At 38.2% G+C, this 72089-nt stretch overlaps 1 protein-coding gene across 7 annotated transcripts; it reads left to right on the top strand.

The window, feature by feature from the left end:
* The first annotated feature begins 40705 nt into the window (after positions 1-40705).
* SNX16 (sorting nexin 16) lies at positions 40706-68597 on the top strand. Of its 7 annotated transcripts, none has more exons than XM_058832062.1 (8): positions 40706-40767; positions 45428-45893; positions 49956-50042; positions 54767-54915; positions 59484-59553; positions 63686-63822; positions 66723-66839; positions 67102-68597. In XM_058832062.1, the coding sequence occupies exons 2-8, from the start codon at positions 45522-45524 to the stop codon at positions 67205-67207; spliced, it is 1038 nt and encodes a 345-aa protein (XP_058688045.1). In that variant the 5' UTR covers positions 40706-40767; positions 45428-45521; the 3' UTR covers positions 67208-68597. The 7 variants fall into 7 exon arrangements, with proteins under 7 accessions (XP_058688045.1, XP_058688048.1, XP_058688051.1 ...); XM_058832065.1 differs by lacking the exon at positions 40706-40767 and adding an exon at positions 41009-41030; XM_058832061.1 differs by lacking the exon at positions 40706-40767 and adding an exon at positions 41928-42244.
* Positions 68598-72089: the final 3492 nt, after the last annotated feature.

Below are 72089 nucleotides of genomic sequence, written 5' to 3'. Positions count from 1 at the left end.
AGGTCATATAAGATGTATAAGGTTATAGAAACACCACAATGACAGCTCAACTTCATCCCTGCACCTACACAAGCAGTTGGTTGAGATGCCTAAAATTTCCTGTGTGGTTTTTTTTCTGGACCTGACCAGTGGTGTGTGGCATTTAGACATCTTGCCAGGTAATCACTTTCCCTTCAGGAACATCACAGCCTCTTCACTGCTTTCCTACACAACTGGATATTCAGAAAATGGAAGATACATTTCCAGTTTGCAAACTGCTTATTTAGGTTCTGGTGTGGTGATGATACTTGAATGCCTTAGTGTCAGTTGAGACCAGCAGAATATCTGACAAACCCCTGAAGAGCTGGTATATATTTCACAAGACCTCTATGAGACCCATTTGCTTCTAGAGGCTGCTACTCTCAACAGCTCAGACACCACTAGGATGTTCAAGCATGAGCAAATTAATCAAGCCCAAGGACACTAAATTTGGATTTCAGCCCTTTCAACTTATCCACAAGTCTGAAATGCTCAAACCATAAGAGAAAATGCTGACAGAAATAGCTCTGTACCACCTCCTTAAATCTTCTGATGAAGTGGGAAGAGGCGTGAAAAGGGGTCAGGGATGGTGGAAGCAAGTCGGCATTGCTTGCCTCCAGGGACAGACAGCACTGAATCTCTTACTTTGGGTAGAAATACACAGTCTGAATGACAAAACACAACATAACACGGCCCTCCTCCTGTGAAGCCTCTTGAGAATAATAATGTGATCACTTTTTTCTTATTATTATAAATAGATTGTTACACAGCCCTGACTTCTCTAACCTCCATAGAAGTATTAGATGTATTACTCCACCAGGACAATAATAATACAGTGGTAAATTATATTAATTCTACAAATAGTCTGAGAAATTGTGGATAACCAAAAAGGTTAATCCCTGTTTAATCTTCAGTTGCTGTGCTAGTGTGGTATAAATCTGATGGTAAATGGGGTGGCAGGAGAGCAGAATAAAGTACTGCATGTAAAAGTAGTCATCTGAAAGTTCACTTCTTACTTTGCTTTATACTTTGCATTATATTATCTCACAAAAGGCTAGTGAATTAACAATAATTGGAAAATAGGTACTAAAAAGAACAGCATTTTTCTTCCCTTTCTAGTATGTTCACTTTGGATGCAAGAGCATAGGGAAAGATAAACTGCAGCAGAACTGCACAAACCATTTGTTTGCAGTACAAGAAAAAGGCTCCTCAAGGGGTGGCTAAAATACTCAAGGGATGTATTTTCTATACATCCAAACAAGCCTTAGATTACTCTGTCCATAGCACTGCAACACCAGGCAAGGCAGATACTGAAAACAAGTATTTATTCTCTTCATGGTATTTTTTGTCTCTCCTTGCTGCTGATATTATTCTTATGACACCAGACACTGCATAATTTGACATTTCAAATGTATGGCACCGTCACAATGATACATGAGGGAATATTTACAGAGTCTGGCACAAGAAGCAAAATTAATACTGAAAAGCAAATGACTTGCTTAGATTGGCTGCCATTTCTCAGTTTGCAGGGTAAATATTCAGTTTAACAGTTAAACTTGGGAACACAAATAATTGATAGCTCTCAAGCAATGACTAGATATTTACCAGCTACTTTTTTAACTACCTGTTTTTTGCCAACACCCACGTTATTTTGCTGCAGGCATGTCCGGCTATATGACCAAATGTGTCTAAAAATGCACTGTGAATTGTGTTCTTTACATAAAGAAATTATCGTTAAGATTTCAAGGAAAAAATGTTACATAAACACAACCAAAGAAATAACCCATGGAGGTCATTCAAGGGAAAATTTAAAAATCAAAAAAGGAACATTAATGAAGTAGTGTTCTCTGTCCAAAGTATTTGTTCTTTGAACAATTTTAAAATATATTTGTGAAAAGATAATCAAGAATACACTGAATGTTTCCGCTAGGCTGCCTTGCCCCTCCACCCTCCCCACTCCCTTGGGCAGCATTCATTCAAGACACAGCCTCACGCTTGGTTTGCCTTTAGCTCAATCATCTTAAAAGAGTTTTTCTGAAGGTCAAAAAGAAACAAAAAGCATGCATCAACATTAAGGGAAGAGGAATAATATGACTGTGAGTGCCAAGAAAGAATCAAAGAGAAACCAATCATGTCCTGGGTAGCAGAAGGAGGACAGAAAAAAAAAAAAAAAGCTTCACTCTCAAAATTCCAACACTCCAAACAATCATTTCTCATAATATAAATCAGCAGAATAGATTATGCAAAAATTATAAAACCACTAAATACGTCCAATGATCTCATCACAGCCACTATTAGTGCATAAAATGCTTTGGTCTACATTTTCAAGTGGGTAGCTAAAATGGACAGCTGCATTACCAAGGACTAAGACCAAATGAATCTTTCCCTGATCAGTATTTTAGGGTGACAAGGGAAAAACTAGACTCCTATAGCCTTGAGCACTGCTAGATTAACTTTCTGCAGGTGATAATGGGTCTGTAATCTCCACAGAGTTGGGTTCGCTCAGCATCATTACAACACATACTACAGTCACAGCTAGGACTTTGAGATGTTTAGGTTATCAGCCAAGATCTTCCTAACATAAAATCAAGTTTCCGTATAACTCCAGCCTTCTGGATCTAAAATTCCATTTGTTCAAAGGTTTTAGTCTATATACTTGGTTGTAATAAGCTTTTGGTTGAGAAGCTTTTGTAATGAGTGATTCTGAATGCAGATTTGTGAAGGTGAGAGAATAAGAACTGAATATTCTGTTCCTATTTGTATCATACTCAATCCCAAATTAACAAAACCCTGATGTCCATATTCTGGGCTGGTCCTAATTTATATTACCATTTACATTATTTTATTTTTCCTTAGCTAAAAAGACAAACTTAACAAACACTGGTATAAATAATTTTTGTCATTCTCTAGGCACTCAAATCTGCCATCAAACATCAAGCTGGGTTTTCAAATTTTAATGATAAACTAAACAATCTTTCCTTTTAATCAGGGCTTTTCATGTCCTTTAGTAAGCTCTGTAAGGTTTTTATTTATTTTTTTGTAACTGCTAAAGAGCTTATTAACTGGCCAATTCACTGTACAATCAAAATAATATAATTTATTTCTAAAGTGGAACTTAGAAGCAGAGTAAATTTCAGCCACAAATTCCTATTAAGCCCTGACTCTGAAAATGAAACCATATGGAAAAAAAGCTGGTTTTAGATAAAGAAGAGAAAAGATAAAGTCAGCTTAGATTTCAGAGAGAAGCAAGGCCACTTCATCTGATCTCATGTTGAAGGGTCTTTTGTGAAGACTCTACACTGAGTATTTTTCTTCTTGTAGAAGGAATGATCAATAAATATCAATTTGCTTTAAGAAAAATTCTCTGTCTATAAGCAATTTCTCACCAGGGGTTGACAACCTCTTTTTCTGAGAGTCCCAAAGCAGAGCTATTAGACTACATTTTTGTGAGACCTGTGTCCTTCAGGAACACTTTCAAAGTCAAGTGATATCTCACCTACAAATTGCATGTAGGATTGGCATTGAAGGCATTTAAGTTGGTAATAAAGGTTCACATGGCCAGTTAGATCCTGCAGCTTGGACGGCTCCCATGAGCTCCTACCCCAGGCCTTTACTGAGATGATGCATCAAGACCTTATTTGTTCTTTTCTTAATTCAGATGACTTCCACATCAGATTGTTAGCAGGGAAGATTCCAGCTCAGAGCTTGAGACTGACATGTCCTTTGAGATAATAAAGATGAGCAGATGAATAAATATTATATATATATATTTATATACATATATATATGCTTATTTTTGGCAGGTTGACAGTATTTGGCACTGAAAGACAGAAGTGTTGAAGGAAGGAAAAATAAAGCCTGATCCCCTTTGCTTTTAAAACCCTATACTGCCTTATGAGACCTCATTGGGGGTTACAGTTCATTAGACTAAAAAGACTACCCCAGATAAAAAAGATTAATGAGTAATAATGCCAATTATGCAACTATCTGGGCAAGACAGTGAGTCTGAAACAATTACACTAAGTTCTACGTTACTGTAGAAGAAAACATTTCATAAATGCTGTCACTGGATGTGTGACACAGTCCGCATTGCAGTCCTGTCCAGTGACAAGCAGCACAGTACCAGTCATGCTGCCCAACAGCAAAGTCAATCACAGACATACACCACCAAGAACTACATTAGAGAGTGTTGGAAATACAGAGAAAGAGAAATCTGCTCAATACAGGGAGGGGGTAAAATTGGGAGAGAGGGAGAACATGGGCCAAAATAGTGTTTGACTGCATGACAAATCCTAAAAAAATTGTCAGAACTCCAAACTATGTTTTTGATACAGAATTGCCTGATATAAGTGAACAGATCATATTCTGCTGCAGGATAGATCAACTCATCTGGACATGGGAAGCAAAACCAGCAGTCAGCAACAGAAGAAATTAGCTCTGTGTACATTGAAAAAATTCTGAAGCTGTTAGAAGTTATGTATCTCCATTCTGAAATAAGAAAACTCTGCAGCTTCCAAAGCAATATCAAGGGCCTGATGTATTATGTCTTTTACAATCAATCACTTCCTTAAAACAATGCAAAATAACTGCCTAAGTGAATACAGATAAAACTGTGAATATGGACAAAACCGTGCACTTGGAATTGTAACAATTAATAGCTTGCATGATAATCTGAAAGAATAATAAGCTCTTTAACAACAGATATCAAGTAGAACTGATTTGTTCAGCATAACTTCCTTGATGCTGTTAAAGCCAAGCTGCATGAAAGAAAAAGATAGATTTATGTATTCTCTCATATGAAAGATGTCAGAAAGTATTGGGGATAAAAAGCTATATTCAGTCTTGCAGGAAGATGATTCACCATCCGCCCCTTGTAGTCACTGGAGTCAGACACATTCATTACCCGTTATGCTGAGGAGTTTTATTTTTCCCCTTTCGGTGAATAAGTGCTGAATTACCCATATCACTGAGCCATCTCACTAAATGCAGTGGCTGCTGCTCACCAAAATAATCATGGAAAGTTTACCTGTGAGGAACTCCGGACATTAAAATACATGGAAGCTGCCTCTGACAATAAGAGATTTATATATTCCATTCTGAGAGGGGTGTACACAAATTCTAAGAATCACTACTCAGTACTATATGCAAGTATAAATGTTCAGAGAATAGTTGTGGCTTAAGTCTGTTCCTTTCAAAAGAAACATTTAGCAATCTTCTGGGACAGGTTGATGAAAATGTGAAAAGAAATCACTAGTGAAGATTTATAATCTTTTATATTCTAAGGGTCCCCAGTTCCATATGGATTGGATTTTGAATTTAAAGACAGAAGCCATTCCAAACAACAAATTTACTATTTTAATGTAAAATTTAATTTCACTTTTTCTCTAGCTTCACACTATTTTTAACTTTCTTCTTTTAATCAATTTACTCCAGAACAGCAAAATGCAGTCATTAGGCTGGATATTTACCAGTCTATATCTTCCAATCTAGCTCGATACTACCTATGTATTAATGTGTTCCTGTAATCAAATCTACTTAAAATAATAGTAATAATTTAAAATGTACTGCTGCTGTCACCTAAATGTATGATCTGCTGTGCCATATAAAGATCCGCTTTCTGTAGAGCTTGAAAATAAATCAATTTTCATCAAAAATGTTTTTATTGAGAATAAACAAATCTCACATGTGTTATAGAACGGTATGGAAGAATCCTCCAAGCTACTATATAGAGGTTTTTACATGCATTTTATTCACAGTTTTAATGTGGAGTTAGCAGCTTGATTGTTCTCAGAAACAGGAACAATGAGGCAGGTTCAGTCACTCTATTAAAAATAATGGAATAAGATCTAGTTACTGGACCAAATTTGATCCATTTAGAATTTTCACTTATTGGATGTGCAGTTAACTACCATTTTGTTTTTCAGCAAAAATTTTAATTAATCACGTGCAATTAAGCTCTGATAAACTTAGCCACAAAATACACACATTAATTCAAAGTTTTTCAATTGTCCTTCATGTTTTTGGACAATTATTTTAAATGTTTAAGTGGCTTTTATTCTGCTCCGCTTAAAACTAGAGCTTTACACAGTAGTCCAAAGATGGTGGGGTCCCTGCCCAGGAAGCAGTTGAGGAAGAGCTTAATGGTAGCACTCCAACCAAGCTACAAGCAATGATGAAATCAGTTTAACTACTGTACAAGAAAGAAGTAGTTCACATTTTCCTAAAATTTTAATATAGTTGATTAATGCCAATAAGCTGAGCCATGTATTCAGTGTTTTCAAAATCATAAAAAAAAAAAAAGAAAGTAAGCCCAAATAATTAATCCATTTGCTTGGAAACTGGAATAAGGATAGGCCAGAGAGGTCACAAGTTAAGTCAGATCATCACAAAGAAAATTTCAGTCCAGGCTCAGCCCTGAGCATGCTGCAAATTAAGCTGTTTGCTTTGGCCTTCAGACATTTTTAGGACATGTACCAGAAATGCAGATTTCACTCATTTATCAGTCTCTTGTATTGAACTTCATCAATTGAACTTCAACAATTCAAAAATAACTCAATCTTATTTCCATTCAGATTTTGTCATCCTTTATGTCAGGGAAACTGCTTGCCAAGTAAAGGACTCCACTATATGTGGCATCCTTCTCACAACTCACGTAGGGTCTGAAGAAAAAAAAATTAACAGTTAAGCCATGAATATAACATCTCAGTTTTCAACACACCGCTGCAATAAATATATAACAACAACTGCAATAGCTAAATGTACTACTAAAATTTAAAAAAAAAAAAAAAAAATTAAAAGTGCTAAGGAATTGGCCTTGATTTTAAAGCTTTTCATCTTGTACTATTTTGCTGAATAAAGATCTTGTATACTTTCAGAACACAGACTTGGATTAAGATTCCCAAAATTGTTCTACAGATATGAAAGAAAACTGACTTCTATGCAACTGCTTCTGGTTGTTGGAAGTGAGGTGCTTGTACACATCATGCTGCCTCTGCCAAACCCAGCTGCAACCAATTTTACAGAGAAAAAATTCTATGCAGGAATTTCAGACAATTACAAGTGAGTAGCGATTTTAATTCTGAACATGTTGAAAAACCTAGAGTAGATAAAATTACCTATACAAATGGCAAGACTAAAGAAATTATTCAAATCAAAGTATGTTAAGTATAATTAGAAGTTTAGGTGGCATAAATGTACAGTGTGACACAAGAATGATAATGACTCACTTTCAAACTTTCTAGTGTTTCTAACTGACTCAGTCTCAAGATAAATTCAATACTTCAACAATACTCCTCAGAAATTAGCTGTGGTGACAAAACCAGCACAGATTGCATGTATGAAAATGCTACTGAACTTTCTGAGTGGAAAGGAAACATTTTAAGGATCTCATTGAATCACATGCACCTTCATTGGGAAAGAAAAAAAAAAAGAAAAAAAAGAAGAAAATACTCTGTGAACTGCTGCTATCTACTGGAAACTAAATAGAAAGGCATTTGGTTTATCTATGTCTAGAATAAGAGTCAAACCAATGAAAATAAAGCAGCATACTCCTTACAATACTACCCATAATATGTGCCTTGCTGACTTGATCTAATAAGAAAATAGTTTTAGTTACTTGTGCAATTGCTTCAGCTAAATTCATAGACTGATTTGTCTGAACTCCTAGGCTTTGTAGGATTTTTGAGTTTTTTTCTGAAATGGTCTCAGGTGGTTTATTCTGACAACACCTTCTCATCACTTCAATAAACAAGCTGTTATTTATACTAGGTAGTACAGTTCTTCAGACTAGGAATATGCCTCCTCTTTTACAATACCCTGAACATCAAATGTTCCAGCACATGGCTGAGGTGACACTTCAAATACCAAAAGATGCACCTCACCAAACTCCAGCTGTCACAAAGACCAGCATCAAGTTCACTGAGGCTTCTTCTCTGCAGTCAATGGAGAAAGACAGACACCTCCAGAGCGTGATTCATCTCTTCTGCTCCAGGAAAGATAAAGCATTCACTGCAAGTACCTGCCTCTCTCCTTTTGAGGTGACCAGCAAGTCCAGAACTAATAGCTAACCCTCCAACACCTTCAGATAAGTGAGATGACTCCCGCCCTCACTGCTTGAGGCTGTAGCTAATTACCAAGAAAAAAACAGGGCATACTCCAGGATTTTGATTGCTGATCTCGGATCCTCCTGGACTTTGCTTGGTTTTCCTTTCTGCAGAAATCAGAGCAATGAGATGAAAGGAGGGAGCAGCCTTGTGCGCTCCAGGGTCACAGCCTGACCAGGAGCCAGGATGCAGTCTCTGACAGCCCCTCAATAAGATTAGCAATGGTAGCTTACAGCTGTACATCCTTTCACTGCTGGAGGTGTGCCTGCTCAGCGTGGTGCAGTGCTGCAGAGTGAGCCCCGAGGCTCCTTGGAACAAGGCAGTCCAGGAGCAAGGCAGCTGCCTTGACCCAGCCCTGTGAATCAGCTTTTCAGCACAGCTAATTAGCTACTTTAATTCAGCACACTATCCTTGTTATACAGGCTCTACACAGTTCAAAGACAGCTTGGTTATATCTTCATTTTAGATTTAGCCAGAATGCCTGGGAGCTCACACAGATTTAACTCATACTTTTAAAGGTACCTCTGCAACTAAAGGATTGGAAACACATTTTCCCCACATGAAAATTTATTTTCTGGAGCATAGTTCAGGCTGAGGGAAGATAAGGGAGGAGACCAGTACAAGGACAAGCCCTGAACTACAGGGCTAGAGACAATCTACTAAAACACAAGAAAAAGATCTTTCTATATTCAGGAACCTCCATGACTCCAAGGTCAAACTGCTCCCAGTGCTTATAGGCTTAGATAAGCTTATAAAATAGAGTTGGAAAACAAGTGTCTCTTTCTATTCCTTAAAACATTTTGAATGCTAAAAATTTCAATCACATATTACAACCAGGTATTATGCAAAATTTGTCCTTTTTGGTCTCTGTTTCAGTGAAGAGGTTTGGAGAGGACAGTCCCTTTGCGATCTCCAGCAAAGACAGAGCCACCGCTGGGAAGAGCTCCATACTAGGATAGCTGAGGCACAGGCTCAGAATCACCACAACCAGTCACACCCTGCACAGCTTGATTTCTTCCGAAAACTGGTATAAATAGTAAAATTACCTAGAGCCTCATCTGACAGTCAGTGAATTCACTGGACAGTGATGATATATATGCTGTATGTCTTTCCCACACATAATCTCTTTCTTTTTTTGGGTTTAGCCTGCATGTTTTTTGGGAAAGAAGGTTTCTGGCTCATAATACACCAAAAGTCAATAGTGCAAAGACTTTTTTTGCTGGTTTTGGCTGGGGTAGAGTTAAATTCCTTCACAGTGTGGGGCTATATTAACAGTGTTGGTAATTCAGGGATTTTTTTTGTTATTGCTGATCAAAACCAAGGCTTTTTATGCTTCTCTCACTGCCCCAGCAGTGAGCAGTCTGGGTGTGCATGAGGAGTTGGGAGGGGAAATAGCCATGACAGCTGACTCCAACTGATCAAAGGGATATCTGATACTGTATGACACCATGCTCAGCATAAAAAGCTGGGGGCAAGAAGAAGGAAGTAGGGGGAGATATTCAGAGTTGTGGTGCTTGTCCTCCCAAGTCACCACTAGTGCCATGGAGCCCTGCTTTCCTGGATGACTGAACACCTGCCTGCCTATGGGAAGAAGTGAATTAATTCCTTGGTTTGCCTTTCTTGGGTGCACAGCTTTTGCTTTACCTGTTACACTGACTTTATCTCAACCCACAGATTTTCTCACTTGCACCCTTTTGATTCCCTCTGCCACCCCACCAGGAGTGAGCCCAGAGCCTGTGTGGGGATTTATTGCTGTCTGGGGTTAAACCATGACATTTTCAGGGTATTCATGAACAGATATCAAAATTACATGGAACTTAACTTCGATACATATTTTTTCTCAGTTTCTGAGAGCAAGGAGCAGCTTAATACATCTACATTATGTAAGGCCAAATGCTCTACTTCCACAATTATGTTCATGGTGTGCAGAATTGAGTTGTAAATTTCTCCTTCTCATAATCTCCTTCTCATAATCTCCCAGGTAAAGGGAGCTCTCAGAAGAAAAAGACCCTCAGCATCACCTTTACAAAAACAGTAAAGGTGGGGTCACTAAAAACAGTGATGGGGAGTGACAGGAACACAGTATTTCCTGGAATATCTAGTTTAGAAGATAAAGCAAACTCATAAAATACTCATCTTCAAGCTTCATATTGCCCCACCACCAATAATGGCAGCTGAAAAAAATCCTCCTTTTTTCCTTTTCCACAGAGCAGAAGAGAATCCATACCAGAATGATTTGATCCTTTGTCCATTAGGAACAGTAACAAAATTTGCTAGAGGTAGATGTGGGCTTTTGATGGTTCACTGAAGTTATATCTGTTCAATAAAACTACCTACCTTTGAATTCTGTATTCTAAAGATGATTTGGTATGATATGAAAAAGAACCAGGATTGTTCCATGGGTTTCTGAGCATCACAACACATTCTGAAAGCTTCCATTTTCACCATTACAATAATATACCAGACCACTCACTGACATACACTACTGAATATGCATACGTCTTTAACAAAACTTACCTTGCTGAAGCCTGATATACTGTGTCAATGAAATCGAAGTACAGTTTATTTAGGACCTGTAAGAAAAGGGTTTGAGGTATATCAACATGCTCTGACTCTCAGCACGAACAAAACTCAGTCTCTGAATAGAGTAGCCCTGTCTGCTAATACAGTCTGGGAAATAAATGTCACGAATGCTTTCATCTGCACTCAAAACTGAACCAAGTTGTCTAAAGGGACAACATATCCTTTCACATACCCACACATCTAGAATGAAACACTTTCACCATGGTACATGAGACTGGGGAAAAAAACAATAAATTAATTCCAACTCTGAGAGAAACTAGTATTTTTTTTTGTTTTAATTTACAGATTTGCACACATTACTCTGTCTTGTTTAAAATGTCTGATGGAAATTGGCTTCAGAGTTGATGATAGATCTTGATCTCATGGGACATAAGGAGACAACAGCTTGAGCTAGAAATGAAAGTGCAATTAGAGTTAGTTACATCATGCTTTAATTTTTAGTCATCCCACAGTATCAATCACACAGTTTATACTGGAAAATAAACACCAAGGAACATGGCATAAAAATTATGTAACTAAAAAGAAGTAAAAGGAAACATAAGTACCTTTCTAAGCAGTTTGGGGTGAGGGGTTGATTCCCCATGAGAAAGATAAACATAGGTGTGTTTACTGTCTTCCAGAAGGATGCCTTGCTCCACACAGAGACTTGGTCCAAATCAGACTCAACATACACAGTCCCTGAAGGAAACACTTCACTGCACCAATTGTAACTTGGATTTTTTTAAAATACAAATAAGATTTTTTGAGAAGGGATATAGAGTTTGTTATACCCTGTTCCGTTTATAACTAAAATATTAGCTGATTTTTATTTTTAATTCTTTTACTGTTTGGATAGTTCTAATCCTTACTACCCTCACATGGTTCCTACTAATCATGTATTGAGGAAAAACATGTGTTTATCAATTCATATTTCCCACAGAATAATATGAATCCTAGCTCCTCAATGTTCAGGAGAAATGCCTAAGAGCAAGCATTTTGTTTATACACAACTTGGTTAAAACTAAACATAATGCAAGTGCCTATAGGTGATGACACAGCTAAAACAATCTCCAGCTCCCTCCTGAGTACTGGGGGGAGAAAAGGGATTTGAAATGAAAAATTCGTTTCAGACTTCAAAATGAAATTATGTGAGCCATCCAGGCATAGTGTAAACACCACTGAATGTTAAGCCAAACAGATGACCTTCTCCCCAGGGAAGAAAGAAAAGGTTTTAAACTAATGTTCAAGAATGGGATTAAGCAAGTAAAGTTACAGTTCCACCAACCCCAATCATAAGCAGCCCAGTTCTGCAAAGAAGCAAGTATACTCCTTTCACACTGATTGCCAATAAAGCCCATGTTTGCTGGGACTGCATCTCAGGTTGTTATTTATACCATGTTCACAGCCAGCATTGACTGCTAAAGAGACCAGACCAGACCTGACTCCCAGCTGGGCTGTTCGGTTTACCATGAGTTTAGCAAGACAGATACAGGGAAGAACTCACTGTCTCGATTTCTCAGTAGTTTCTGACAGTAGCTACTCCTCCTTTGCAGACAGCGGGACAAAGTCATTCCCAGCTTAATAGGATTGCAGAGTAGTTTCACATGCAACCCTGGTAGAACCATGATGAAATCAAAGAAACAGACCATAAATTAATCATTCAGTGTGATAAATAGAAACCTCAGCCCAACCTCCAGACACACTGTGGTAGCAGAACAGATCTAAGTCCAGAGCACCAAGAACAGCCTGAAGAGTGACACCGATGTGTGAAACAGTTTGTGCAGATATGAAGAGGAGTCCTTTCTCTGAAGAGAGCCCAAGACAAAACAAGATGTTCTTGCTGCGTGGTGATTATCCAAGTGGCCTTGTACTAAACACCCTTCACAACCAGTTGTACCATTCAAGCCTTCTGAACTCTCTTTCCTTGCAGGTGCCCCTATATAGGTTAGAAGCACAGGCACACTCTCAGGGTGCTTCTAACCTTGAATAACCTTCAGTCCATGATCCTGGTTCAGGAAAGGATTTAATGGCATATATTTATGCTCTTTTAAACAAAGCTGGAAAAACAAACTTCTGACATAGTGGAATCTAAGTTATGTTTAAACAGTCTCGAAAATAAGTTTCTTCTAGAAGAAGAATGGGAAAATGGATGAACTATTAACACTCCTTCCTTTTAACAGACAGTCAAAATGTCTGTGGCAGACTTGGTACTAGCACTAGTCTTACTGTTAGCAAGTTTAATAATTTTAACATCAAAACATTTTACCTATTAGAAGAGTAATTTTAGCATACAACTAGATAGAAGAGTAGGCAATAAGGTGAAATGCAATACTCTAACACTAAGAAAGCATGCCTCCATCACTGAAAAAATGTGAAAGCCAATGTAAATGTTTTACTGTAATATACCCATTTTATAATGTTTGGACCACTGAGAAAAAAACTATCAACAGACCAAGACTGTAAGAATTCAAAATCATCATTAGGGTCTTCAAAATATTAAAATATTACTATTTTAAATTTTTTGAATTATTATATTAAACATCTGTACTACTGTGTGTCAAGAAAGTGAAACACTTATCCGTGTAGTATCTCAGGTAAACAGAGGACCACATCAAAGGAAATAACTCACAAAACCTTCCAAGTACACAAATTAGTCCACAGACATACTTTTATTATTTTTTATTCCTTGCAACCTGTTAGTCAGGTTTTTGATTTTGAAATGTCAGCTTCAAAACTTGGTTCCCTCACCTTGCTTCAAGAAAAATAGATAAGAATGGTTCAACAAAAATTCCTTTGCATTTGTAAAATATATCTTCCCCTTAGAACCCATAAAAGGACATTTTCCCTTACGTCAAATTTTGCCACAAAAATGTAATTCTGGCTCAGTTACTTTAATTTCTCTTCTCACCTGCTTGACCAGTTCAAATTATACAGCTGGCAAAACTGAGTCTTGTTAACTAAGCTGCCACTTACTTAGCTCAAAGGCAGCTGGGAACAATAGGTATCTTCCATGCCCAAAGAAGAGGAGAAACCGTCACATTCTGTTGGGAAAAAGTCAGACTACAAAAGTTTTAGAGAGAATTAAAACAGGCAGGAATAATGTTCCATTTCTTCAGATGCATTCAACATTTTTAAACTGAATGGCAGAGTTGCAAGCTCAGGATTTCTCTCTTGCTGCCTGCCAAGCAAGTCAGACCTTCAGCCCTTTCTTTTTACGCCAGTCTACATAATGAATGGCAACACAACACAAAATCCCTGATTCAGTGCTGAGCCTATTTACAATCCATCAGTCCAAGAAAGAGAGTAGATCCTGAGTTTTTTGCTAATAAGCTAAACTCAAATTAAGTTCATCCTTGTCTTTAACATACAGACATTAGCACAGAGGCATCATTTTCCCCAGGGTAAATACAACGGAATTTTTTAAAAAAAACTGGTGAAGCTGCAATGACCTTCTAAATAATATATCATCAAGTCTAAACATCTATGTTGACATCCATATTAAAACTTCCAACTTTTAAAATCACAAGTTATCACTCATTTTTACCTCCAAAGGGTCAGTAGATGCCTAACACAAAATACAGTTGCTTTGAAGACACAGGTCAGAGGCCTTACTCAGGTAAGGGAATGTACTAGCAAGCTAGGTGAAAAAAATGTTAAGCTTAACGTAATTTTTAACAAAACTTCATTACATGAAAAGATTTCCAGAATGAAGCATTCATACTTTTGTTGGAAGCATGTCTTAAATTTAGTTGCCATGTCAGAGAACAGATGAAGAATGACATTAGAGAAGAGCCAAATGGCAAATTTTGTTGTGTTGACCTCAGAAAAGAGAGGTAACTATGTTTACGTCTTTGTTTCTGGCCAAGGAGAGCAGAGATTCAGACTTTTGTTTACCATGAAGTACTTTTAGTGTCCTAAATACCTTAATAGTTTCTGCTCCATTATAGCAGATTTTCACCTTTGCATTCATTATTTTCTAGTAAATTTCAAAATATTTAAAGTTTTCCCTACATTCAACCAAGACCAACAAGAAAGGCTTATTTCAGGTGGTGTTCTGTGCACTCAGAAGCTTTGTAAGCCCAGCTCATAGCTCACTATACCACACTTAGCTCTACATAAGCAGTTCCATTGACTTGCACCTGTTTGTTCCCAATTCCTCAAGGTCTGATTAAGCAGTGACCTCTAAAACACTTTTGAGCAGACCTCAGAGCTGCTTACATTTATTATTTTGTACCACAAGCAGCTATTCTACTCTCCAGCATTAATTTAAAATCAATTGCACAGCACCACAGTCAGGTAGTTATCTAAATAGACCTGAGGTAGGTAAGGAGTGAAGAATACACAGAAGAAATTCATCACCAATTCAGATGGATATCGAAAAAAGATAGGGGAAAGAGACTGCATGAATATATAAGAATGTGGACCCATTTTGTGAGTTAATTCTCTCATATTTCATTGCAAACAACTTTCTTCCATTTTTTTTTCTCATATTGATTAAGTGGGTGAACAAGACAAAACTTTTTAAATAGTAAAAGTCTGTACACAGAGCCCATTATCTAGTTGTCCTGAGGTGACTTTATGATGCTAGTCCATAAAAATCAGTGATTTTTTTCTACCATTCTTGACAGAATTATTCCAATGACAGACTCTAGCCAACACCCAGACCATCTGGTAAATTTTGTCTTGGCTAGGGTCTAGGTGTGGATTTTACTGGCAAAATTCTCCACATGGATTTTTCTCACCATCCTCCAGCACATGACAGCAGCCCCAGCAACACAGCAGAACCCGGGCACAGGACAGCAGATTGCACGGCAGACCCAGACCTGGCACACAGCTTCAGGCAGAGCAGACGCATGCAAGAGTGGCCAGGAAGTCACTAAGAATGGACTGAAGAGCATCAAATGAAAAAAATAGGAAGGTTCAGAGTGACCAAAAAATGGGGTGGAAACTGTGATGCTTTTCTTAAGCCAGGAACTCTGAGAACATTCTTAGAGATGTTGTGAAATAGACCAGGAGCCTTGAATGAATCTCAACAACTCATTGTGTATATGATGTATTTACTAGATAATAAGAGCAGTGGGAGAAACATGCTGAAGGAATATTCTTCATGATCAAGAGCAAGCCAATGGAAACAATACGGAGAGGCATGTGGCTCCATTCTCATATTTCAACTTCCTCCCCTGAGAATACTCTTGGGTCTTAGAATGATTCAGATATTTATTCTCCTTATTTGACAGATGCAAAGACAGCCGGAGTTACAAATTCCTCTTATATACTGGGATTTCAATTTTGTGCCACGCATGAATATAGAAAAGCGAGTAAAAATGAAAGACTTTGTGACATCTACTGTCAGTCAAAGCCTCAAATCCACTCCATTTGTACAGCAGGTTGGTTTTGTTGCTTCTTTTAATTTAAGGGCAATAAAAAGCTTTCTTTCAGAATGGATAACATGCAGAGATTTGGAGCTCTGCATACAAACAAGTCTTTACCAGTGAAAGCATACATTCATCTTTTATTATTGCCATTATTACTATTATGTGATTTTCTTTCCCAAAGCTTTGTTACCTCGGTGAGTTCTACCCTTATCTATCATTGGAATAATTTATCAGTCCCACACCCATGGGAAAAGGAGAGATTTTCTTTTCTTCTACCTTGAATGTTATCTGCTCCAAGATAAAATATAACACCTGCTGTTTCCTATCAAATACTTATGAATAGAAAAAAGTAACACTATATTTGATATTGTATCTCTTTGTGAATGTCACCCAGTTATATTTTTCCATGGAATATACAATTAAGTGTACACACAAGAGAAACAAAACTAAAAGGATCAAGCTAAGCCTGCTTTTCTAAGCAAAAAGAGTAGCAAATGTAGAAATAGGTCGTTTTACAGAGCATCCTGGCTACAGATCTGCAGATAGGCTTCTGATGGGTGCTGGGAGCTCTGCTGGGAGTTGCAGGCAGAGGCAGGGATTGCTGGTGTGATGCAATGCCCAGCCCACTCCACAGTGGGGTCTCAGCCTACAGCACCTGCACATGAGCCAGCCTTTGGGCTAGCACAGCCTCAGGAGCGCTCACTGACTGCAATCACCTCACTGAATCTGGTAATTTGATTAGATGCTTTGATTAATTTGATTTGATGCTCTTGGAGGTCTTTCCCAACCTTAACAATTCTGGGATAACACAATGTCCATAACCCTCTGTAGCAGGAAGAAGGAGAAACAATTTAACAGACACTTAAGCAAACTAGAAAGGCCAGAGCGATTCAGGGGCTGAAGAAGATTTTTGACACATTCTGCATCCCATTTTGTCAGAGGAAGCATGCTGGACCCTGCTGAGGATGCAAGCCTGTGCCTCTGTGTGCATCCTGCTTTCTTCAACATGCACAGACACACTCTGGTCCCCTACAAACATTTGCTGGCACTAAGAGTCCTTGTGCCTGACATAGCAGTGCCCCGGTATCATCGCCCAGATGCATTTATTCCAGAAAAACTGCAGTTTTGCAGAGAATGCTGAAAGCATTCCATAATTTTCCTGTTACAAACTGTACCCTCAGCAAGAGCACTTTGATAGCAGAGATCAGCACAACCACACCAGCATATCCATAACAGCACTATGTCTGGCCTAAAGTCCTGCACCTTGACCCCTTTTGTCTTCAGCTTTCACCTGTCTGAATAACCACCTTTGTCTTACAGCTTTTTCCTTCACCCTTGATCATCAATTTCCCTGTTGCACAAAGGATGCTGAGGCAGGGTAATGTGCACAAAGATTTATTAGCAGGATCCACTGCTGATGACACACATCAGCTCTAATACACAAAGTAATCTTGAGCAGAAAAACTAAAACAAAAGCAGAGAAGGGCAGAGAAAAGAGAAGAGGAGATAGGAAAATGCAGAGAGGGGGAGAAAAAACTCCCCAGAGGCCAGTGAGTAAGGAGAGCCATGCAGTCCCAGGTGAGCCTCATCCTCTGGACAGTGTCTCCAGTGAGGAAGGAGAAGAACTTTTCCCTTCATCCTAAGTGTTTCACTGAAATACACTCTAGTTCCCTATGGACAGCTACTGCTTATGTGTTAGCACAGACCACAGTACACTAATATGATGCAAGCACTGTACATCAACTGATTTTTTAAGCTTTTTTCCACTTATATTATTGGATAATGTTTATTGAGCATGTGGATTACTATTATCTACTTGTTGTACAAAGTGTTTGGTTTCTCTAATATAAATTAAAGTCTATTCATATTTTAGTGACTGTAATTATCTCACAGTCTTTCCTAATGTAGCTCTCAACTCTTTCTGAGGTAGCAATGCCAGAACTAGGCATCTGTCTGCAGATTAACACAGAACAGAGCTTTCTGATTTCCAAAGACTGAAACCAGAATTTTTACTATCCTATCCTTGAATTAAACTCACTACATTTCTGGTTATCACAGGTAGGGCAAGTTTATATATGAAAACAGACTTCAAACCAGCAGGGGTATCTCAGCAAGGAAGCCAAGGACTAAATGTACATGGTGAGTAAATTATCCTCTCATCTTCCAAACTGCTCCCTCTGGATTGCATTAATGACATGCATTAGTTGTGTGCACCAGCACAGAAAAAAACTGAGGCATGTTTCTGAACGATTAATGATCACTTTATCAAGACAGAACAGGTGGACTACATAGGATGGCAGCAGCTAGACAAATAAACTAAATTGTCAAATAAACAATTTGTGAACTTCATTTTACTTCCAAGGATTAGCTCTAATCTCTCCATTTGGATTCTGTCCTCAGCTTCCATTACAGCAAGGTAAACTCACAAGTGTTTGTGCTACGTGCAGCCTTGCTGAGCCACTGACCATGCTTCTCTGAATAAAGACAGGATTCAATTACTAGCATTCAAAGGTTAACACAGGGAAAAAAAAAAAAAAAGACAGAAAATTACTCAGAAAGTTCCAGAAAATGCACTGAATGTCAAAAACTGCAATCCAAGCAGTTACCTTCTAGCATAACATATGATTAGGTGACTAAATCCACCTATCAACATTACAGGCTGTTAAATGCACTGGGAGGCCACCACTGAACCTGAAAGTGAAGATCAAGAGCAAGACAAGACATACAAGCATAAGGACTCCAGTCCCTGAAAAAGTTACATGTGATTTACTGACATTGGCACGGGTGGAAAGAATACAGGCCCACTACCCTGCATCAGGATAATGGGCTAGTCCACAGGGCATCATCCTGAGAACCACAACAGGTCGTGACAGGCAGTGGGGCTTCCAAGAATCCCACTCATTCCACAGATGAAGGGAAACAGGAGTCAGCAAAGTCCATTCCCCGGGAAGCACACCTGTGCTTATCTGGCAATCCAGCCATGCAAAGCACATGCCACTGCCCAGGAACAGGGGATGTAATCTCAGTTTCCCTTGCTTCTTGTGTAAAAGATGTTGACTTTCAGTGTTCCATGACTCTTGTAGAAGATGGGTGACAATTTCAACACCAGACTGGCACTTAGGACCATGCTGTCATGTGGATTTCTTATATTCTCAGATGAAACGTCCCAATGCAAGTGAATTCCAGCACACACTGGGGATGCTCTATTCCCCAGGCTGCCAGTAGAGAGAGGAAGGAAGACTTCACATAAGGAATGATCCTCGTTTAATGCTGGTGGATTTTCCTCTGCCAACTTCAAGATACTTCCACCCTTACTTAGAATACTCAAAATTAATTTCCAAAGTGGTGGTATTTTTAAATATTGATCTCCTGGGTTTCTTTTAAACAACCCAAACTAAATTTGATAAAGCAGTACTCCAGAAAATGAAAATGTTTAACAGCTAGTATCTTTTTTTCATGAAGAATATATGATCTTCATTTGGAAAAAAAAACAAAAACAGGACAAAAAAAAAACAGGTCAGAAGAGTAATTTCAGAAAATTGGTAACAAAAAGCAAGTCTTTCAGCTCCCACAAAACCCCATACATGCAAAACTATTAGATCACACACTGTGGCAATGGAATAATTTGCCCTTTCAGGTACCTATGAAAACTTGACTATAAAAATTTTGAACATATAGTACACTGTTAACTCAGAAGACTACTTGTGTGATATCTTTTACAAAAAGCTTCTATTCATTAAAGCAATAATATAGAGAATGGGACAACAGATTTATATTCCAAGAGTCTGTCACTGCAGTTACAGACAAGATGGATGATCATCCTGTACTCTAAATTTCACAAAAGTTTGGTATAAACTAGAAAGTATCACCCAGTTAGAAACTTTTATAAAGAAGTCTTGAAAAGGAATAAACATAAAACCATTTCCAGCAAGCCTCCAGGTCCTACTGAGATGTGCACTAACCTTTGAAGACTCAATCTACACATAGTCCTCAGCCAAATTGTGCTAGTGCTTAAAACTAACAGACCCTTGCTAAAACTCTGCGATTTAAGTTGTCCTGGGTTATCTTAAACTTCTCAGATGACCTCCTACTGCACAGCACCACAGGACTGAATTGGTTTAAAGCACATGGCATCCTTCAAGTACAAAGTTACTACCAGAGCCTTGTTTCTGACCTAGAAACTGAGACTGCCTTTCTGTTACAGAACAGATGGTAGCAGGAAATCAGCTCTAAAGCATGGATCTTACAATTGGCGTTTAGCACTGTTTCTAGTTTCTGAATGTGGTTTTCCTCTAAATAAATGCAACCAAATCATTGTGAGAATTGTCTTCTTTTACAGATTTGTAGGTTAAATATCTCAATATACCAGCAAAATTACGGGTTTTTTTTCTAAATCTCAGCCCCACAAATTCACTCTGGGGAATAGGAAGTCAAGCTGGGTTTTTTCCCATCTTAAACATTACTACCAGAAATAAAGGCTTCACAAGACAAATTTAACTCTCAGTTGTGCCTCTCTAAGTTCCCTACTTTTAAATAAAGCTTTTTGTTTTGAACACCACATCAGGTTAATTTAAATCTTAGTTGGTTCTCAGGGCAAATATTTATGTTTTGGAGTTGAATTCAGAGGGTTAGAGGTTATAGGAGCACTACTATGTGCTTGGTACTTGGGATCCTGATGCCTATTGTCCTACGAAGGGTCTCTGCTAGTGGCCAGCCCTAGTCTGCACACTTGAGTCTCTGAGCGTGACTTGTTGCAATGTCTGCTTATTAGTTTTCTAACTCCTTTGGCCCTCAGATTGCTGACTCACACAGAATCACCTAGGTTAGAAAAGATGTTTGACTCTCCAAGCCCAACCTAAGTGACCTAACACCACCATGTCAACTAGAGTATGGCACTAAGAGCCACATCCAGTCTTCTCTTGAGCACCTCCAGAGATGATGACTCCACCATCTCCCTGAGCAGCCTATTCCAATACCCAACCACTCCTTCTGTGAAAAACCTTTTCCTAATGTCCAATCTAAACTTCCCCTGGTGTAGCTTAAGACTACATCCTCTTGTCCTATTGGTAGTTGCCAGGGAGAAGAAACTGACCCCCACATGGTTACAACCCGCATCCACAGTCGTAGAGAGTGATAAGGTCTCCCCTGAGCTTCCTTTCCTCCAGGCTGAAGACCTGCAGCTCCCTCAGCCACTTCTCACAGGACTTGTGTTCCAGATCCTTCATCAGCTTCATCATCCTTCTCTGGACATGCTACAGCACCTCAACATTCTCCCTAAATTTAGGGGCCCAGAACTGGACACAGGACTGAAGGTGCTGAGTATAGTGGAAGAATCACTTCTCCAGTCCTGCTGGCCACACTATTCCTGATACAGACCAGGATGCCATTGGCCTTCTGGCACGGGACAGGTGCTAAGCAAAAGCAGCCACACCCATGCTTAACTCTCCTTCCTGAGTGAACACTCTGATCTAAGAAGTTACACAACTCAGCTGGTATTCTCCAGCACTCCTCAGAGCTTGTGGAAAACTGCTTCAGCACTGGCTTGGGTTCAGTGAGTTTGGCAGTCTGTTTGGGATCAAGTGCAAGGTCTGTCCCACACTGGCAATGCATTCTAACCATTGTACTGAGTTGCATAAACAAAGTCCTTTCATGGGCAAGCAAGGGAAAGTACCGCCAGACCTGTTCATCTGGTGGAAATTACTTAAAACTAATTTCAACTTTAAACCCTGTCTCCAAGTCTTTAGCAAACCTTTTAGTTTTAGACCAGCTCTAAAACACTGCAGCACAAATTTCAAAAAGCCCAGAAGTTATGTGACATAACATTTCTACCTGTTTGTGAAATGCTTCCTAATAAAGCAGACTGTCTTGTCTGAAGGGAGCCCCAGAGAAATCTGGTAGATCTCCTTACTTATTTGGATGCATAAAGCTCCACAGCAATATGGGTACATTTCTGAAAAAGCTGATGGCAAGCCATGTTTATTTATTTGTTCAGGTCTACAGGTTCAAATTGCCCCAGCTAACTTATTTGGAACTAATGCCATTATAAATATTTGTAAATGTCAGAGATTATCCTCTTGGTTGATTCTGTATTACTTACTCTTCAGTGCTTTAAAATGATACAGTGCTGTCCTATTTAAAAGTACTTTCTCCAAGTACATGCAAGCGCACCAAATTCAACAGTTTCCTATTGTTTTCAAGTTTCTCAAATGGTGGCAAAAATCAACAACCTGATTCCAGACAAGAAGCTTCATTGCACTATCATTGCATTCACTAATGGAAAAAATGCAATAAACAGCTGTAGACTGCAGAACTGGCAATGTTAAGGTTCTTACTTCTCTATCAGGGAACAGACCTAATTAAATATGCAATACACAGTATACACTAAAGATTTACTGCTGTTTAACCCCTCTACTCTAGAGTTATCAAAACAGAAAGATAAATATACCAGAAGCACTTCCTAGGAGAAAAGCTGTTTGCTTTGAAAAGAAAAAATTCTCCCCACTATTTCATCTCTAAAATCCCTTTTAAACAAATACTTAGAAAGGGAAAGATTGTGAAAATTAATACAGAAATTACACAAAAAAGTAGGCCAGGTAATAATACAATCAATCTTGTCATAACCAACACCTACCATCATGTAATGGCCGTAGCTTCAGTGCATATTATGCTCCATTTTTATTTGTCAGTTTTAGGTATATTATACTTTGCTTGAAATATAAAGAAATAGGGGTCGGAACTGTCTAAAGACACAAAATCAAACTTACTTTAGTATTTACTTTAGTAGTTACTTTAAGTACTAAAAATTGCACAGTTCTTGTGTACTTACAATCAGCATGACCCTTACTACTTAGAGAATGGAGCTATATACAAGACATAACAGCAATTCATATATTCAAAATTTGTTCATTTTTCTGCTTTTCCTTCCTTTTACATTCTTAAAAAAGGCTAATAGCCAAGGATGCATTTCACTGTAAATACTCAATAGCACACTAAAGCACAACATTTCCATTTTAATCCTAAAATAATGTACGCAATAATCTAAACAGCAGTCCAGGTATTTTTTCTGTCAGACCACTTGCAGAAAATCAGATTTTACAAAAGGAAAAACTGTCACTGGAACAAAGAAGCAAAGAAATTACTTTGAAAAAGCACATCCAGAAAAGCATTTCTATCATTTTCAGTGGTCAAAAAATTGTAGTAATGTTTGGATTTATCAGCTAAGGACTAATTTTGGTGATAACACTAGATCCATTCTTCAAATAGGAGTCTCACTGTTTGCAAAGGTGGAATGAGGCAACAAACTGAGACAAATCAGGGGAAGTAACTGAAATTATGTATTTGCCAAGACCACTGAGTGCTCTATATTGAGCAAAACAACCTACTAAGGCAGCCTCACTGCAACATATACTTCTTCCTAACTAGACACAGCTTATGCAAACCTTAGCACTGACATACTTTACTGTGCTCACAAAGCCACTACATAGTCCATGGTAATTCCATATCTATAAAATTTTCCCATTTGAAAATTCTGTTTAAATTGGCAACACTCCTAATCTAGATAACCAGATGTTAAAAACAGTTCTTCGTGAATACAGTTGATTCCATTCTAAAATACAGATTATACTATGATAGCAAAAGAATTCTTTTCCTGGTATAATACACATCTTCCTTGGAAGATGTGAGGGGTTTACCAGAAAACCTTTTAAAATTATAACAGAAAGCAATACATGTTATCAAAAATGATAAATATGCAAGACACAAATTAAATTCTTTATTGTTGCCATGTGAGTGAATGAGAACCTGAGGGTTTTTATATGTTGGATGCGTTCATAATATCTCCCTTACGGTTTATTTGAACTTTTCCAGAGAAGAAAAATTATTTGCCTGGCCACATTTTATTACTTATAGCACAGATTAGAGGGAATCTTCCTTCCTTCCTGAGACATATTGCAGATCTCTGTCAATGTCTCCTAAACACCCTTCTTTTGTGGGAGTCTCTTCAAAAATGGCAAAGGTGACCCCATGCAGATGAGGGACGAGAGGCAACAAAAAACCTTAAGCATCATTAGCTATGGAGATCACACTGTTTTAGGCAAACTACCAAAGATGAGCAAGCAGTTTGCTGGAATGTTCAAAGTACTCTCAACAAATGTAAGGTGAGTTAGTGATACATCTATGAGAAATGCATAATGCAGGATCAGCACAAATGCAAACCATGCATACCAATTCAAACTGCCTTCCTAAATTCACAGAAGAGCACCTTCCTCATTTGTTTCTCTGAACAAGAATTGTTCTCTACAGACAATAACTGATATTAAGAACTTTCCTAGGGCTGCTAGATTCAACATATTCTGTAAATGATGTAATTCATAACTTTTCTCCATCTAAAATTCAATTACAACTCTTATCTGTGATGTAGCAACAGAAAACCCTCTCCTGCAAGGAGATGATCCTAATCAGGTTAACCTGAATTTTGACATTGATTTGCATAGAAAAAATATTGGGACTCTGACTACTTATGCATGAAGCAGCAGTTATCTGCCTCCAAGACATCTCCTACATTGGTACAGATCTGTCACCTTGCATGACTCTCCCAGCTTCCAAATTGAGCTTCTGAAGTGGTCTTATTTTCACATCACTGTTCCAAAGTCAGCAGCTATTACCCATAACTAATATAATATGACAACACTCCTCAATGTCTCACTCTTCAAATGCCCTTAGTAATTGCCATCACTCAATATTTAGAATTATGCATGCTGGGAAAATGTAGCTCATAAGTGTAGAGTCTGTTATGCACAGAGATTCCACTCAAACTTTTAGTCTTGAGTTTTCAGAGATAATATGAGCCCTGTGGATGCAACTTCTTCTAAACAAATACATTTCAAAGCAATGTTTTCTTCTATGGGGAACATCCTTGAAAATATTATAGAAGGCATTTTAACCAAATTACCTTCTATTTGCCTGCTACCAATCACACTTTCATGTTGGTTAAGCCATTTGGTTTACCTGGATGCCAGGAACCCACTAGAGTTAATCCTGAGTTTTGCAACCAATTTTGCCAACACAGCTCTAGATTACAGAAGGGGAGTATTGACAAATAATGAAGTATAATTACTGCTTGTATTCCTCAAGGCACATTATTCTACTGACTTGTTGTTTCTCTCCCAGAATCAAACATTTCTTTTATGACAGCTCTTCTTCCATAGCAGAGAGTTAATACCCTAACATCGGGCTCAAGCAGACAACCTGATTTTGTCACGTAAACAGATACACTGAACCAACAAGCACTATTAGAGCAAGGTATTACCTGAAATGAGCCAGGGTGACAGAACCATACCCTTCCCATTTAAAGGGGGCTTAATCTGTAGATACATGCCACTACTGCCTGTTTGCACTGCTCTGGCAGTAATAAAAGGACCTTGAAATGGGTGCAAATGCAAATGTCAGATCAAAACCAGCGCTGTGCATGCATACTGCACAGTCTTTAGCAAGGTATAGAGTTGTGAACGATGGACACAGGTGGTGTTCCTGTGCACAGCAGACAGACAAGTGACTAATGGGTGTGCATGGCTAAATAACAGGAATAAAAGGAACCCAACAGCCACTGCTCCACTCCTTTATCAGAGGTTCAAATGTCCAGATGTAGATCACTGCAGAGAAAGATGCCCTACAACAGCAGCAACTGCAACCCTTAGACCACCAGTGGAAGTCATTGAGACCACAGGAGCTTTCCTAGTGCTTTCTATTACAAACTTTATAACTATCAAAAGCATTGAGACATGACTGGGGCCCAAAGAAGTGTGGCTCAAATCTCAGCATCAGAAAGTTGTCATTGACAAAAAGTAAGCACAACCTGAGAGAACTCACTCTGAAGGAAATTAGTCCATGTTCTACCAATGATAGACAAGATTAAGTTAAAAGAATTAAGGCAGAAATGTAAAAGTGGCTTTGGGCAAAAAACTTATCTCCTAAAAAGATTGGCTTCATATCACCTGACTTCTCAGCACCTTAAGGTGCGAGAAAGCATTAACAAAAGCAACATTTTTCCCTCTACCCTGAAATCTTAAGACTGTGACTTGGTCAGTCAGCTGAGTGATCAACCTAGCTTCCCTCCATCATCGAGCATTTGACAGGGTGTTATTTTATCAGTGCTAAAAAGCCCTGATGTCTCAGTCCATTACAGAGAGTTTCTGAGCATAGAAGTCTTTTCAGCCTACAGAAACATTTACAGAAGTGTCTAGAGAAATCTTTATAGACTTTTTAAAAGTAAACCAGTCAATTTCATGTACTTGCTTGGTGGCAAGTTTTTACTGTCATAATCCTTGAAAGCATCCTCTGTTTGCATGGAAGGTAAAAAGTATAGGGTATTTAATTGTATCAAATGCAAACTTATATGTGTCAGTGTATTTACTCTGCAATAAGCCAAGTTTTTGGTTTTTTCCCAATGGAAATAATTGTTAAAAAACATAGTGAAGCAAATTAAGTAAAAATAGAAGACAGTTTTCTCAGAACCACTACAAACTCATTTATTTAATAATGTCCTTTTTCTTTTTGGGATGTTAGACTAACTAAAGATCAGGTAAATTTTGCTTTGCTTTAGTTTTAAGCATTAGAAAAGAAACAGAAAAGAAAGCAGACAAAAAGAGAAATGGCAAATTTTTCAGATTATACTTAACTGAAAGCATAGACAAAGACGATAGCAAATGCAATCAAGAACAAAAGAGTTTTAAACTAAGCAAGCAGATAGCATATGCAATTAAATGGGCATAAATTAGAATAAGACTAGCAGCAAAAATAAAAACCCCAAACTCTCTAAAATCTAAAAGTTTTTTTTCTGTTGATCAGGAAAATGCTAAGATAGGCCAACATGGAGAAAGAGATTAAAAAGAGCACTATACATTGCTAACAGTTAATATGATCACATATTTTTTGAAGCAAAAAGGGAAAGTTTGTTCTGTAGGTGGAACCAGTTAGTCAAGATTTAAAATTTTACCTATAAACACTTACAGTTCATAATGGAAGTAGTTTCTGGTATTTAGGGAAAAGTAATTTTTTTAAAAAAGTGGAGACACTGCAGGTGAGATAGAAAGCTAGAGCGTTAAAGTAGAATAATTATGAACAAGATCTAAAAACTTTGGAAAATTGTCAATTTTTTCCCAGTGTGATTAAATTCAGTTAGCATTAATCTTTCATTAGAAAACCTTTTTGAAAATAAATTATGGACAATTTATTACACACTATCCCTTTTTTAATTACTTTATAGAATAGATAATAATTTTTTATTTTAAAAATCCTATTGAAAATATACAAGCAAGCTTGTTGCACCTTTCAGCACTAACTCAGCTACAGGAAGACAGCAGTTTTGTCACCCAGAAGTGCTTGAATTATTGATCTGCTCTCAGTGTGGTTGATCCTACATGTAAGAAAATATCCCAGCATTCATCAGCAAATCTCTATTCAGCACCTACCACTACATTATCTTTTAGGGACACCCACTGAGATTCCATTAGTCCTATTTATAGCTTTTAAAACTGGTATTCAGAGACTCCCTGAATCTTCCTTTCCTTTATGGGGATTCTCAAATTCAGATATAAGACTTAAAGGAAAGCTCAAGTACACTGTGGAAAACCTGAGGGGAGATAACACATTTTTTCAGACCACCCAGAAAGCTGGGATGCCTCGTCCTTTCCTTTAACCACACTGACTTAAAATCACACATGACAATAGGGAGTTAGCACAGAAAAAGCTAGTCTTCTAATTTCACACAGCTTTGTGAGAGCATTACTCTTTCACTGTTGGAAAGCAGAAGGAAATGGTATCCATACCCATCACTGCTGAAGAGGTTGCTGAGATATGTGTAGAGATTCACACAATTGAGACTGATGCTGCAAATTGCAGAACAGTATCTCATTGAAAAACATAATGAGCTATTTCAGGAAGCCAAAGTGGGAACAGACAGTGTTTCAGTGGATTTACCTAAGCAATCACAACTCACACTTCAAGGCAATAGAAGCAGTAAAATAAGTATAATCAAAAGAAACTCACTTATCTAGGTACATTTAATAAATAAGGATGGATGTGGTCCTAAAGAAAGAGAGCTGACCTGTTGGTTGGTCTTCATCAGCATATTTTTTTCCCTAAGTCCTGGTGATGGCCAGGCTACATAATATTCTTTTCAATACAGCAAATGTGAATTCTCTGCAATACAGAAATTACATACAGCTGCTAGGGGTAGAGCCAAAGATGGACCTTCACCCAGAAATCGATCACATTATGGTTAGTTAGCTCTTTCCTCATTAGCAGCACTGGCTCTAGAACAAACATCTGGTCCAGATACATGGATCTTTAAGAAAACATGGCAATAATTTGTTTTTCAATTTCCCATAACATCCAAATATATAACCAAGAGGACCCTTCTCCTCTGTATTTTCCCTCTGAAAATGAAAAAAAAGAGAAAAATTAAGGCTAGAAAGAAAGCACAAAGGAGGGCTCAAAATCAGCAGCTAAAGAATTTCTAAGTTACACTTGTTGCCTGATAGAAATGTGATAGTTAGATATGTCTGTAACACCCACTTGAAGAGATCTAGGTGCTAGTCTGGGCCTTTGAACACATACAGTACATACCTACTACTGTTGATCTGTAATTCAACACTGAATTCTTAAGTAACATTTTTTGAGAAAGTTAGAAAGTAATGTTTTTCCCATTTTATTGACTCCAAAACTGAAACAGAGACGTCAATAACTAATTTGAGGCCCCTGAAAGAAAATTTATTATAGACAAGTTTTCACTGCAAGAAGTCATGGAAAGTCCATGCTCTTAAGTAACAGGAAGCACTGCTTTCTGCCTTCATCACTAACATCTTCAGCATGAATATTTAACATTCACTAAAATGTCACATTCTCCTCTTTTGCTTTTTTTTAACAGCAAGAGTATCCCCCAGAATACATAATGCATCTTCTGTTCATCTCTGCTCTTAATCTTGTAGCTCTCATGGAAAAGTTTAACCCATATGTCATTTTATTTGAGAGTTCTTGCATGCATTTCCACTCTGGCCATACAAACAAAACTAAGACCCAGCCATGGATGAATTGGAGTCCAACATTTATGAACATGGAAACCTATGCAAAATCATCCTAAAGGACTCTCAAAAAAAGGTTATTTCAGAAAACCAAAGTCCTCTGAAAATGCTTTTGTTTAGTATGGGCTACTAGGGATATCCACTTTGAACATAAGTTAGATGGCTAAACAAAGGTAAGAAGAAGCCTTGTTCCTGAGTGGGTAGGAAAGACACTCCCCTGATATGACAGTAGACGAGATGGCACAAGAATCTGGTCAGCAAAAAGGACAAATTAAACTCTAATTTACTTACTTAACTTTTTCCTAAAAGGACTGTCTGTCACGTTAACTACAATTTTCTCTCTGCAATGAATCCTCAACTACTGTTTCTTCCTTAGTATCAATTGGGTGCTATCACTCCAGGCAATTTTTTTTATTTTTTTTTAATGTAAATATCTAACAGGAATGAGAACAAAACAATCAATTCATTCCAAATAGACCATTGAATAATCTCCTGGCAATGACAACTTCAAACCACAATTGATGTGGCTGGAAAAGGACTAATGATTTAGATAAGGAAGATGCTTTATGACATTGGCATATCATAACTATCATTTGCCCTCTACTTGCCCCCACTACAATCTTTCTAAAACTTTCATCAGGGAAGAAGGTTATGGAAAGATGGCTTGTAATGCAGTATCAGATACAGTGCTTCAAAAACTTCAGCTTCTAATCACATTTCATTTTTAATGGTCATCTCCCAGATTATTTATTTTTCAGACAGCAGCTTAAGTTATTTGAACAACTTTGTGAACAATTTCCTTTACCCCATTTCTTCAGACATTTGCAGTAACTTCATAGATACTAGGTCTTTACATTATTTTCTAGCTCATCACTTCTACTATCATTTTGACTCAGAGCTCATTTCTTTGATGTACAATAATTTGTTATAAGAGCACAGGATATCAAAGGACAGAAATATATTCATCATCTAATGTACAGCATGATCTACATGTCAGAAAGAAATAGTAAGGTTATCATTTATGCTTCCTCTCAACCATCTCTCTTGCACAATCGTCAGATTGCTGCATTCAAATTGCAGCTCACAATTCATTTCACACCAAGAAAGCTCCATTTAGTACCAGGCAAGGAGCCTTGTGGTGTAAAATCCTGTGTTCTACATTGTACAGAATAAGAAAAGGCCAGCTCTCTTTGTCCCAGAATTGTTCACTGCTCTTTAGATTAATCTGCAACACCTTCCAGAACACAGGATTTGGGTTCTATATGATTTTTTTTTTTCTTGCTCTGGTTTATTTTTGTTCTTTCCTATTTCACTTTTTCTTTATGGTGGAACTCTGTTTCAGCCAATCAAGACAGAACCTCTTCTTATTACATTGTCAACCCATTCCCTGAAAGATGGTTGATGAAGGTTAGCCTGGGCTGGATGCAGCAATGGTATAATGTACCTGTAATTCTAATTAATGAAGCTGAAAGATAAAAAATCAGCATCAACAACAAAAAGTGCAACAGCAGCTTTTGTTATTCTCTTCCCTTTTAGGTCTATTTGTCTTGTTTCATTCCCAGCAAAATGGTACCAAAGCATAAACTTAGGGAAAACAATAACTTGGATCCATTCCAAGCACATTTTCTTTTTCCAAAAGAAGACATTTGATAAAGTATATAATACCAGCTATAATATAGTTTAACTGAAATAATTCCCTTCTAAAACATTTTTATATACAAAGGAAAACAATTAGGGGATGCCAATTAAATAAAATAATTCCTTATTGTATTACATATTTTTACAGATTTTATTTTTAAATGTATTGTTAAAACCCCCACTTAAATTATACCTCAAATTTTCCAACTATTTTTCTTCCTTTTTTCCATATCTTTATTAAAAGATTAAAATAATTCGCAATGTCAATTGTGGCCCTAATAAGCTGTTGGGGGTTAGGTGTCCTTTTTTTTTGTTGTTCTGGCTTGCCCGTAGAATTTTTACCCATTAGTTGCGGCCACAACCTAACTGTGGGTACTTAGTGGGTGCTTGACAAAAGACAAAGAGTGGCCAGGCCCAGGGGGGGAAGGGGGCAGGAAAGGAGGGTGGGGACAGTTTTTGGTTGGCTTTCTTCGGCTTCGGGGAAAGACATCCTTTTTGCTGGGTCGCGGAGCTGTTGTGGTAGAGAGAAGGGAATTTCGCCATCACCCAGACGGAGCTGCTGCTTCTTCTCCTTCTTCGCTCTTCGCTGGTGGCCTCGCACCCCCTGTCCTGTCGGGACGTGTGGCAGTGCCAGGCACCGCCGCGGAGCTGCTGATCCACCTCATCCACCAGCCCAGGATCTCAGCTCATCCCTGCTGATCCACCTCATCCACCAGCCCAGGATCTCAGCTCATCCCTGCTGTTCCAGCTGAGTGTTCCTCGGAGCCCTGCAGGAGCACCGGGACTGACCACCCGAGGGGTTTGTGAAAACAAAGCCTCTCCTCCATCCCGTCTCAGCCGAGAAAGCTGTCCCGGGGTCCCTGGTTCTGTTTTCTTGTTAATGCTGTAGTTATTGTTGTTTGTTTGCCTGGTTATACTAGTAAAGAACTGTTATTCCTATCCCCAGATCTCTGCCTAAAGGCCCCTTGATTTCAAAATTATAATAATTCAGAGACACGGGGTCTACATTCTTTCATCCCAAGAGAGGCTCCTGCCCTCCCTAGCAGACACCTGTCTTCTAGAACAGAAACATAAGCCAAGGTCTTCATGCTGAAACTTCACTATCATACAGCGAGTCAGAATAACATGAGACCATTTAGGAACACTTATTGAAGTGTAACACCATCAAAAATAAGAGTTTTGTTGTCTTTTTTTTTCAATTATGCCATTAGTATTCATTTGTGGGGATGTGGGTATTAATGCCTGTACTGTTGAAAGGCAATACTGATTTTTGATAAAAACCTGACCATTCTAATACTAGCTTTGTACCACCACATATGATGTCTCCTTTGAAACTTCTGTGACAGTTCTGACAGCAAATCTCCATCTAACATTGCTTGCCTTTCTTACATCTGCCCTTGTTTTCTGCCACCTCACCCTACACTTGCAATACCTACCATTTCCATTACATCCAGACACAGCAATGTTTTCATTCAAAAGGCATCCTAATGACTGCCTTCCTCATGAGCACATAAAGGATATTATTCACTCATACAATTGTCTAATTTTCCCCTTCATTTAAAATTACTGAGTTTTGAGGAATGCTGCAACATACCAGTAATCAGCTGTGTCTATGTTTCCAGGTGAAATTACCACTGCTGCCTCTGAACTGTGGTACCCATGACTCTTCTCCCAAGACTTGGTGTGAGACATGGCCGCATCCTACCAGCACACTGAGACCACCCCAACTTCTGCTTCCCTCCCATACCCTTACATTCACTGAGAAATTAGGCATGTGGGCAGTTCAGAAGGAAGGTATCAGCATTCCAGACCCTGCAATCATGTCCAGATGACAGCAAGACAAGTAGTGCAGAAAAGTGAGGCAGCCTTCCCTCACTGTTTCTGTGACTGAAGGTTTCCTACCATGCTTCTTCAGTGAGACTTGACACAGCTGAGATCTGCTAAGGCATTCCCTCTATATCTCATCTCTCCTGAAGAAAAGTCCACTCCATGTAATCATCCATCATAAATAAATACTGTCTGATAAATTCTAAGTCAAGGCCTCAGGTAAACAAGTGATTGATCTTCCTGTGATAACCCTTGCTCTCTCTTATCAATTTGTCTGAAATGTTTTTTATCATCACTTGTTTCTTCCTGTTCAGTTACAAATAAAGTTACAAATCCATCCAGAAAATAACTACGTTTTTCTATGTCTCAGCAAATGTTTAGCACACCTGTGGGCTCTGGAAGATAGCAAGAACAATAACCACTAAAAAGTAGCCTCCAGCCCTAGAATAGCCTGCAAACATTAATGCTTAATTAACATGTTAGTGTGCAACATATCCTTTAATTGCAATTAACAAAGAAAGTTAGAAATAGACCAAAAGACTAAATAAACAGAAAACAATAGAAAACAAAGTCCTGAAGAAGTAATTTTGTTCTTCGCAAAGCCAGGAGTCCAAATTATCTGCAGGGTTTTTTTACCATAAATTAAGTACACTATTGTATAATATTCATCTAAAAGTAACTCCATATTGCTACTTCAGAAAAAAAAAAAAAAAAAAAAAAAAGATGAGTGTGATTCTATCCAACTTTATACATGTGGATGTCAGGTATAGCAGTCATATTTCAAACCCTACTTCTAACACAGAAGGAAAAGCTGCTAGAATTTTGGCTGGCTGAACAGAACCTGAGCACAATGCAGAAGCTTACTTAAGTGTGGCAGTACTGAACATTGCCACCCTGGCACTTACTGAAGCACAGGGTGTGCTCATTTCCATATCAATGCGACACATGTTTCACCTAGACAAAGCTGTTTCGCACCACTGCAGCTATTTGAACTTTGGAAATAAACTGAAAGGTTTCTGTGTTATTGTTGAAAAAACAATGAAACTTATATCCTTTGTGCACAGGATACAGTCAGTGAACGCTGTCCTTTGTAGGGCTGTATTAGTGATTTTGGGCAAAAGGAACGCATTGTAACAGAGCTGTGTCGTGCAGGAAAGACAAGCATCTCTTTAAATTCAGAACACAGTTGCACAAGTAATAGTGATTTAGAAGATTATATTCACTGCAACTTTGCTAGCTTGCTGAATGAGCCTATAACAAAACCTGGGAATCAACAATAAAGTGAAATTTAAGTGATTTGTTCAAGGTCACAGAGAAACACTAGAAACAATTAACAGTCTGTCCCACTTGTGTGTCCATTCATGTTTTAACAAGGCCAAGTTTCTTCTTCTTACCCCACAGACAAAGAAATACTTTCCAGATTCTCACAAATCAATACTAAAATACACTATACCATACAAAACACTAAGCTGTAGAGCATTAGGAAAGAAAAATAAAATCTTCAAGAAAAGCCGTATCAAAGGACCAGAAGCTTTGTCACGTTTCATGAAAACCCAGGGTACCATTGCATCCAAAAGGCTATTACTGGGAAAGAACCACCTCTTCCCTGCAGCGAAAGAAAGCAAATGGCTCAATGATGTAAAACCAAGATCATTTAAAATCACTACTTTTAGCTAAGAGGAAACCAACTATTTTTAAACTTGAAGCTTCACAGCCATGTAAAGAACTCATTGTATATGAATATGACTCCTCAATCTGTAATTCCTGTATAATACTTTTATTTAGATTGAAAAGAAAACACATCACATACTAAATTAACAATAATTCCTTATTCTCTGCTCCCTGGGTTTTCCTTACAATGTTCTTTTCACTATGACTACAGGCAAGAAAAAAGAAGGCAAGAAAAAAAGTAACTTACTCAGAAAAAAAAAGTATCAGAAAGTACATTCAAAGATTACCTGTCAACTTGCCACAAGCTGAATTTCATTTCATCACACAACAGCAAATGAGAACAATTTTTTCTCCCATTCTCTTTGAAGAGTAGATGCTTTTAAGAAAACAGAAATAGAAACGGTGCTGGTACATTTGCTCTTCAGCAACAGCAGGATGGAGGGTCTTTAAGCTCACAAAATCACAGAAGGGTTGCTGATGCAAGGAACCTCTCAAAATCATTTAGTCCAGCCCTTGCTTAAAAGAAGGGTCAGCTAGAGCAAGTAGCTCAGGGCTGTGTCCAGTCAGCTTTTAAATATCATCAAGCAACTACTTCTCTGGACAATCGCTACCAGTGTTTGATCACTCTCACTAGAAAAATGTGCTTTCTTATGTTCAGATGGAATTTTCTCTATTTCCATTTGTGCCCTCTGACTCTTTTCCTGTCACTGGGAACACCTGAGAAAAGCCTGGCTTCAACTCCTTTGCACACTCCCGTCAGGTATTTCTGCACATGGGCAAGGCATCCTTGAACCTGCTCTTCTCCAGGCTGAACAATTCCAGCTTTCCCGGCTTTTCATTCACAGATGAGTGTCTGCTTGTACTTAGCACTGGTGAGGCTGCACCTCAAGTGCTGTGTCCAGTTCTGGGCCACTCACTTCAAAAAAGACATTGAGTTGCTGGAGTGTGTCTAGCAAAGGGCAGCAAGGCTCATGAAGGGTCTAGAAAAGGAGTCTTACAAGAAGCAACTGAGGGAGCTGGGATTGTTCAGTCTCAGGAAGGCTCAAGGGGCACCTCATCACTCTCTACAACTCCCTGAAAGGAAGCTGTGGTGAGGTGGGGGCCAGTCTCCTCTACCATGCCTGCAGTGAAAGGAACAGAGGGAACAGCCGTAAACTGAGAGATTCAGATTAGATACTTGAAAAAAATTCTTTTGCTGTTCAAGTAGTCAGGCAGTGGAGTAGGCTGTCCAGGGAAGAAGAAGAGACACTGTCCCTGGAGGTGCTCAAGAAGTGTCTGGATCTGGTGCTGGGTGATCCAGTTTAGTGTTAGGTGGATGGTAGGACTGGACCATCTTGAAGGTCTCTTCTAAAACTGATGATTGTATGATTCTATTTATTAATGACATTATTATTAGCAGTTGGTGATCATAACTATTTGTGTATTTTAAAGCTGAAGCAAGATATACCCAGCCAGGACAGGGACCAAAAATGCTAACAATAAGAAGGAAGGACACAGTTTTCTAGGCATTTCAATAACTGCTACTGGACAGAAGCAAATGTTATAATTCAAATTATTGTAAAGTTAACATTTACAGTTCATTCATCTGAAAATTCTGGCCATAATGACTTTCTCTACCCAGAAACTCCTGAGAGAAATATTTCTTATAATTCAAAGTAGACTTAGCCTCTGGCCAGCAGAAATTCTTTAACTTCTTAGAGGCTTCTGCTTTCTTACTTGAAGACGCCCATCTAAGAGAGAAGCACAATGTAATTTCTCTTTCTTTTCTTTGTCTTCTTTGGGCTTAATTCTCTGTGTCTACAACTTTTCTCTAGTCTCTCAGCCTCCTTTGGGCTGAATTCTTCTGGGATTCTCCCTCGTGGGGAGTTCCACTTATCTCAGTCTTTATGATCTGAAGAAAACTCTCGAGCTCGTTAGAATCTTGTTTCTCGTGTTTATTGAAGGATCTTTACAAAACTTAACAGGTCTCTCCAGGCTGGTTACAAGGTTAATCTTTGCAATTTGGTACATTTCTTTCTTCTGATGGTACAAACAAGGCCTTGTGGCACACTTTGTGTCTGATACACAAAATGGCCCCGAACTATGCAGTTCTTTTATCTTTATACTTATTTTTACTCAATTAACAATAGACACGTATATTATTTTTCTTAATGACTCAATGACTCATCACCTCTGTGATGCACTGCGGCATTTTCTATCTAATCACTAACTATTACCCAAAAACCTCTAGGAGAAGAACATGAAGAAGAAAGAAGAAGGGACAAGGGACAACACCCTAAATCTTCCATTTTGTCTCTTGTTCTCTAAACTACTTTTTCACCCAGTGATTTAAGAAACTTTCTAATCTACACACCTACACTTTTAGCTTTTTTCATCTAACTTTATCATTTGTTTTCATGCATCACCATGAAAACATGCTCATGAATTTCATATAATATGAAATTCAGTGTTCTCTTGAATCCCAGAACTAAACACTAAAAACAAGGGCACACAGTCTGCATCTCAGACTCCAACACACAACAGGCATACCTGAACAGAAAACTGTTGAGTCCCACCCATAACTCAGTGAATTGCCCAGAATAATATACAACAGCTGAACCCCTCATGTGAATGTGTTATTACAAAAAGCCTATTAAGTCTAGCTCTATTCCACTAATGGACCATTAGCATCATACCACACTGGAACCAATTTAGGTATAACAGGATATTATGAGTATGGTTAATGACAAGCATGAGAAGATACTATACGAGTGTTACCAGGCTGGGATATATGTTACCTCTATGGCATCAGTTGGGTGCCATAGAGGTAATCAGTCTCCACCACACGAAAGTACAAAGATTACCTGTCAAGGGGTCAAGTCTGAAATTCAAAACCTGAGCTAGAAATCATAAAGATCTACAGCTAATTAAAAATGGACTTTGGGAAAGCCTAGTCCTCAGCATGCTACTTCAAACTCTGAACAAGGACTGCAGGCTTCCAGGAGCCTACACTGCACAGGCAAGGTGACCTACAATGATTTCAAAGGAAACTTGAACATAGTCAGTCACAGAGAAGTGCATCACAGAGAGTCAGACCAAACCTGCAAAGAACCAGACCACAATGGAATCTAAATCCTATCTTATACCTCTCCCCCAAGTCCTTTCTGGATATCTGAAATGGGGCATTACAACTCCCAAGGACAGAAGCTCTCAAAGGATATATGAAAAAAGGTAATGGGTTTTTAGCTTTTAAAAAAATCAAGGTTCTTCTGAACATGTGCTGACATCGCACAGGCGTGGGAAATATTAAAATACAACATCCACACACATGGATACACCCCCCCTGAAGTGGAGACATTAGAATGACAGGGCAACTGCTGAAAGTATTACAAGGATCACAACTTAGGATCTGCATGCCCACATGAAATTCCTGCAAGTACAGAATTTCCAGCTTTGATGCTCAAGTCTACTTTCAAAATATCCAGCTGTACATTTCCAAAGTTGTACAGTTTTAGAATTTGGAAGGAATTAAAGAATTGCCTTTAGAAGAAGCTCCATAACTTCTAACACTGAAGTCTCTACAGCTGAGAAAGAAAATTGGCTGTTTTGTCATAAAACAAATGTCCTCAAAGTCATAGATTTCATAGTCTCCTGAGAGAGAAAGGTCCAAATCCCATTGGAATATAACAGGATTGAATGCATGCATTCTAAACGACAATGGAACTTAAGTGCCTACATCCAACTGAAATGCAATTAGATTTGAGTACCTAAATCCCATAAACTGATTGTAAGTCTACCCTCTGTGTTTCACAGGATCATGGAGGTAGGTGGGATTTTGAAATCATATCACATTATGACTCAACTAAAACAAAAGAAGCTACATTTAATTCAATAGGATTATCCCAGTGTTCTCACCTATAGGATTATTTCCTTGGGTTTTATTCTTTTACAACAGAAGGTGGCATTGCTGAACTACTAGTGTTACACAATTAGCAGTTCCTGCATTCTCCCTCCCAGCAAAGAAAGTGCTGGGAAGTTCACAGAGGTTGCATAAAGTTCTCTTATACTAATAATAGGCTTTCCTGATTCTGCAACCCCTAGTCCCTAAACAGGGTTAAATTAAGCTAGTGAGCCAGCCAGCATTAGCAAAACTCATGGTTTTGGCACACAGGATCACAATGGCTGCACAGATTTTGACCAGGCCTATAATATATATACACCAATCTTCTGGAAAAATAAATAACTAGCAAATGGAGGCAGAACACATCTGGTACCACTCTATATTAAAAAAAAAATAATAAAATAAAAGTAAAAAAATAAAAAAAAATACTTTCCACTGTTTTACACATTCAGCAGCTAGTTTTGTCGTCCTTTCGCCCTCAATAAAGGCAAATTTCAGGGTATTGCCACAGGGTGGCTCATCTCGCCTGCGATGCGAGTCACAGCCCTTTCTGCTTAGAGCGGCTTTGCTTCGGCTGCTGGCGTTTCTCCAAGCCGGACTGCCACGGACGGAGCACACAGGGAAGAACTACTACAAAGAGAAAATCAGGAAGATCACACTCCCAATTTTAATTCACCGTAACCCTGCATAGCTTCTCTCCCGTCAGTGAACTAACAGTCATTCCTGATGATTTTGCGGGCGGATAGAACCTTGAGACATGAAGGCAATGAGCCCACATTCCTCAGCAGCCAAAAATCCCACTGACTTCCTTGGAATGTCCAAATGACCGAAGAAATTCAGCCTCGCGCCTTGTTCCTATACCTGCTCAAGGTGACAAAATAGAATCTGTTCTCTCCAAAGGGCTCCTGGAAGAGGACTCCTGTTCGACCGACACTGCCATTATGAAAACTGACCTCACTATCACCTGGGGGCTGGTAAAAATTTAATATATAAATAAATAAAGTCACAAACTGTTAAAAAGCAGAGCAGCAAACTGAAAAATGTGCATTTTGAACTTTCAAATTATTTTAGATTTGAAAAAAAACCCTTTTTTTAAAAAGGAGCTTCATTCGTATAGGCAGGAATTTGTAAGTACCTATTTACAGTTAAATAAATTGAAACATAGAATATGCAACTAAACTATTGTAATGATGAAATATTATCAACTACTATAAAAAAGTGCTCTGAACAACTGGAAATTAGAATTCTCTTGCTTCTAACTTCTTTTTTTTCTTCTTTTCTGATGCTCTACATTAAGGAATATTTTCATCCTGAATAAGACAAAGTTTAAAGTTCATAAGAATTATATACTCAGCATATCTGGTTTGGCAGTGCAATTTTCAAAATGTAATTTAATCAGTTTCCTCAGATTTAATATAGCATTTTAAAATCTAGTGCATTATCTCTTCCCAGTACTACATATTTAATATAGAATTGGATCAAAAAAAGTTCCCATTGCATGGCTTCTGAACTAGTCATTCACAAATGCTTTTTGAATGTACTAATTCTACTAATGATGAATACAAGCTACCCTGCAAAATCTGAGACTACTTATTGAAAGACTAGCATCCAGAAAAAACATTAAATTCAAAATTAATTCCAGATAGTGCAATGTGGTGCTGAAACCACTTAACAACAGGAAAAAAGATTTTAAAAAAATAGGCACCCACTAGGCACAGAAAAAAAAATTCTCTAATCACCTAAGAACAGAATCCCAAAGAAAGAATTCCACTCCGGTGGTAACATCAGCCCCCAGGGCAGTATTTAGGGACACGGGCAATGCCACAGGCCTGTTCGCAGCCACAGCCCGATCACCTCACAGTAGTTTTGCTACGCTATTTGTGTCCCCTGCAAAAAGTGCCGAGTTTATATGCTAAGCAGAGGAGCTGTGTAGCACAAACAAGAGGTGCAGCATTTTGCAAAGCTGTGAACACACAAGAGATTTCAGAGAGCGGGTATTGCTTTTATAAATTACATATAAATAACATAAAATGCATAAAGTGTACTTTTTAACAACAATTGTGATACACTCATCTTCTCCAGAGTAACACACTGCTACTTATGTACCCTAAGTCACTATGAGATGGCGAGATACTGATTTATTCCCATCCCCCGGAATTCCCGGATCACTTTGATCCTTGCGCTTCACAACCCTTTCCGCTGCGCAGACACCTCGCGGTACAGCGGGGCTTTATGGCAGGGCTAGGTGAAACCACGTTAAGAGCCCGCGGCTGATAGAAGCCGGAGGCTTTCTTACGCCCAGGAACCCGGAAAGCGGAGACCGCCAGCCCCTCCTGCGCCTTCATTCCCAGCACTGCGGCGCAGCCACCCTCAGGGGGCAGCCCCACCCCGCAGGGCCCCACCGCGACACCATAGAACTACAAGTCCCAAAACACACCGCGCCCGACGCACCGGAAAGCGAGGTTGGAGCCGGCAGGTGGGGCACGCCGGTCTTTGTAGTCCCTGCGCGGCCCCGCCCCTCCCGCCGCTCTCGGCCGGCCCCGCCCCCGGCTCCGCCCCCCGTGCGGGGCGGGCCCGGCGGTGGCGCGGCGGAGCGGGGCGCACGGCGGGAGCAGGTGAGCGGGGCCGCTGTGCGGGCGGGCACGGGCGGCGGGAGCGCCAGCGCCGGGAGTCAGGGGGCAGGCAGGAAGAGAGTGAGGCAGTGAGCAGCCCGCGCGGGCAACAGCGGGCCGGTGGAACCTCGCCGCTGCCCGTCCCGCGCCGGACGAGAACGGCCCCCGCCGCCTCCGCACAGCTGTCGCGGCTCCCGCGCACCTGTGGGGAGGCGGCCGCGGGCGGTGGCACCGCGGGGTCCGGTCCCGCTCGGGCGGGACGGCGGGTACGGAAATCCCCGTTCCCCGGGGCGGGGCCTCGCCGCGCCTTCAGGTGTTCTCTCGGCCGGTTCCCACAGCTGTTCGGCGGGACCAGGAGGGTTCCCTGGGCCTCGCCGGTGTCACGGGCTCGGGGCCGCCCTTGGAGTTACGTAAAGCGGCGGCGGCGCTCCCTGAGCGCGGCCCCTCGGCGGCGGGGCCGGGCCGGGCTGGGCGCTGCCCCAGCGGTGCCGGCCGGTCTGGTTTGGTTCTCGGTTTCAGAACCCTCGGGTCGTAGTCAGAAGTAGCGCTCCCTGATGTGCGGGTCTTGGGAGTAAGGTACCTGCATTTGCTTCTAGTTCTAGTAACAGACTCTGGGGCAGGAATTACTGTGTGTTTGTGAGGTGTGATAAATAGACCACCCCTCCACCCCCGCATTTTGAGTTCATAAGCAAGTAAAAAATGTTGTTAGGTAACTTGGCTGAAGTCGGCACAAAATTATTATTTAAAAAATCACTAAAGCCAAGTCTGGGAGTTGTTTCTTTATATATTCCACTTGTTCTTCAGCTGACATTTCTTAATAGCACTTAAACCCTAAACATCATCTGTGTTGTCCAAACAGAGGCACAATATATGTAACCAGATCACAAATAGTATTGCATAGCTAAAAGTCTTCTAAATCCAATTACAACTGTTAAGTACGGGTTGTTTTGTTTCTAATCTATTATCCTTGAATCGTGTGGCTTACATGTTTCTCACTGAATATGCAAGCCATTAGGTGAAAAAGGTTTGGAACTGCGATAGCTGCAAGCTGCAGGCAAGCCCTTTTTAAGTGGTTTTATTACAGCCTATTTGCTTCACCCGCAAAAAGGGAGGTGGCTGCTGTAAACACCAGGATAAGTTGGTGTCATGCTGCTCTTGTAGCATGTGACAGCCGGGTTCCCGGGACTGTCCTATCCTGTTTCTGATCTTGCAGTTCAGCGCTTCCAGCAATTCTCTTCCTTCTCTTTTCGTTCTTAACTCACAGCTGGGAATTAAACTAAACAAAATACAGGTTCCTAACAGGAAGCAAACTCTTGCAGAAAGTCAAGTAAATAGCTAGACAAGAAAGTGCAGTGTCTGGGGTATCTCATAGGTGTCATGAGCGGTTTGCTCTTAAAGTCGGTGTGCTGCAATAATTCTGCTGGTTCTGTGCAGCTGGGGTAGGAGCAAACAGCATGCAAACCCTCCTTGCTTTGCCGAGGTAATTAGGGAGTTACGTGGTTTGTCTAAAAGGATTTTTTTTTTTTTTAACGAAATTGTTCTCAGTTCCTTTTATTGCATGAATTAGCAATAAGCTATATTCATAGATAAGGCTGGATTCCTGGGGTTGTGACCTTCGTTGGGGCATTGTATTTTTTGCTAATATTCGGTAGCTTTCATAAAGTGCAGTTTGATGTGATTTTGAACCCTCTTGTAACTCATGGCATGTAAATATTTTATGTACTAGGAAATTGTGATACTTCTACAGCTGAAGATGGATTTATTTATGTATTTAGGAATATATTTGTGTTTGAGAGTCTGGTAATGTAATATTTTGTATATTTATTTCAATTTTTTTTACAACAAAAATATTCAAGTTAAGTGAAGCCATGTATCATTTGCTCACTTGACCTGAAATTTCTGTTACCCAGAGAATACTTTCCTGCTACTCCTCAAAGTTGGAGAAATCTCTGTGTGACACAGGTAGTATCAGTCCCTCTTATTTGTCTGTGGGCATGTTTACTGTGTCAGATTGAGTCAAGAATGTCCTTCAGAAGACAACAGTGTCATCATCACCTTTAATACTCACTGACTCACAATTTGGGGTGGCCTTGGAGAGTACAAAAGAAACTGAACCAGAAAATGTACCCTGGGAGCAGGCTTAGTGTAGTCCAGCTGCTAATAAGTATCCAGGCAGTGGTACTGAATTAGAGCTGGTCTGAAATGAAAGCTGCTGAAGCATGTACAGTGCAAGTGTTGGCCTCTCAACACCAAGGGCTTTATCCTCAGGGTGGTCTGTGTTGAGCTCTCTTGCTTGCCCAATAGGTGCAGCTGCTCAGAAATGCGTGCGCAGTTAAGAGTAGTATGTCGTAAGTAAACAGGCTCAAGATAGTAAGTTCTTGACTGGCATTTCACTTTAAAGGAAGAAGTTTTTCTAGGAAAGACTGTTCACAAGTATTGTAACTGGTGAAAGTGTCATTGTGGGCTTTTAGGTTTGGTTGGTTCTTTTCATAAGATGATGAAAAGCACAAGCCTTTTTTGCATCTTAAAATTCCACAAACTCCTAGGTTAGGTTAAACACATAGTCCCCGAGAGGTGGGTTTATTTTCCACTCCAGATTCACAGTCATGCAACAGAGGATAAGCACTTTTTACATATAGATTGTTTGATTTTTTGCAGTCTGGACTCACTTAGGTTCTTCTCTTTACAGGAATTTAATCCTACACCTCCCAAGAACATAGCTTGGTTGGACATTGTTTAAGGGATGTTCTCAATTTCTTGTGCTGGTAACATAGAAGAGCCACTGAAGTGGCAAGTGAAAAAGGAGTTATCTTTTTTAATATTTCATTTAGATACTTATTTTTTCAGAGAATATTGCTAGAGAAAATTTATCAGACAATGCTTCATGCCTTGCATTAAGGAAAAGTTATTGCAGAGCTTATTGTTTGAGGTAGAAAACAGATTTTCTTACTAAGATGCAGGTGAAAAAAGGGATTTAGATCTGGAGTAGCTCCAGGAGAACATCTTGTCTCAGAGACAGGTGTGACTTGCGTCTCTCACGCTAAGTGAGGCTGAAGCAGGTCAGATGTCTGACACGTGGCTTCGCTCACACAACCAAGCGCAGGACTATGTTGCAACAGAAGCAGCTGGATACCTCAAATCCCATCCCTGACCAGCCGAGTGAATCAGCAGGGGTTATGATACTGACATTTCAGCTCCCTCAGATGCTGCTGAGTGTCCAGCTTCATTCCACAATGAAGCAGAGATATTCCAAGAAATGACTGCCAGTTTGAAATTGTTCTCCTGGTCAAGTTAACTGAGCTTTCTGACAGAGAGTGCGTGAAAACTTCCTGATGTAGCTGAAAGGATGACTAAGTTTGTTTTTTCCTTCACTTAAGGAATTTGTTCAAGAGAATTTTTCATTCTTGCTCATGCTGGTTCATTTAAAATTTATTTATTTATTCCTGTGCTCTAGGATTAATTTTGAGCAAGAGAGGGAATCCATCACTTCACATTCGCAATTAGGAATCTCATTTGGTTTTGCTGCAGTAGATGATTGATTGTCTGATGTGAATCAGGTTGGCGGTTTCCCATTTCACAGCTTCCTGCAGCCTCCTGGTTGATTGGTTTATTCCTGGGTGAAATGGATCATGGCTCAAATCCTGTTAATCCAAAGAGGTGGCATTTAATTTGCATCTTGTAAGAGCTCTTCTTTGGGAGCTTTGTTAAAATGAGGAGAAGGTGCTTTTTGGCAGTTTGATACTGCTGTCTTAATTTTATTTTGCTTTTTTCCCAGAAATGTATGCACACAAAAGGCTTGTATATATTTAATATTTTATTGTATTTAATATTAATATTGTAATTTTATTGTATATATATAATATATATTTTATATATATTTCAAGACTCATTTGAAATGGTTTTGTGGAAAAAAAAATACTAAATTGTTTATTTATCTTTTTTTCTGTGCACTTGTTTTTTCTATTTTAATCTTCTGGAATGGAAAACTACCTGCTATAATAACCCTGCTTTTGATGTGTATGCTTGTAAAACTTAATTGCTCCAATTCTGACTCCAGAAAATGTGCGCATTTAACATTGTGACAAACGTCTGCAGCATTATATACAACAGAGTTGTTTTGAAAAAATATTTTGCATTGAAAACAGATCCATTATACTTCAGTGAATGTGTAATATGCAAATATGTTTTCACCTAAGTTGTTTACTGTCATGTCTTTTGATTCATGTCATGTATATTGCTGCCTGTGTGTTTGGCTTGCATAGTCTACAGTGGATGTCTTACAGAACCAATTCTGAGAAAACCTTTTGATGAAACAGTCACTGAAACTACTTCTTATATGCCAAAAAATTGCTAACTCTTTGGATAAGACCAAATAACACTTAAGTCTTAAAGGACAAAAGGATTTTTCTCTTTTGTAATCTTGCTTACCCGTGCTATTTTAATTTTAATGGCTGTGGAAGACAGAACTCTTGTAAAGCTGTCTGTCAAATGGTTGAGATAAAACCTAAAAGCACCATTTTATATGAAGCCAAATTCTTTGTGAAAATGTTTTACCATCAATACTGCAATCTATCATCTCAGAGCTAGTACATATTTTTTTCCAAAGCTGTTAGTGTTGCTTTGACTTAAAAATGACAGCAATGTTTTCTGTCCTTAATCGCAGGTACTGTTCCTGAAAACAAAAGGAAACATGGTTTATACAACAAATGAAGCTTAAATTTCTGGACCAAAAACTGAGGGCTTTTTTTTCATGAAGGATGGCAACACCATATGTTCCTGTTCCTATTCCTATTGGAAGTTCATCATCCAGCTTTATAAACAGAAACCAAAGAAGTTCTTCCTTTGGGAGCATCTCAACGAGTTCAAGCTCCTCAAAAGGACAGCTGGAGGACTCTACAGTTGATAGTTTTAAAAAGATGAGTGTGCCTGACCAGACTGGTTCCACATCATCTGCATGTAGCAGTCCACTTGTTAGGACTAAATTTACAGGTCTGGATACGTCCATAGAATACTGTACTCAGCCTGTAGAAGAAATAGAGCAGAATGAAGATTCCAGGAGCTGGGAAGATCGACCATCCACGCCTACTATTCTGGGCTATGAGGTGATGGAGGAAAGGGCAAAATTCACTGTAAGTTCTGGGCGTAGTATAGTTGATCCTGTAATGACAAGACAACAATTGAATGTGCTTCGCATTGTCTTTCAGTAATTAATGCTGCAGTTCAGGGATGTTACCAGTTTAGCTTCAAAGTACTTCCTGACAGGAAAATACCATTCCTGTTACACAGGTGGGAAAACTGGGACTAAAAATCTGTCTTTCCTGTAATTGTGTATGTGAAATAGAAGGAGTTCTGTTTCATGTATCGATTTCTGCTGGAAAAGTCAAGAAATCCTTGCAGTTACAATTCCTTGTGAAGTTGAACTTGTGTAAGTTCTGTGTAGTTAAACTTCTAAAATAAAATGTAGTCTTTTATTTGACGTGAATGATAAGAAACTTTGATTTTAGCCCTTTGCAGTTATAAGTATCTTACAACATTTCTGTTAAAGTGCAAACATGTAGGTTTCAACTTCTTGCCCAGCTCAGTTTCTAGTGAGGGAAAATCTGTTCTGCAAACAGGCTGGGAAGTTGCTTATGCCATATCTTCTGCCAGAAGAGCAGCCTAACTGGTTTGTATTGATTTTTCTCAAAGTGCACTGTTAGCTGGCAGTTCATTTTTTTTTGCATGCCATAAATATATCGATGTACTTCTACATTTGTTTTTGTGGGTGTGGTTGAAATACTTCTCTGAGATAATACAGCAGTGCTTGTGGGACTGATGGAAGCTGTTTGTTACTGATTATTAATTATATTACTTAAGATGAACAACAGAAATATTAATCAGAAATAGGTAAGGAGAAGGAAATAGCAGACAAACATTTTTTCCTCCTGTTTTCTTTTAGATTAGAGAAGTGCAGAATGTTTATGACAGTTAAAATACTAATGAAATCAAGATATTTTCATAAAAAGTTTAATAATTATGCCTTTTAATTATTTGAGAATGATACCCTGTCTTTTCCTGAGATTCTCAGTTTCTAACATCTTTGTGCATGTTAGCATAAGAGAAGAGTGGAGTTGTTTGTAACAGGCAGATTAAAAAAAGTTTTAAATAATAACCTGCAAAACTAAAACAACAGTCAGTATTGTTAAATGTACAAGGATTAACCTGAAAACACCACAGAATCATTTAGGTTGGAAAATACCTTTAAGATTGAGTCCAGCCTTTGATTGCCACCTTGACAACCAGATTATGGCACAAAGTGCCACATCCAGTCATTTTTTGAGCACGTCCAGGGACAGTGATTCTACCACCTCCCTGGTCAGCTCATTGCAGTGTTTAGCCACCCTTTCCATGAAGGAATTCTTCCTGATGTTCAGCCTCCCCTGGCACAGCTTAGGGCCATGTCCTCTTGTCCTGTCACTGGTTCCCTGGGAGAAGAGACTGACCCCCACCTGGCTACAGCTTCCTTTCAGGTGGTTTTAGGGAGCCATAAGGTCTCTCCTGCGCCTCCTTTTCTCCAGGATAAATATCCCTCAGCCACTCCTCACATGACTTACCCTTTAGACCTTTCACCAGCTTATTGCCCTTCTTTAGACGTGCTTCCCTGTTTCTTTCTTGAAAGCATTGCTAAGACATACTCCAGTGTGCCTGTAAGGTGTTCTTATCTATTAACAATGACAACTTTGTCTCCTTATTGTATGTGGAAGGCCAGGTCACAGTACAAGCGAAACATTCTTCCACTATAAAATGCTTGGATACATTTTTGCTCTTCCTGATTTCACCTCTGTAGCTGTGTTGGTTTATGAAACCACACAATTAACTGTTTGTTTTCAGTTGTACGTTCTGCATGCATTTTGCTGTTCTGCATTAAAGCCAGCCAGCAAGTAATTAGTCCTAGGAATTTGAGTTGCTTTTGCAGTGCTAAATCAGTCAGATGGAAGACAGTGGAAATCAAAACCACTTGTAAGAGAGAAGACTCAATTGCTAAATTTTTTTTTTTTTTACTGTTGGTAGCATCTCATAGTTTCCAAAAATAAGAATCTGATTAAGCTGAATGATGTCCAGATTTTGGGAGTTATATGTTAGTGCAGGTTAGACTACATGTTGCTGAAGCTTATGGGAGAGAAAACCTAGGCTGAAAACCTCTCCTAGTAAACATTTATTCGTAAGTGAATTTGCAGAATTTGCAGTCTTGGAATGTTCAATTAGCTCAATTAGCTGCTTTATTTTTTTTTATTTTTTTTTAAGCCAAGTGGAAATGATAATGATATCCTGAATCAGGCAGAGAATGTTACCCCATATGGGTGTATTTTCATCGATGATGATTTTTTTATTTATAGAATGAAGCAATTCATGATTGAGTGGAATAAAATGAATTTGTTGAATTAATTTGTGATTTTTGCTCAAGATCTTGTATGAAGGAACTGAGAGGTGTTTTGTAATATTTTAGACCTTATTCATTAATTACAAACTTTAAAGAAAAGTCAAAAAACACTCAACCATCTTTTTTTTTTTAGCTTTGGCAGGAAAACAAAACATATTTGTTTCAGGTTGCCCATGATTTTGAGGCTGGTAATCAGAAGTTGATTGCACTCCCTATTACAGTTAAGTTCACTGTAATCGGTTAACTTTTTTTTAAGTTATCTAATGTTCACTTGGAAATTATTCCCTTTTTTCTTGTATACATCTTTAAACAATGCTTTTGCAGAACTTCGAACAGTATACAAGAATAGAATACTGATCAGCAAGTAAATTGACACACATATTCCAAAGTTTCTTGTTCTGTGTTTTGATGTGTACTAACAAAGAGACTTCACAATTTTTAAGGCAGAAAAATTACATTTTAATGCTGTTTTTTTAAGCATGTCCTGCAGCTTGAATTTTATAAGGTAATACTTTTTCCTCTATCACAATCCATAACTTCCACAGGTGATTCATCTTGAAAGTGAAATTGTGTTTAAAACATAGATAAGAGAAGTAATTGCTAAAAAATTGCTTTTGATTCGCACCATAGTTATCTGTAGTTTCTGTAGCTATCTGGAACTTAATATGGAATACAAAATTGCTAGAAACAGTCTCAGACCTGTACAGAACTTAGCTAGCACTGAGGTTATCATATGTTGAGACTGCAGTAAGAAAAATACTCTTTTATCAGCTTGGGCAACCTGCTATGACAGCATGAAGTACTGAAAAAGATTTTACTATATTACAGGTTAGAAAATGATTTAAATAGAATTTGGTTAAATGAGGGATTTTTTACCATTATGATTCTAAAAATATCTTTTCCTTTCTTGTATTATATTTTTAACATACAGACTCGGAAAAAATAACCCAGTACAATTTCGGAACCTGTCTTTCCTTACATTGAGAGAGTAAGGTTATGACATTAGACACTGTTTAATGTTTTCTATTGAAGTTGTGTTGTTAGATTCATTGTGTTGGAATATTAATCCTCCTAAAAAGTAATTGTAGTATCATCATCATTATCATCATTTTGTTTCTTTATCCATTTGCTTTTAAATAGGGTATGGTATTTCTATGCTGTTGTCTCGCTAAATCTGATTCAAGGTATCCATTACTTCCATTATACAGTGCTGGTATAATCATTCTGATGCAGTTTTCTAGTGAAGTCATATTTCGCTTGGAAAGACAAAACCTAATGTTCAAGACAAATGCAAAGGAGGATGTAATTTTATTCTGCGTAATTTCTCCTTGTGAAGCGAGTCAAATGAGACATTTTGAAACAGTACCACACTCAGTACCTGATTATTAACAGTCATCTTAAATGCAGAGAGGCCTCCAGTATCAATGAGTAAAACTACAATTTAGTAAAGGTTGAAGTAGATCACTGAAAAATACTTCCCTTACTTTTTTGATAGCCAAGCCTTTTGTTCTGCTGGGCAGTACATTCTTTCTTACAGACAAATAGTTAGATGTATTTAGGAATTATAGGAATGCCTTCCTTGAATTCTGAAATTAAATTAAACTCTTTGTACTGGTAATCGTTATCTGCATTTCTTTTACTCTAATTAAGATTTTTTTTTTTTTAATCCATGAGTTTTGTTTCATTAGGAAATAGAGGATCATTTCAGCCTTCCAGACAGTGTAGTGTGAAGTTTTGCACATTTTTCTGATATTTCCGTCTTTTCACACAGGTATACAAAATACTGGTGAAAAGAAGTCCAGAGGAAAGTTGGGTGGTTTTCAGACGGTACACAGATTTCTCCAGGCTTAATGACAAGGTGGGAATTATAAACTGGTAAATTCTCAGCCATCTTACCTCACCTCTTTCATGTCTTATATTTTCATCACATCTTCTATATTTTTCAGATTTTAATGCATATAAAACACATACTGTATTAATGACTGGAAAAATATGATTCCTCATTTTTTCAAAGATACACGAAACAGCTACCACTGATGTAAAGAAGATGTAACAACTTCATCTGAAGCTGTTGGTGTGCTTCAAACTTTATATTTATTCCTAGTTTCTATGATAAAGGAATTAACTCTTGAATATTTATCCACTGCATGGAAATAGAACTAGGAGCTTGTATTCTCTTGCAGGAATGATCTAGTAGTTATTTTGTTCTTTTCTGTGTAACAAACTCTACTTTTGTTCATCATAAAACTGAAGACTCATGAACATAAATATGTTCTTTGTATGTAGGTCAGTCTTTAATTGTTTTCAGTATATTCAAAGTTAGTAGTGAAATACTCTATCAGACTTTTGAAGATGGAGGAAACACCAGATGAATAGGGATTCTGGGTCAACAACTTAATATTTTTTGAATACTTGAGAGGAAAAAAGTGCTTATCTGGAAAGCACAGGTTTTTATGTTTGGTAAGTAGTGTTTGGCTATCAAAAGTAGAGAAGCAGTTGCACTTTTCTTTTTCCACTGTTCACTCCTAAGAATAATCTTTCATTGCTAGCTCAACACAGTTTCTGCTAGTATGTTCTTTCATATTTCAACATGGACCTTACCAACACATCCTTTCTTTATCCATAGAAAGGGATTTTTTTGTATAGGTTATCACTTTGGAATTATGTGCCTAATCAACTATGAGCTCAATTCAGCTGAAATTTTAAAAACGGACTTAAAAATTTCTCAGGGTTCTTGGTTTGACCTATTTGAATATTTTCTAGGCTACCTTTGAAACACCATTTTAAAACTAAATTGCTAAATATCAATTAGTTTAGATATTTCATTCTAAAGAAATTCCTGTCTTAAATACAGACTATCTTAAATTAGGGAATGTCTTGATATTGGCAAAAGCTTGACTTCTTTTGAGACAGTGATCTTGTTATTTCAACTCAGGTTTTGGAAGTCAAGTCAATACAGTACTTTACATTTTGATTCAGCTATGTCAGGTATAAGTCAAGAATTGTCTTACCTCCATTGACTTTTAGTGTGGTTGTCAGTAGTTTGAAAAATTAAGAGCCCAAAATATCTATTAGAATAAATATTTAAAATTTACACGTGAAGCCCTTAATCTTTGCCATTAAATGTTTGGCATAAATATTTGGCGCTTACCATTTTTTCTAGGTATAAGTATTTCTGCTTAAAGAAAAATCTCTATTTTTTGAACTTTGTGTCACAGTATGAAGCTTTTTCATCTTTCAGTATATATCTAAACCATTTACTTTTTGGTCTGTAAGACCTTATATTTTTTATAATACAGAATTGTCAGCTCTAGGAGCTTAAACATACTACCATTCAGGAAATATTAGAGAATTACAAAATAGTAACATAATAATAGTTTGAAAACATGTAATGAAGTGTCCAGTCTTAAGAACCAAGAAGCTTACCATTTTTCCCCAAGACTGTGACTCATGTGACATGTGTAATATGTCACATGGTGATGTAGGAAGGAGTAGGAAAGGTGCTGGACTCAATCAAGCAATCATGGCCAGAATAAGTTGCCTGACCCAGAGGTTTTCCTGCTGTGTCAGAGAAGCACTCAAGAAAGAATGCCCCAGGACTGTGCTGGTGAGAACTAGTCCACTGACAGCAGCTGGCTCTTACACTCTTCATCCACAAAAGGAGTAATCTGTGAGTAGGCGTGCTCTCTCCTTAGAATTAAATTACATGATCCATGTGACCAGACAAGTAAAAGTACCATTAAGCAGAAATCTGTGTGGCTGAAATGCTTTCCCAGTGATGGTTATTTGCAATCTTCTGTACAATTAACAGGAACTCATGTTGTTATATTCTATGGGTTCTGTTCTATTCAGATACATTCTTATATATATATATATATGTTACTAATCATAACTTGGTAAGAGATGAAGGAATTTTGGAGGATGAAAGATAAAGATATAAAGAAGAGTCTAATATCAAGATGAAATTCAGTAAGAGGGAAACATACTTAATATTTAAATTCAGAAATTAAGAGCAAGGCTTTGACAATAAGCCATTCTGTAAATAAGGAACTAGTATTTATCATGGGCTATTCAAATGAACAATATTGGTGATGTTTAAAAAGCACCTCATGCTGTGAAGCAATACTTATATAAGCAAAGGTTATTCATTAATGTGGTTCATCCTTTAAAGTGTGTAGAGAATTTCAGAAATATCTGTTCTAACTTTTCTAAAACTTAATCTGGTGAAAGATCTTTGCATTAGAATTTTCTATCACTGCAACATTCATATTAATATAATCGATGTGTGCAGAACATCTCTGATAGAAATTGGCTAGATCCTGTATTCAGAAAAAAAGATGAAACAATTGTTGTGGCAACTGAGATACCAGATTTTATAAAACGTATTTGCTTTTTCATGATGGTTTTAAATTTATTTTTTAAATAAAAATCAGAATTTTCTTTGTCAAGCATAACTTTGAAAAATGTTTTTTTATCAAAGTGGTAAAGTTTTTTTTTATTATCTTGCATATTAGAAAAGTAATTGGCACCCTTGGAGAGGTTCATTTGTATAATCACACAACCACTAGGTTGGAAGAGACCTCCAAGATCAAGTCCAATGCATGCCCTAATTAGCACCTCAACTAAATCATGGCACCAAGTGCTACATCCAATCTTTCTTTAAGCACATCCAGAGATGGTGACTCCACCACCTCCCTGAGCAGACCATTCCAGTACTTTATCACTCTTTTTGTAAAAAACTTTTCCCTATTATCCAACCTATATTTCCCTTGGCAGAGCTTGAGACTGTGTCCTCTTGCTCTGTCAGCTGCTGCCTGGAGAAAGAGACCAACCGCCACCTGACCACCATGACCTCTCAGGAAGTTGTAGAGGGTGATAAGGTCACCTCTGAGTCTCCTTTTCTCCAGGCTGAACAACCTCAGCTCCCTCAGCTGTTCCTCACGGGGTTTGTGTTCCAAGCCCCTCACCAGCCTCGTTGCCTCCTCTGGATGCACTCCAGGGTCTCAAGGTCCTTTCCAAACTGAGGGGCCCAGAACTGGACACAGCACTCCAGGTGTGGCCTCACCAGTGTCCAGTGCAGGGGCAGAATGACCTCCCTGCTCCTGCTGGCCACACCATTCCTGATCCAGGCCAGGATGCCATTGGCCTTCTTGGCCACCAGGGCACACTCTGGCTTGTGTTCAGCGGGCTGTCACCAGTACCCCCAGGTCCCTTTCTGCCTGGGCAATGTCCAGCCACACCATCCCCAGCCTATAATGTTGCAGGGGGTTTTTGTGGCCAAAACGCAGGACTCGGAACTTGGACTTAGTAAACTTCATCCTGTTGGACTCTGCCCATCCATCCAGCCATTTCAGATCTCTCTGCAGAGCCCTCCTCCCTTCCAACAGATCAACACACTCTCCCAGCTTAGTGTTGTCTGCAAATTTACTAATGAAAGACTTGATACCCTCATCCATGTGATCAATAAAAATATTGGACAGAGCTGGCCCCAGCACAGACCCCTGAGGGACACCACTGGTGACTGGCCCCCAGCTGGATGCAGCCCCACTCACCACCACTCTCTGTGCCTGGCCATCCAGCCAGTTCCTAACCCAGCACAGAGTGCTCCTGTCCAAGCCGTGGGCAGCCAGGATTTCCAGGAGTGTTCTGTGGGAGACAATGTCAAAGGCCTTGCTGAAGTCCAGACAGACAACATCCACAGTCTTTCCCATGTCCACCAGGTGGGTCACCTGGTCATAAAGGGAGATCAGGTTGGTCAAACATACCTACCCCTCCTAAACCCATACTGGCTGGGTCTGATACCCTGGCCGTCCTTTATGTGCTGCATGATGGCACTCAATGTAAACTGCTCTGTTACCTTACTGGGTAACTGGCTATATAAGGCTAACTGGTCTATAATTAACTTTATGCTTTCATTCACTTGTGTGTTTTATTTCTGAATTCAAAGAAAAAATCTGAGTATTTCTGATGTCAGCTATACCCCGTTGCTATTTAAATAAGTCAGAAATACTATTCTGCATGTTACAAGGGTTTGAGCCATACTTGCATATTGAACTCTTTTTATTCTGGGTGTAGGAAGAACTACTCTTTACAAGAAGTATCTCATGCATGTGCTGTGATTTATTCTTCTAGCCCTCCCAAGAAAGACAAGTTGCAGAATCGTAGATCTGTAATGGGGTTTTATTCTATACATATGTATATATAGTACTTATTATCCCTGATTACTTTAGAAGAATTACCACTGAAATTATTATTTACTTTATACATTTTATTTACAGTTTTCTTATGTTTACAGACTCAAAGGCTTTCAATAGAAGACTCACACTAAATAACAAAGCAAAGGGTTTCATTCCTATTTGAGGAAAAATACAAATACTCTATTACATAAGAGTGCAGCAAGAGACACAACTGTGTCCACAATTTAAGTTGTAATTTGGATTGTACTTCTGGTTGAGACTTAGGTTGTGCTTGAACTTAGCAGAAGTCAGAAATATCTCATAAATCTGTGTAAAGTGAATGCCTGTGGCAAAATTAGTAATTTTTTTTAATTTTTAATTTCTTTGTCACTAATTTCAATTTCAGCTAAAAGACATGTTTCCGGGCTTTCGGTTGGCCCTTCCGCCAAAGCGCTGGTTCAAGGATAATTACAATCCTGACTTCTTGGAAGATCGACAGTTGGGGCTGCAGGCATTCCTCCAGAACCTAGTAGCTCACAAAGACATTGCTAACTGGTATGTAATGAACTTTTGCTTGTGCATTTGTGGCTTTTTCCTGTCCATACTCCTCTTATAAAACTAGCTCCAGCAGTGTATCTTTGGGCAGTGTGGTGAGGGATTTCAGTAACATTCATATCGTGCATTTGGTCATTACGTGAATTATTCAGTATCCTTTTAAATTAGTCCCATCTTAGCATAAAAAAAGTGGAATTGCAATATTTTGAATTGTACAGGGATAATTAAAAGCTGTAATATTTAAAATGTTAGAATAATCCCATTTTTATTCCTAAAACATTACTTTTCTGTGTTTAATGCAGAATTGATAGTATTGTTAATTTATACTAGGTGTGTTAGGCTTACATAATGGAGTACCTACACTATTATGTAGTTATTTCTTAAAATGTGTATTAAAGTACAGTTTTTTATTGACATGACATGAAAGTAATAGGAGAACCTTTACAGATTCCTGTACATAAGTAAATGTAAACCACAAATCAAGGAAGTCTTAACAGTTTAAAATAAAAAGTTTTGCAAAGTGCAAAGATTTCTTTCAAGAGTATCTTTTTTGTACAAAAGTGGGAAATTCTTCCAAAGCAGGAAAATTAATAGAATGTAATTCTGACAAATTAAATGTAAAATAATTTTATTACTGACCAGAAGAGAATTTAAGTAAGCAACTTGCTAGAGGTAATGCAGTTAGTTTTAAAACTTTTGCCAGCACCAGAAATAAAAAAGTTAAGGTTGCTGTGTTAGAGATTCTTTGAGGAATGAGTCTGAGAGCCTGTCAACATCTGAAACTTCATTCAAAATAAAGAGTCAGAAATGTTCTAAAGCAAACGTAATTCCCTCGAGACTTTTAAAGGAACAAAATTTTTAAATTGCCAAGCTGTGGTGTGGGAGAATAAAACCATATAATGCTCATACCTACTTTACTTTTTAGCAGAAGGGTTGTTACTACATTTTACATGTTTTTATAAGGCATTTGACTGTTGAGTCTGGACAATAGGTATTTGTACGTCAGTCTGAATTTGCTACTGCTTGTAGTAAAAAAAAAAAGTGGTAAGCATGTAAATAAAAATTATATGTCTCTTGTAGAGACAGGTACTTATGATAGGGCTTGTATAAAATGGTTAAAAGATAAGGGGAAAAGGATCAATGGAAATTTAGGGTGGTACCAATGGAATGTTAGATCATAGTTGCAGACACTGATGTTCAGAACATCTTGAAATCTTGAAATTATCTGGAGAGTGGAATGAACAATGAGATCACTAACTACTCCAAAAGGATCCTGAGGTACTGAGTGACTAACATCAATTTTCCTGTCTTGAAGTAGAAAATGACAGTAAGTACACTCATACAGGTTTATGAACTCAGCTGGTTTTTGCAACCTGGAAAATAAACTATTTATATTGATGCCACTCGTTTTCTGAGCCAGTTCAGTACTCAGCAATAGTCAAAAAGTTTCATTAAAATCATTAGAGGAACTTAAAAGGGGAAAAAGAAGTTACTGCTCTGGGAATCTGAATGGTACTTCTGTATAGTTAAATGCTAAAAGACAGCATTCAGTTTCAAATGAGGTATCTGTTAGAGGTACAGAGAAAGCAAGCAAGAAGAGATGAAGCTGCAGAAGAATTTCCCTGCAAGAAGAGTTATCTTTAGTCTGTTGTCTCAGGTGAGATGAACAGGGTGTGTGAAATCATCAAAGGGGAGAGGGAAGGCAAGTAAAGAATGTTAATATTTTGATGATTCATAGTCATCCTGGAGTATGTCACGCTGAGTGGCAAAGCTTTGTTGTGAGATGTCAAGAGACAAAGCTTAAATGGTTTCAAAAAGAAATGAGGCTCAACTTATGAGTTTGTGTCAGTGGCTATTAAGTATGATTATGTTGGTGAGGTGTGCAGCTAAGAAGTATAAAAACACTCTTTATAATTAATTACACAATAATAGGTGTGCCAAAAAGAGAAGGAATCAATCTCTAATAGCCTCTAAATGTAACTTCTATGCTGCTGGAAACATACTGGTGAATGAAGTGGACTTGCTTAAATAGATCTGAACTCTTTCTGCTTCATATTGTTGAAGCTAGATCAGCATTTCAGCTGGCATGTTCTTATCTTGGTGATGGACCATATTGGACAAAATAGTGTTTGTCATAGTTCAAGGCAAAAAACACCAAACTGTAACTTTCAGACTGCACTGGATATCAGCTATAAAAAGGAATTAATATAAAATGTTTGTGGAACCAAATTGTATTTTGGCTAATGAAGAGATGGTTAACTGAAATGTGGTTTGTAGAATTTTTGTCCGTGTAGGACTCTTCATGAAGACAAAATTATTTAATACACTTTATAACTTACTGATATGGTTCTAGTGTTTGGGTCTATGGAAGGTCTGAATTCCTCAAGAAGTGTTTAAAATGAGTGAGATTTGATCCATCTAATATGTTTACCCACTTTTCAGAGAATAAATTTACTATTAATGGGAATTAATATTTGTACTACACATAAGCAGTGGTAAGCTTTTCACCCTGTTTTCTACTTTAAAGCTCACCATTTTTTCTCCAGTTTTGCAAATAAGTCAAACAGCTTGGATCAGACCTAAACAAAAAATGGCTTTTCTCTGTGCAGAGAAATCTGTTTTATTTCTCTTTATGTACTGTATTGACAGAGGGAAATTTGCCCTTTGGGGATAGGAGACTCTTTTGGTATACCTATTTTTTAATAAAACTAGATTCACAAAGTCTTTAAACGTAAAATGGAGGATAATATATGCAGGTGGCTAAATTTAGAGTTTGTGTTTTATAGACTTCTCATGTTTTACGTTGTATTGAAGATTCAATGAAAGATTGAATTGAAGTCCACCCACAGAGTTAAATCATGTTCAGGAAATTTTCATGTAACTCGTGAAGTGGGAGAAAGAAGTTTAACCTGCTAAACAGAGGCATCATCTGGCTTTATATAGATGACAGAGCTGTCCTGTCTCCACCCTGTATAAGAAGCTTGGAAGGGAGGAACTCAGTCAGCTTGGAGTCAGGGATCCCAGGTGCTGCACTGGCCCTTGCTGCCCACCCTAATGCTGGCACTGCTCCTCCCTGGAGAGAGGTATCAGCCAGCACACGTGTACAGCAAGCTCTGTCACAGGACAGAAAAGATCCCTGTGGTACTTTCAAGGCAGAATCTTCTATTCATGAAATGGAAGGAAGAGGTGTAACACATGGAGATGAGAGCAGGGTCAGAGCAGACTCTTAAGAGCAAAGCTAGGCTGCAAATAAATGTTCATGCCAACAGGTGCCTATTTCAGGTAAAGAAACAACAAGTAAATGTTCAGTGTATTTTAGATGAATGTTCTTTAGAGTCTTTTTAAAACTAAAAGTGATAGTATAATGAATGGTTAGTATTTGAAGAAATTTCTCCTCATTTTGCTTGCCACACCTGGTTGATTAGGATGGTAGCTGGGTGAAAGTTTTCCTTTCTTGTGAAAGAAAACCTTTGTGAAAACCTCAAATGCAGAGTGGAAAACAGAAAATTACTGCCTTTTGCCCTCACCTTTCCATAGGACCCAGGTGGGAGGAAGAGACAGGAAATTGTCTGGCGTCACATTTTTCATTTTTGTGCACTCACTGCAGTAGGAGATGATTTAAAGTTTTACAGTAATGAGTGCGAGCACAGCATTGCTCCTAAGTTACTACTTGCTAATTAATTGTGAATATAGTGTTCTGATTTGAGGTTATTTGAAGAAGAATGAATATAACTGAGCAGGAAGGTCTTAAAAAGATGGCTGAAGAGAGACCTGTTTGGAGATGTTTATGAGTTCTGTGAAAAGTAATTAAATTTGGAAGGTAGAATGAGACAAATGCTTGAAATACTCTGTAGTAAACCACAGGATTACACCTACTTCCTTCTTCTGGCTTTTGCAAAACAATACACAAATGGGGATGGCAACTGTTACACAAATCCAAATGGAATGCATTAATTTGAAATGTGTTTCAGAGATGGCTATGTAGTAGCTCCATGTCACATTGTCTTCTATTATAACTTATTATTTATATAAAAATATATACTGTAAATATAAAAATTATATAATGTGTATATGTTAATGGAGTACGATCCTAGCAAAATGGAGACAGGTTAAAGCGTTTCAGTACTCATGCTTAAATCCCCTGTTACTACCTGAAGGGATTTGCAAATGGATTTTAACAGCATACTTTTCCTCCATCATATAATACTTATAATACTTACTTTTCTCCAGGAGAATTTTTCAAACCTCTTCAATGCCAAAGTGATAACTTGCCAGTTATCATGTAGCAACAAATTGTGTGAAAATTTTAAAAAAATCATGAAAAACTTTGTTCTGCCATTGCTTACTTACCTTCATAATTAATTTTCTAAACACTGTCCCTGGTCAGCACATACAACTGAGACTTAATAGTTTGTTAACTATTTATTCATTAATTGTTTTGAATACTTGGGAATAAATTTGAGGATGTAAATTTTTGTGTCACTTAAATGCCTCCATTCTGGAATAATTTTTAAGTGTTGTTGCTGGTTTTGTACTTTGAGTAATTAATTTTCTTTTATTTGGTAAAGCCTTGCAGTGAGAGAATTCCTTTGTCTGGATGATCCCCCGGGTCCTTTTGACAGTCTAGAAGAGAGCAGGGTAAGTGCTAAGTAGTGTGATAGAAAAGGAATGCAAAAGGCAGGTGTTCTTGGAATATTGTAAGATCTGTGTCATGATACGGAATGAAACACTTCTGTTTCTGGTCTTAGACAAAAATCACAAAAGGATGTTTCTAGAATGGGTGTGGTTTGATACTTGGTGAACACTGATCATCTTTGCTGTACTTCATCCCTGTCCCAGAATATACCTTCTTGTTTGCCTTTTATGAGCCATGGATGAAGTTTGCTTTGTAAAACAACTACTTGTATAAGGCACATGCTGAACATAAGGAGAGATTTTACAAGTTTACATTCAGCACATTGTTACAATGCTTATACCTTAGAGTTAGGTCTAGCAGGGAAGTATTTCTTGCTATAAAATCACAGAATGATGGAATGGTTTGGGTTGGAAGGAGCCTTAAAGATCACCTACTTCCAACACCCTTGTCGTGGGGGTGTTCTCATGTAATGAATACAGTTACATGATTAACTCTCACCACCAAAAATAGTGTTCTTGTAGAAAACTAAGAAGTGTCAAGCAATGTTGTAAACCAGCAGCCTTTCAACATGCATATGAGAACAGTGAACAAGTAATACTGTGTGCTGCAGCCCATTTTATTGAAAGTTCTGCTGACATGCAGAGATATATCAAGGTTGTCTACAGCAGATAAACTTAGTTTTCTTGCTTTATAGAATAAATAATTCTATGTTTTAGAATAGTACGTACATTTTTAGTCTTGCAGAAATTATGAATGTTAAATGATGCTTGTTCAACTAAATTGATATTTGCCAGTTTGTTTTGCATATATGTAGGAGTGCCTTGGCTCTTGTTACATCACTGTGTGCGTGTGAAACATTTGGTATGTTTTTTGTGGCAAAAGCTCGTATTTGATTTCTGTACAAGCCCTTTTCATCACTGATATTTAAGCTGATTAAATTTTTTTTAAATTACTGTAATTACTTATTCAGATAATTTAAAAAATTTTAGTGCCTTCTTCATTGAAATTTCAGTCATGCATGCTGTGGTGAAATTATTCTTCCACTGGAATTTAACCAAATCATTAAAACAGCTGTGCTGTTGTAGTTTTAGCTGTTACCCATTTCTGTGAAGTTGTTGAGACAGCTGTCATAAAATTGTCCAGGAGATACCACACCTTATTTATAGAGTGACTGAGGTTGGAAGGGACTTCTTGAGATAAGCTATTCCGGCCCTTCTGGCTCAAGTAAGGTCAGCTACTGCAGGTTGCCCAGGACCATGTCCACTCAGGTTTTTAATGTTCTGCAGAGGAGACTTCACAGCCTCTCTGTCCAGCCTGCTCCAGTGGCTGACCATCAGCACAGTAAAAAGGTGCAAGGTCCCATGGACATTAGTATGTCCAATTTATTTAAGTGCTCCCTGCTCTGGTCTTCCCCCACTGCAGGTGAGTTTTTCTTGATCTTCCTTCTGATTACAGGGAGGGAATTACTCAAGACTGGTCTTTCCAATCAACACAAAAAGTCCATGGTTTCCCATCTTTCTTTTGTAGATGATGTACTTGTAGAATCCTTTTTTTGTTTCTTTTCACATGCCTTGCCAGATTCAGCTCCAGATTGTGCTTCACTTTCATAAACCTGTCCCTGTAAGATTAGCCAGCAGCCTTACTATCCTCCTGTGTCATCTCTCCATGCTTTCACCCCTAGCAGAATTGCTTTTTATGTCTGAGCTCGGGAGATACTGAGCCACCTGCCACTTTTGCTTGACTTTCTACTTGTTTAACTGTACTTACTGACCCTGCAGGTGGTGATCCTTAAATGTCTGCTAGCACTCCTAGACTGCTCTTTGTTTCAAGGTGTTTTCCCATGGATTCTTTCTTCCAAGCAGGTTTCTGAAGAGTCTGCTCACCCTGAAATCCATGGTTGTGATCATGCTTTTTGTCTTGCTTCTGATTGGTAGGAGCCTAAACTCCTGCATACTAAAAGTATCTATATCCATCCCTTACTGTTTGTTGCTTTTTTTTTCTTTCCCTGAACTGCCTTATACAGGAAAAGCACCAAGGTTTGTGTACTTATTCCTGTAGTTCATTTTAAAGATATCTCAAAATTTACTTCTGTTTTGCCTTTCTATTACCATCCAAAGCATGGCAGAAAAAAAAAATCTGTTTACGTGATAATGGAAAATATAGGTATCTTCTATTTGGTTTACGTCTATTCTGTTATTCCAAGGACTTGCCAAAACGTTTATCTTTTTTCAGGGAGAGATAAAGGTACCTGCTCCGTTAGAAGGTGATTAGGCCTAGAAATTTAATCACAGAAAAATAGGCAAAATATTCACTAAATCCTTTTTTCTTTTGACATATGCTTGGTAGTTGTTCCACAGGTCTTTTCCCAGCCATCGCTGTTTCATGGTCTGAAGAATGAAGCAATGCTGTCTCACAGTTGTCCTTTCAGAATTACAGGGAAAATTAGTCCAACCTGGGTATTAAAACTGTTCCAGACTCCAGGTGTTCAGCTGTCAAAAGAACAATATAGCTCATTACACGCTGTAACCTTTCTCAGCTTTGGTTCACTTTTCTGCTATTACAGCATCCTTCAGAATATATTGATGTTTTCTTAGTTACGAACCGTGCCTGTGTTTGCTTGGGCAGCTCATACCCAAATTTCAGATAGAGATGAGTTTTTCCAAAAACTCTCATACAGAACAATGAAACAGCTTTTAACACTTGTGCGGTATTTTTATCTATTTTGTGTGTAGGGAAGTTTCCATGTGCATACATCTAAAGGTTGAAGTAATAAACTTAATTATGTTCTTAAGGAAATAATGTCAGATTTTCAGTTAGGGTATCTGCAACCTTAAATGTTTTTACAAAGAGCAGAAAAAATTACTTAATTGGCTTGGCTGAAATGGGATGACTGCTTAACCAGAGTGATAGCTAAAGCAATCACTACAAATGCTGCGTCAAGAATGAATTGCATGACACCTGCTCTTAGCTCTAGTAGACATGACCAAAGCTATGGCTTAACTCATGACTGGTCTTCAACAAAGATATGTTTGCTATATGAGTCAATAAAATAAATTAAAATTCCATGGAAAAAATAGGTTTACTGAATTGAAAACTCTTCATTTGTTTGTATTGTATAATTACAGGAGAGCTTAACATTTTAAAGATCATGAATCTGCTTCAGTTAAAGCAAAGCATAGTATATTCTTGATGTTTGTAGCACGTTTCAAAACTTTAGGAAAAACAGTGTCTTAACAGCATTGTTCTTAACTGAGTTTGTATAAAATGTTTATATTCAGTGGACTCTGAATTAGCGGTTAGTTGCAGGTATTATTAAGCCAAGAAAGTCTCCCACATGGGGCTCTTATTTATAGAGAACATGTAAATTATTAAATCAGAATTGCACATTACTGCTGGAAGACTTGTGCTTTCCAGTAATAGATTAAGAGGCTCTGTGCCAACACTTCTGTCACTTCCTGCATTTGGTGGATATTGCATTAGACACAGACTCTTCACGTTAGGTTTTGTGATTGCTCACTGACAGATCCATCAGGATGTGTGATACATACATGTCCTGCTCAGCAGAGGAGCACAGCCTATTTGTCATGGCTGAGTAGTTAATGTTCACAGCATCCTGTTAAACTTCTTCAAAATATTTTGTACTGGTGTTCTGATTGTCATGATTTCATATTTGTAACAGGTGTTTGGTTCAGAACTGTACAGCTTTGTCCTTATCCTGGGTAAGGAAAGTGTACGTACTTAGTCCAGATATTCCTCACATCATACTTTGAAACTGATTTTCAAGTCATGTGGAAACAAAACTTCTGTGAGGAGAAAAGGGACCAGGGAATTCAGTTTATGTTCCATATAGGCAAAAAGGTTCAAAATCAGGAATTACTTTTCTAGTGTCTCCCTTGTGAGACAAACAAATGATGTGATTAAAGTATTTGCATTACAGTTTAGCATAATAAGTTCATTATTCAAAGCAGCATTATTAAGATAATAATTTTGTTTTAAATTTACATAGTTTTTTATAGTAATCAATCTGAAGACAAGCAGCTATAACACTGTTACAGATTGATATTTCTAAGAGAAAAGCCAGTAAAGGCAGTCCACTGAAGTTAAATTGAAGATGCTCTTAAATTTGTCTTTTAGGCTTTCTGTGAAACTCTGGAGGAAACAAATTATCGCCTACAAAAAGAATTGCTTGAAAAACAAAGGGAGGTTGAATCACTGAAGAAATTATTAACTGAAAAGCAACTTCATATCGATGCTGTTGAAAGAAGAATTAGGTATGTAGAAATTTTAAGGGTTTTAGGAGGTTATCTTCATGAAAGCATTTTCTCTGTCTAGTTACAAGCACCAGCTTTAGTTGTATCTTGGAAACCATTTTCCCTACATAACCACATACAAAGCAATATTTTCAGTAAGCTCTTTCTCATATGCTGGCTAAAAACTATTTAGTACAAATGACTGAGAAACCTGTCCTATCTTTTCACTCTAAAGTAACTGTGATTGGTTCCTAATCCTTTAAGTCCTGTAAAGATAGAGCAAGATTCTGTTCTGCTTTTGAAATGTTGAAAATGTGAAATGCGCTGCTAGAGATGAGTGGGAAAATTGCTTTGTGTTATGAAATTCTGCCTGTACTCAAAGCTTTGAACAGAGCATAGGGAAAAAGCAGTATCTGTAATAATTTGTTTAATTTTGTTCTGAATTGCTTGGAATGAGATGCTGCAGGTGCCATTTAAATAGCATGGGAGATTGTCCACTTAAACCCAAGGGAAAATGGTACCTGTCTGCTAAATTCTGTGGCAGGAGCTGAGGAATTGATGTTGTGCTATCCAGTGTCCCATTAGAGCTGCTGAGTCAGTATGGCAGCATTTCCTTAGCAAAAGAGTGTATTCCTGTGGTATCATTAGAACTTCATAGAATCATAGAATTATTTAGGAACCTTAAAGACCATCCAGTTTCTTCTAGATCAGGTAGCTCAGGACCCCATCCAACCTCGCCTTCAACACTTACAGGGATGGAGCATTCACTTGTCTGGGCAACCTGTTCCAATGCCTCCCACCCTCACAGTAAAGAATCTCTTCTTTACATGAGATCAGATGAAAAAATATCCCCTCTGAGTGTGTCAGACCAGGGACAGTGAAGAAATTTAAAAAAAAACAAAACTTAAAATAAATTTTATTTTAATACTGAATGGGTTGCTGGCTGTAGCATATCCAGTTTGACTAACAAATCACACTTCAAAATGTGCTAGTGAGCTACCTTTGGGAAAGGCTTTAAATGGAATTATTGTGGCTGACTAAAAATTCTAATCAGAATTCTATATTCAGTTTGTTTCTTACTCCTGAAGGCAAATAATTGTATTTAGAAGATGTTTCCCCTGTTTGATGAGAAAGTTATGACATGCTGCTGGCTTAAATAGTGAAATAGTCAGGAAAAGTTAAATTACTTGCATTTTGCTAAACCATCATGATAGGAAATTTTGTGTGACTGAAAATAAAAAGGCATGAATAGCAAAAAAGGGACTTGATATTTTAGTGGTTTCCCTGAAGACAGATGTTTATTTAAATACCCAAAACACCCTGCTAGTGTCCCAGACATACAAAATTAGAGAAAGTCAGCTACATAGTGTCTGAAGTCTTGATGAAAAGTAACTTACGTGACTTTTAGCTGTAAAAATTACCAAGTATACTTCTGGTGTTGTTTAAGAACTTCAGCTTTGTCTGATGGGAAATGAACACGAAAGAAATGTGTCTGTCTTTGGCCTTGTTGAAGTAGAATTTTTATTTGGTGGCCCAACAAGAGTTAAGCATCTTATGCCTACATGCTCTAAAGGTACCTACAATGGATGTGAGGCAGAAGGGGACAGTTGGACAAGTCCTGAGACTTGCAGAAGGATTATTAATATTACTATTGTATTATTGCTGATTTGGTTCAAACATAGGCTGGTAGTCATGTTGCAGAATGCTGTTAAGGCTTTACATAAAATGCATGCATTAAAATAAAATAAGAACAACAGTAGTTGGAGCAATCTTAAAAGGGAAAGAAATACAGTAGTATCACTTTAAACACAAAACAGATCACAAGTTTTTGTTTCCAATTCAAGTCACAGCTTTCAGTGCTAAATTGATGTATGTTTTCTACGTAGTGAAATGGTTTGGAAAAAAAGATTTCTTTGGTCAATCTACATGACCATATTCCCATTTGTAGCCAAGCTAGCTGGACCATTATCTTGTGTTGTTATTAAGAAAAAATTGTCTTTATCACTAATGGAAAAATGCATTGCTTTGAAATTTAGTGTGTGGTTTTGGAAAGTTACAGTGAGGAATTTGAGAAACTATTGAAAAAATCTTTTTGTCATCCTACTCCCTTCTGACTATATTTCGGTTATAATCCTTCTGCCATTTAGGCAAGATGTGTTTGGCTTAGTCTGAATGTAATTTTTTACTTTAAGTCATACACACTCCTCTGGGATTTGAATTTTGTGAAGCTACTAAATTGTCATTCTCAACCAGAGAATGATAAAATGGCCTGGCTTGAAAGGCCTACCATGAACAAGGACACCTCCCACTAGACCAGGCTGCTCAGAGCTCCATCCAACCTGGTGTTGAACACTTCCAGGGATGGGGCATCCACAGCTTCTCCAGACAACCTGTTCCAGTGCCTCAGCATCATCACAATAAAGATTTTTTCCCTAATACTCAATCTAAACCTAACTTCTTTCAGTTTGAAGCCATTCTCCCTTGGGGGAACAGTCCCTGTTACAAGAGGCTCTTGTAAAAAGTCTCTCTGCATCTTTCTTTTAGGTTCCCTTCAGGTACTGGAAAGCTGCAATTAGGTCACCCCAAAGCCCTCTCTTCTCCAGGCTGAGCAATCCCAATTATCTGAGCCTTTCCTCATAGGAAAGGTGCTCCATCCCTCTAATCATCTTGGTGGCCCAGAGATTTATAGGGCTGAATTTAGTTTAGGAATAAGCAGCTAGAGCAAATAAACTGTTTAAATAGCTATCCAGTGCAAGCCCTGCCATCTCCATACCAATAAGAGAAATGAGGCATGCAGGAGTGAGATTGGAAGGTTACTTTCAATCTTTTTGCAGAAGCTGCCAAGGTTAATATGAAATGAGTTCTTCAGTGACAAATGTTTGCTGTATGGATTGGTGCTACTCTGTTCTTATCTGTTGTAGGGATTTATCTTTAGGAAAAGTGAATCGTCAGATATCAGGAGAAGAAAGTGAGTGCAGTGGTGAGGTGGAGTCTTCTGCAGTAGAAGCAGACCAGGGTACCCTGTGTGAGGACAGCTGGTAAATAACTATTATTTTACTTGTATTTTAGTTATTCTTCAAGTATGTTTTTTCAAATGTTTGGTCAAGCATTAATTCTGCACAGCTGAGAAATTCAGCATTTTACTGCAACTCTCTGCTGCATAAAGGCCCTCAGGATAGATAATTTTAGATCTGGAATAAGCAATAAGTTTAAAAAGCTTTGTCAATGTTTTGTGGATTGTCTGCATAAAATGGCTATAGAAAATCATACCAGTTTCCACTTATTGATCTGTTTTTGCAGCTCAGACAAAGAGAACCATGAGCCATGCTGGAGTGGCTCTTTGGCTGGAAATTCTGTTCCAGAAATTGAAGTTGCTGAAGTAGCCTATACCGTGGATGAAGAATAGCTGACCAGCAGCAGCTGTTACTTGGGACAGGTTCGTGTTAAGGGTGTATCTGTGGGTAGGATCTTAGAGTAGCTGTGAAGAAGTTACAGCAAAGAGCAAGAATGCACATACTGAATGTTTACATAAATCCTTACAAATTTTTAATGTAAGAAATATACCCAGTGCTGCTTTGATTTCAGTTTTTATCTAGCCCTTACATATTTAATATACTGAAGTCTAATAAGGGCTAAGATCAGCTAAAGTTTAGATAGCATACATACACAATTTGGCTGACTTTCTTAGTAGAATGACAAAAGTTTCACATTAAATCATGGTACACATCTAACTCATATGTCATATATTGCCACTGTTGTGACACATTTGATGTGTTCATCTGTTTGGTATTTATATTTTCTTATAGCCATAAAATAACGCTTGCTGAAGTAAAAATGGACTCGTTTGTGTTTAGGAATGGAGAATGCGTTGGTTTTAAATTCTAAAGTTGAAGAAAGTTCCTCTGGAAATTTTATGCAATGCAATAGGAAAACTTCCAGTACCAAGAGAAAAGTAGTTACAAAATGGGATCATAGTTGGATATTGTAAAGTGGTCATTTTTGCTGAAAGAACTGATCTGAGACCCCCAAAACACTGTGTATTTTCATCCCAAGATAGCAAATAGTTTTTGTTCAGTAATGCTGCTTTGAAAATCTGGGATACCTTTGTTATATACCCATATAACAAAAAGATCTGTAAGTTTGCCTTTTACTCAGAACACTACCTCTTACCACCTTGCTAATGCATTCATGTTTGTTTAAAAATGCTCCACATTATATGGAGGTTATTGAAAGACTTGTAAAGAAGCCATATTTTTTCCTGCACAGTTCATAACTAGATTGAATCTAGTTGCAGTGTATTTTTGTTTCAATATATTGTACACATGGGGATGTTGGTACCTATGTTGTATAGCCTATTTTTCAAAATGTATTAAAACAGGAGATGCACTTTATAATTAAGACTCCATTGTGCCAAGTTCAGTTGGCTAATTGGTTGAGAAATGGGAGTTGCAGGGAGAGGATTATGTAGTGCCTTTTTGTATTTTACTTGTTCATTACTGCAGAATTTTGTTACAGTGCTCTGGATCAGTTCTGTGGAATCTTTGATACAGCATTTTTCTGTTCTTCACTTATTTACTGAAAGTGCCTTGTTTTATTATGCTTTTCCAATAAGAAGAATGCTGTTTTGTTTTAATTTTTTTTGCCCTATTCCACCCACATCATTGTTTAATGTTGTCAATATGCAGTGTCTTTGTGCTGGAGTTTTCAAAGGGAGCTTTGTACTTCAGGCTATGCATACAATGACCTTGATGCAGAACTGTATAAACCTTCCTAGTGAAATAAAACTATGGACAAAACACCTGTCTTCTTTTTGCATTGTAGAAAAAAAACAAACATTTAATGCCTTGTCTAGTAGAAGGATAAAATACTGCTAGAATGAGACATTTCTTACCTCAGAGATTTCCTGCACTTACTCAGCCTTGGTCTGAGTCCTATTTGTACCAAAAATTGTCTGCATGAAAATGAATGAGAATGCTGTGACACCAGAAACCTTACTGTACTTATGTTGAAGGTAAAAGTAAACAGGGAACTGGTTTTCTGTTTGTTTTTTTTTTAATATCCTACAGAAATCCTCATAGATGTTGAGTGAACGCAATAAAGTTTTGGCACATTATTGAAAATACATGAAATCTTGTGTCAGATGTCACCTATTTGAAAAGATTAAACTTTGTCTATTAAAATCTTGTTAGGTTTACAACTATAAAGATTCTAAAAATACTGAAAAGGTGCTTGGGTCATACATGCCTAGGATTTCCAGAGTACAGTAGGTAAATCTGCAAATCTAGACACTAAACAAAGCATTAATATAATTTGCAGTTTAGTCATGAGAGGGCAAATGCATGAAAACTTCAAGATTTAAAAGATATTTTGCTAACCCAAAGCATTTAGTATCCTATGAATAGACATTTTTGTTCAGGGGGACTTCGTTTTAGCTAAACTGAGCTGGAGAAAGTGAATTTGTCCAGCGGCATTGTGGTATCACTTCAGCTGTGTTACTGGTTAATGAATGGTTATCCTCCCTAAGGGACACGCAGAATTTGAGGGCAACAGCCCATGAACATCTTGATCATCTTGATCCAGGTTTATTGCAAGTCAGTCCCATACTGAATTTTTTTCTGGTGGACTTGCATCCATTCTGGAACTATTTTCCATGTGTTTCCTTCTTTTTTCATTCACTGCTACAATTTTAGCACAGAAGAAGCCAAGTTTCCGATATTTTGATTGTAAGAATTGACAGTAGAGTTCTGTGCCCTGCTGAAAACACAGAGGAATATTCAAACTAGAATTGCAGCAGAGTGAGCTAGTTACAAGAATAACAACCAGTAACACATTGTTCTTTTCTGCTGTAGGTGATGGTCTTAATAGTTCAGCCACTGATTTACAACAGGGTTTTTCCCCTTAGTTTTAGATTTTAATACATAGTGCATAGTTTAATCTTACTGAGGGTTTGCTTTTCCTGACTACTACATCTTTTAATCCTGCACTATTTTTTATCCTCCAAAGAACATGCAGTCTGCCCACACCACTTCTCTGCTTTTGATTTGTGTACTGCTAAATCAATTAAAGTGCTGACTAGTACTGAATCAAGAATGAGTCCCTATAAACTCCCACTCCATACCTTTCCCACCAACAGCCTTTAGTTGGGTGTAGAACACCCAACACAACATTAGCTGTGAGTACAATAGTCCCAATTGAACCAGCTCAAGGAGGGGAGAGAGTGAATTCACCAAACAGCACCAAACAGTGGTAGGAGAGAGTAGCCTCCATGGTGCACTTTCCAGTGAGCTTTTGTGCTCTCCTCTTTGTGGTAAGCATCTTTGTTTTCAGGGGAACGGATTGGGATCTTACAGTTGAAGTGAAGAGGGACCAGGAAAGCTCTTGTTCTAGATGGTATGTCTGCCCACGTGGTCGTTACTCTCTGCAGCTCATTAGAACACTAAGTAATTTGATTTTTTTTCTCTGCAGTTTCTATTCCTTTTCTTAAATGTAGCTACGAAGGAGCAGCATTTATTCTACTAGAAAAAAAAAATTGATTTGGAGTAGAACTTTCTGTAGGAAATTTCATGTGTTTTGTTTGTGGAGAAGGTTTCCCTGTACTAGATATGGCAGGCTCTAATACATGCTGGGTGAGTGGTGTGGAATTCCAAAAAGTTATGTTCTGAAGTTGCTGCTACAATCAGGGTTTTTTTTTAGAAATGTCAGATAACACAAATAAATAAACCAAGGTCACAAATCACCAAGGAAGGGAAGAATCCTATCGGAAACACTCCGGAATGCCAGGTCTTAGGGGTCTTTTCTTCCTGTCGTTCCCTTCTATATTTCAATTAAGTCTTTGTGGAAGAGATCAGAACATTCAGGTTATTACACAGGTCCAACACTCCAAACTAGATACATATTTGTCCTACAAAATACAGAACTTGCTTTGAGGGATGCTTGGGTAACTGAACTGTATCCTCACATCCATGTTTGAATCTGATAAGGAATCTAGGAACTGATAATGCAGCCGTCTCCAAAAGATGTCTCTTCCAAGAGTTTGTACTCTGGCTGAGCAGTCAATGTTCTGACCAGTGGAGTTGGTTGTTCTACATTTTTATGATCTGCAACACATTGTTAATGCAAAGGATCTTAACCTCTTAGGGGAAAGATGAGAGAGAACGGAGAAGGTAGAAGGGAAAGAGGGGATTGCCTTGTCCACAGTTTACACTTCGGCATTTTTCCCCTTCGAAAGTAAAACTCTGATCACTCATTTGTTGACCAGAACTGCTTCTCCACTAAGTGTTAGTTTCTGTGTTGTGTTTTGGGTTCTGTGTTAATTGTAACCCATTCAGGAACACCTTCTCCCGTACTACTGGTGTTTCTTTGCCAGCCTCGCTGCACTAACCTTTATCCCAGTCTTGTCTCAGAGCACAACCTTTTGTGTTCAGTCCTTTTCAGGTTGTGCATTGGAAACAAAACACTGAGCCCGGGGCTTTTGTTCAGTCTTTTTGATCTGACAAGATTTTATTTACCTTTTGTTTCTGATGAAACTATGCGGATTCAGAAGAGGGGAAAAATAGGGAAAATGTTAAACATTTAGCATAAACGTGCTTTATGCTAAACAATAAAAGATTTATGTATCTATAGATATCCTTATTTTATAATAGATAAAACTGACAAACATGTCATCCTCAGAGTAATAGTGACTGTTGGTCAGTTTACAGATTATTTTCCAGCTGGACAGCTTGAGTGTTATACTGGAATAAAAAAGTTTCTCTTGAAATTTCTCCTTAGCTTGATGAGTTCAGAACCATTGTGATGGTTGTTCTAGAGTCAGGAAAAGGCTGTCATGAGACATGTCTCAGCATAACCCCATGTTACGTACAAAGCATCTTTTTTCTTCTAGTGGTCGTATTTTAAAAGCCCAAATTTCAGGTTTATCCAGCATCATTGAAACAAAGTGATAGTAGGATTGGAGAATCCTGTTTAACAAGGGTCAGGCAGAGTTACACTGATGCTGCCCAGAGCAGAGGATGTGCACAAGCAGGATGTTTCCAAGACAAGCATTTTTCACTGTTATGTAACAGGAAGGCTGAAGGAGCTCTGTAATTGGCTGAGTTCTCAAATGTAGTTCTGCTTAGCTGGATAAATCAGAAAGCCTGATGTGTAGGCTATTCTTACTTAAGAGAAAGAGAATTTTTTACATGAAGTCTTACAGAACAGCACCTGACACTGAAATTAAAATTCACGAAATCTAGTGATGTTCTAACTCAACTGGCAAAGCTTCTTTGTCCTTTTCTACCTTTAACATC

Source organism: Poecile atricapillus, chromosome 2 (assembly GCF_030490865.1).
Source record: "Poecile atricapillus isolate bPoeAtr1 chromosome 2, bPoeAtr1.hap1, whole genome shotgun sequence".
In the NCBI taxonomy this organism is placed as follows: Eukaryota; Metazoa; Chordata; class Aves; order Passeriformes; family Paridae; genus Poecile; species Poecile atricapillus.
The sequence above is the reverse complement of the archived record's forward strand: the minus strand, read 5'-3'. Positions and strand labels throughout refer to the sequence as shown.

Bases quoted from the DNA above. Each gene is read 5' to 3' on its own strand.
- SNX16 (XM_058832062.1), top strand. From the start codon at position 45,522: ATGGCAACACCATATGTTCCTGTTCCTATTCCTATTGGAAGTTCATCA. The intron at 54,916-59,483 runs GTATGTAATGAA...TATTTGGTAAAG, and splicing joins CACAAAGACATTGCTAACTG to CCTTGCAGTGAGAGAATTCC. The intron at 63,823-66,722 runs GTATGTAGAAAT...TATCTGTTGTAG, and splicing joins GCTGTTGAAAGAAGAATTAG to GGATTTATCTTTAGGAAAAG.